At 39.4% G+C, this 72,089-nt stretch overlaps 4 protein-coding genes across 6 annotated transcripts; 3 read left to right on the top strand and 1 right to left on the bottom strand.

Moving 5' to 3' along the window:
- Positions 1-8,103: 8,103 nt before the first annotated feature.
- On the bottom strand, positions 8,104-23,162 carry npvf (neuropeptide VF precursor). 2 transcript variants are annotated; one of them, XM_081725013.1, is made up of 5 exons: positions 23,067-23,162; positions 22,067-22,199; positions 9,822-9,922; positions 8,670-9,049; positions 8,104-8,260 (listed from the first exon to the last, which is right to left on the bottom strand). In XM_081725013.1, exons 2-5 carry the CDS (start codon positions 22,083-22,085, stop codon positions 8,212-8,214), a joined length of 549 nt encoding a protein of 182 aa, XP_081581139.1. In that variant the 5' UTR covers positions 22,086-22,199; positions 23,067-23,162; the 3' UTR covers positions 8,104-8,211. The 2 variants fall into 2 exon arrangements, with proteins under 2 accessions (XP_081581139.1, XP_026870770.2); XM_027014969.3 differs by lacking the exons at positions 22,067-22,199; positions 23,067-23,162 and having other exon boundaries at positions 9,822-9,960.
- Positions 23,163-39,250: 16,088 nt separating this feature from the next.
- Positions 39,251-46,662, top strand: nfe2l3 (nfe2 like bZIP transcription factor 3). Its single transcript, XM_027014970.3, has 4 exons — positions 39,251-40,004; positions 42,299-42,406; positions 42,489-42,569; positions 44,114-46,662. The coding sequence occupies exons 1-4, from the start codon at positions 39,603-39,605 to the stop codon at positions 45,347-45,349; spliced, it is 1,827 nt and encodes a 608-aa protein (XP_026870771.2). The 5' UTR covers positions 39,251-39,602; the 3' UTR covers positions 45,350-46,662.
- A 546-nt stretch (positions 46,663-47,208) lies between these two features.
- cbx3a (chromobox homolog 3a (HP1 gamma homolog, Drosophila)) lies at positions 47,209-51,665 on the top strand. 2 transcript variants are annotated; one of them, XM_027014972.3, is made up of 5 exons: positions 47,209-47,367; positions 48,546-48,685; positions 50,203-50,368; positions 50,452-50,546; positions 50,828-51,665. In XM_027014972.3, the coding sequence occupies exons 2-5, from the start codon at positions 48,552-48,554 to the stop codon at positions 50,952-50,954; spliced, it is 522 nt and encodes a 173-aa protein (XP_026870773.2). In that variant the 5' UTR covers positions 47,209-47,367; positions 48,546-48,551; the 3' UTR covers positions 50,955-51,665. The 2 variants fall into 2 exon arrangements, with proteins under 2 accessions (XP_026870773.2, XP_026870772.2); XM_027014971.3 differs by having other exon boundaries at positions 47,210-47,367; positions 50,200-50,368.
- A 7,136-nt stretch (positions 51,666-58,801) lies between these two features.
- snx10a (sorting nexin 10a) lies at positions 58,802-62,273 on the top strand. Its single transcript, XM_081706125.1, is given in 6 exon segments — positions 58,802-58,894; positions 59,621-59,707; positions 59,939-60,039; positions 60,207-60,305; positions 60,971-61,169; positions 61,601-62,273. Coding segments are annotated over 5 exon segments (576 nt in total). The 3' UTR covers positions 61,167-61,169; positions 61,601-62,273.
- The last annotated feature ends 9,816 nt before the right edge of the window (positions 62,274-72,089 follow it).

The following is a 72,089-nucleotide window of genomic DNA, read 5'->3' as shown; positions in this document are numbered from 1 at the left end:
ATAAATAGTTGTGTTTTGGATGGATACAGCTTTTCCTTTGATATGTAGTGCACTTGTAAGTTGTTCCAGTGAGAAGTGGTAATGATATTTTTTATTTCCAGTTCAGGCTAGTTCTCTTGCTGGTGGCTAATGCTGTATACAGTACCATAAACAATCACCACATCCTAATACCACAGCTGAAATGGCAAACCTCAACTTCCTCTTTACTAGTTCTCAGGGTCCAAAAGAGACATCAGTAAGCTTCCATTATGCAGTCCTACTGGCTCCACTGTTGTCATGTATAACCATGCAATGTGCTCTGTGCTCTTCAAAGACAAGGACAGGACATTCCAAAGACCTTCACAGACAGACCAGGCAGTGTGGACTGTTGGCACTGCATCACTACTGCTGGAAAGACATCAACCACCTGGCTGTCAGAGAAGCCACTGCAGAACAGGAAGTGGAACCACCCTCAAAGATTTGCACCCATGATACAGAGAGCTGGCTTGAACTGTGAAAGTGAAATATGCCCACATTAATCATTGCCCTTTAGAAGTATAATCACCAAAACTACAAACCACAAAACTCAAAATTAATGTAAGTCATAAAACTACTATAACTAATGTATAACAAATAAAATAGTGTTTCTAGTCTATTTATATACCTGAGGTGAACAAAATGGGCATGCCCCCAAAATAGGATTTTAACTTTGATTTACCATATTTGCAGTAGTAAATTTGCTTTGCTACATTTTTCCAAAGCAATATGTGGTAAGTTTCACAGTTTCAAAGAACTAAATAATTGGTGCATAAATTGCATGTGCATTGGACACAAATTGCAAAATAGCTTAATAGTATAAATCACAGACCAGTTGGATCAGCAAACTACAATTTGTAGTGAACAGACTCTGGAAGACACCTAAAAGGCTGTTTAACACCACAAACCCTCAGAAATGACCACAGTGCTAAATCACCTCTGAGGCCAATCTTGCCAAAAACCAGTCCAGTGTAAGTCCATTTATGTCAAGGCTGCTCATTGGTATATCTTCATGCACAGAAGAAAGATGCTAACCTTGTGTAAAAAGGTCTAAATAGAAATGCGATAGAAGAAAGTAAGTGTCAAGTTCTGAGCATGAACAGAGATGGAGTCAAACGCAATATAGGGAATGCAGTTTAATAGAGAACAGAGGTAGTTCATAAACATTGCCCAATATACATGCAAAGATAGTAATCTTCAGAGCAGTCCAGAATGCAAACAAATCAGACAAGAAACAGGCAAAGAGGGTGATCCAAAGTCAGACAGTTCTGATAAACCAGGAGAAACATACCCATAACCAACAGCTCAACACAATTCAAGTTGACAAGACTTCACAAAGGCAGACAACAAACAGGTCTTATATACATAGACTAATGACCATCACAGATGATTGCAATAACAGGTGGAGATACTAAGGTGGATGAACAAAATAAAGCCAAAACAAGGAAGTATGAGGAAACAAAGCCAGAAAGTAAACAAAATAGTTAGAGTTGCCATAGGAACCATGATGCCAATGAGCAAGACTGTCTAATAAGTCAATTTTCCATCCTTCTTCTATACCCAGATGTGCGCTCATATTAAAGAATGGACCAGTATCCCACTACAAACACTGAGTTTCCATTGTGTTGTAACTCAAACATACCGAATGTTAATGGGACTAGCCTACCACAACATTTGATGCCATGAAGGGTCATGACAGCGTATACCACAGGTATTCTTGCAATTCTTCATAAATAAGAATAACACTGTACCTGGTTACTGATTGACATTCGATGAGATCTATGAGGTGTTTGAGATTTTATGAGTTTCCTTTTCCTGATGTATAATGGTACCATGTCAAATTGTTAATCACAAAAACAAACAAAAACTCCTAATCTTGAATTTTTGCTGGGCGTTTCCTTCAGTAAACACTAAATACAGTTTAATCCCATTTAAGATATCAGTCTGTATCTCAAAGAATTACCTTTATGTACTAGGAATTTCTCATGGTGTCCTAGGTGAAGATTGCAGTGTGTCCAGAGCATGGAGGCCAGCTTCACTTTAGATGCACAGAAGAGTACACAGTACAAGTACTCAAAGATAAAACATTAATACAAAACACTGATAATACATAAAAACTAACAAAACTGATGTCAACAGGGATGAAGTGAGATGCATGTGTCAATAAGGAGTTTCTTTATTCTCCATAATGAATGGAGAGAAACTGAGCACAACAATGAGCTAAAAGCACAGAAAGAAAAGCAAACATGTTGTCAGCAATGAAACATGCTGGCAGTAAAGAGCAAAGAGCAGGCCATGACTCAGAGCATTGTCTTGGGTGCTATATGGATGAGAAATGTGTAGCACTGGAGGAAAGCACCTGGGGCTTTACAAAAGGAAGAAACAATAGAGGCAAACAAGACACATGTGCCGCAAATCAATAACCAGGTGATTGCGAGTGGTTCAGGGTTGCTGTGTTTGTGTGTTGCAGTGGGCGTATCCCTTAGGAGGGTGCCTGGTGCACCATTACAAAGATGCTGAGAATACATAAAACACTGATAACTAGTGGCCTACTAGTGGTATGAAAAGCGTGGATGTGTGTGTCACAGTAGGCTTACATCTACCAAACACCACTTTACTGAATGACACATCAGCCATGGAATGGCAGGAGGCAGAGATAGTGATATAGAAAGAAACTTAAGTGCTCTGGAATATAAAGTGAGCAAGAAACCATAAAATGGATTCATAGATCATCTATCAAACATCCAGCATGATATCCATCTCCTTCCTGACTGACTCTCAGAGCAAATGCCACTAGGCTAAGTGTGTACAGTGGCTGATCTGAGGTGCTTGTCAGTATGTTTGTATGTTGTATTTCTGAGGACTCCTATACAAGCTTAATCTGAATAGTGGCTCGCAACCATTTGGACACTGCTGTGTTTTAAATATTGTCAGGATTTAAACATTTACTGTGAAGAGCTTGCAAAGTTGTTCATTTTATGAAGTGAGAGGGGTGGGCCCTATGAGTCTCTAATGGTTTCACACAGGATATTTGACATCTTCTCTTCTGTATAACTGTCATTATTTAATTTATTTTGCTCTTTATCTAGCAGTACTCACGCAGTTGCAGAAATAGAAAGATCACAGCTGGGTCCAAGTGGGCTGGCTAGGGATGTTGTCACGGCACGGCCCCTCCCCCCTCAAGTCTGTGTGTTCGTATTGCCACGCCCTCTTGTGTCGTTCACCTGATCCCTGTTGTGTGTAATTGTCATGCGTGTATATAAGTCTCGTTTCGTATCGTCAAAGTTGTCGGTGTTTGATCTAAGTAGTCTGTTTTAAGACGTGTATGTTTATGTTCAACGTGTCTCGTCCCCGCATCCTACTTAACCCTCGTCTTTCACAGAAACACCGACCTACCAAGGATGCCTGGAAAGGCAAAAAGAAGAAGGGAAAGAACGCGCAGCATGTGCAGGGAGGTCACCCTCCTGACTCCAGGTGCGGAAGCAGGGGAGGCGTACGGAACCCCGGCGGGCGACCTGGACTGGTACAATGACTTCCAGTACTCGGAGTCGGAATTGTGCATGATCACTGAAAATACGGTTAATTGAAAATCAGGTTTAATTTTTGTCTCGAAAAGCCGCCCTAAAACTAATTGTAATAAACTGAGACAGTGCAGAATTTCACATTTCACAATTGTGCATGGCATACTGTTAATTACTATGCACCTTTGAAATGCACCCATAAGATAAATGTATCTAACAATGAGACCAGTGTATAGGGCTTTATACTCATTTAGTCATCCAGGAATTGGCATGACATGCATGCTCAATATACACCTGTAGAGGCTTGAATACACAGCACTGGAGATGCGAACCTGTGTTACTTAAATAGGGAATTAAAAGAGAGACAGGTGCAGACTGGTGATTTTGCATGAATAAGTGGTTGTGAATTGCGATTGGTGGATCGTTGGCTGATTGACAAGTGGGTTACCCACCTAATTCCAGTTATAAAAAATAATTCCATATTTAAAGCAAACGTACCAGCTGTATGGCATAAGTTTTACAGGGTTGAATGTCACTGTTGTATATCACAGATGACATTATCACAGGGATGAGACGAGACAATAAATATTGCCAAGAAAATATATAAATTTGTTGAACCTGTCCAAGATGGATATGCCATACTTAAATCTTAGAAACAAACAAACAAAAAAAACCCAAAACTGTCTCCTTTTAAAAGTACCCACGTACTGGGTTCTAACTGCTAAAGTTCTGCCTGCTTTGAATATGTGTGACACTGTCCCGGAATTTATCCGCTGAGAATGTATCTTTTGTAACTGGTGGCTTACAATGCCAGCTTTCTGGCACTAGAGGGAGGCTTTGCGCTGGGAATGAATCAATGCTCATTAACCTGATCTGCCACAGGTGGCCTCACCTCTGTATAACTGCTTCACAAGGGTCACTCTTTCTGAAGCATTGGAAGGGTCTTCGGGCTTGTCTGGCCTTTAATGTCTGTTGTTTCTTCTCGAGAGGGTCCCCTCACCATTGGTTGTTTGTAGGAGTATCTTCTGGTTGTAGGGAGGGATACTGCATGTTTGCTGTCTGTTGTGGTCAAGGCCACATAATAGTGAATACCCTGGTATGATCCCCACACTGAGCTGGTCTAGTGGTGTTTTTCTCACCTGTAATTCCATCCCATTTGGCTGGACAAGGCCCCAACTTCCTTATATCCTCACCAAGCACTTCCTTCTTCAGAGGTTATCTATATTTCTCTCTGTGCTTTTAGTTCAAACCCTGCCTCAGTTGTACGGTTACCTTTTCAGTTATCTTTTTTTGCCTCCTTTTGTCTGCTCCCTTTCCCTGCTCCACCTCACCTGCATTTGGGTCCATCTAGGAGGTCCTACACTCCAGGATGCTTTACCCAATTATTCCAACAGCCTGCTGCCCCGTGCATTTTTGGTGTGATCCATGAACATAAAGTTCTTCATGTAATACACTGAAATGAATGCTTTTTCTCCCCTTTGTTGGGTCTACAGTTACCATGATTCATCAGTCACACCCTGTTCTTTCTCCTGCGTGATGCCACATGACAGAACTGACATTAATAGTTATATTTCAGGTGTGTGTGTGTGTGTGTGTGTGTGTGTGTGAGACTGCAGTGTTTAGTTTTTGTAATTTTACAAATGGAGTAGAGAGGACTCTGCTTTATTGAATTACCGCACAGGTTAAGATGTCTAACTTAGACCAATCTGACACTGAAGAAAAACGTTTTGTGGACATGAATGAATGACTCTTTTCTGCACTGTGGAATTGGTCTCAAGAACTGATAGTCGGTCAGAGAGACTGCAGTTTCACAACTAGTTTGGTTTGAAGATGGTACGTTTATATGAATGAGATTGGAGCTGGACTGGAGTGCCTCTATGGTTTGAAACGGTTCTGAAGTGAAACTGAACTCAGTTTGTGTCCTCTTATAGCTCATCCTTCATATGAATTATTAAATTAGCAGTCATAGAAATCTGAGATTAAATCATATCACCACACAAACACTGTTGAATGAAATAATAAAATCACCAGTGTCACTAATCAAACTGTTATCTGATCAACCCATCTTTTTTTGACAATTAGTGCTAATATTACATCAATTACTAAAGAACCAACATGTTGCATTTGTTTTGAAATATCAGACTGTTACCTACTCCATACTGAACTGTCCTTCATACAAAACTGTCCTACTGAACTGTTACATTGCTCTAAGACTAAGATTCAATTTGTCATTGCACAGCACAAGGCAATGAAATGCAGTCTTCACATATCCATCCCATCTTCTTTTAGAGGTTCAGCCATTACACAAAACCCCAGGAGCTGAGAGGTTTAAGGGCTTTGCTCAAGAGCCCAACAGTGGCTGCATGGCAGAGCCAGGATTCAAATGCACAACCTTCTGACTGACACCCTCAAACCCTATACAGTAGGCTACCACTGTCCTATTCTATACTGAACTATTGCATACCAAACTTTACTACTCTATACTGAACTGTCCTACTCCATATGGAACTGGTCTACTCTATTTTTAAGTGTTCTGTTGAAGTATGTTACTCCATATTGAACTGTCCTACTCCATACTGTCCAGTGGCAGCTGGTGAAAAATGTAACCTCTAGGCTGTAGGCAACATAGATTCACCAACCCTGCCAATACAACTTAACAAAACTAGCAGGGCTCTGCGAAATGGCCAGTAATGATTGAATTATTGAAAATCAACAGAATAATAAATTACTATCATTAGTTTCATTTAATGTACTCAGGAGCAGTATGCGCCATTATAAAAAGTTGAATATTTTGTTAACTGAAATAGAAGGTTTGCATTTTAAAAGTTAATGCAGCTATATCTAGCTATATATTAGGTATCAAAAGGAAATTACACATTACAACTTGTTTATACTTCGCAGTGGTAACGCGAGCTCATCTTAACTCAGCTCGCTAGATCCACCAATAAAATACATACACTGCGTCCCAATTGTGTACTAAACACTAATACTATAATGTATATAGATTATCTACTTAGCTAACATTCGCAAGCTACTAGCTAAACAAGTTAACCTAGTTAGGTTAAAAGTTAGCGAACGCTTGCTAGCTCAATTCGATAGGACCACTAAATTAACTACACAAGCTGTTCGCGGTTACCAAACACCGACGCAAACGAAGGTTTCAGTAGTTCTCTGGTACTATTAATGAAAAACTAACAACAAATGCACAACTTGACTAGGGTCTACAACAAATGCGTTCCGTTCAAACTTCCAGCCATCTTAGTAAGCTACTCAGTAACGTGTAGTTTTTCAACTTCCACCAAAGCTGCCTTAAGAGCATTTTAGAGATCTTATAGAATTTGGAGGCGCCTGAAATTCCGTGTCTTGATTAACTGCGTATATCATCGTTAACAACACGAGCTGTCTCTACTCCACCACTGACTGGACTGCATGCGGCGATAAATGAAGCGTCCTTCAGCCACCAGTTTCGAGGACGCTGATTGGTTAAATTTATGTTGCTATGTGCGTATTTTGTGTCAACAACGGACAGCAATTGGCTGCACCGCTACTAGGACTGGACTATATTACCAGCGCCCCAGAAGAGATGACTAATGTACCACGAAGCTAATTTCCCCCAGTATATTTTATATATTGTACATTATTGTGCATTTCTAGTAAACGCATGCTTAAAATAATTAGCTATTGATTTTTATTTAAAAAATTAGAATAACTAACAATTTCCACCTCTCTTAGTCAGCCACCACTGGAACTGTCCTATCCCATACTCAAGTATTGCAGAAAATTGGGATAAAGCCTTACTTTAAGCGTTTTCCCTTTCCATTACACTAGGTCTTTACTGTCGATAGATTTCTATGATGTCTCTTTCGCTCAAGTTTTTGTACCTAGAAAATCTTTACACATTATTATTTTCCTTTACATTTTATTATTGCATGTCGAGCTACAGTTCAGACCATTCAAAACAATAGGCTGCATTTCCAAACAGCACCCAGGATCGGATTACAACCATAAAGCTCCTTTTGAACTTTTTTGCTTCCTACAGCAAACTAAAACATGTGGAGCTTTATTTTGTTTTATGCTGAATTCAAATCTGTTTTTAGAATTTTTCTATCATGTATGTGATTTACCTGGGTAAATTTACATTAGGTACGTTTTAAATATTCATAAATATGGCTCATATTACACTTAGAATATGTAAAGCATACTTATAAAATGTGCAATGTATGTTTTTTGTCTATATTTTGCCTCAGGAACACCCCTCTTCAGTGTCCAGCAGTATTCTGCCAATATAGACAGGATCCACTTACCTTGGTACCCCTACTATACATAATGACATGCCATTATATGGGAAAAAACGATGGGTGATAACAGAAATTCAGGAAAATATATTTAGATTCAGCATGCAAAAATACATCATAAACCTTTTTTCTCAGAAAGCAAAATCACTTGATGAGTGTAATTACTGCCACTGAACACTGCTAAAACCTTTTTTCCCCCAATAGCATTTAGTAATTTTTTTCTTCTTTGCTGTTGTTTTCTTTAAAACAAAAAACAAAAAAAAAAACCTCACAATTTTTACAATTGTTTTATTTTTGTTACATTTTATTATCTATGCACACGTTAGGCAGGAACATGCCGGCCGTTCTTTGCACTTCCTTATTCTAAGTCAGTGGATTTTTTACTCTTTAAAGCTTTTGTCTTCAAGCATGTAGTCATAGTCTTGTGTCCTGTGAGATAGATTAAACAGGGCAGTTAAATAATGTATTAATTTTAGAGACAGTAAAGGAACCTCATCTCTAAAATGTAATAAAGTTTCAGTACAGTACTGATCATGCAATTGACAACTGAACATTTAAAGAATGTGCACGGAAAGTGTCCTAGGAGCTGTAAATCATTATTACCTAATATACTGACTTTATCTGATATATTTAATGTAGCTTAGCCTATGATACAGAACTGTCAAATGTCTTTGACATTACAGGCAGGTGAAATTGACTTTTATTTCAATTTCAACAGTATATGGAATACAATTAAGTTTTCTTATTAGATTAAAAGCACTTTTCACATAACTGGCAATTGACGAATCATACTGGGGTTCTTAACAGCTGCCACATCATCTGATGTCGAAAGTATTACCTCGGAAACGACGATTCGAGGGTCCGGGTGAGTACAGCCAAAGCATGGATAGGATCCACAAAAAATGCGGTCCGTCCAAATCTTTGCGGCAGCGTCGCCGATGGTGGAACTTGGGCTCGCCTGCACTCAGTACACACCTGCCTGACAGTGGAGCCACCGGACCGGCCGAACCTCTGCGGGAGGTTAATGGAGGATTTAGGTGTTCGTTCGATGTATGTGTCGCGGCCGAAGCGAAGTGGAAGGTTGGCATGCAGATGGGATGGTTTCGCTGATATCGGCTGAAGTCGGAGAATGGTCGGCGAGTTCACTCTGCTGGTAGTTGGGACCACGTTGAAAGTAAAGTCATCCATTTCTAGACTTCGTGGAATATCTTGATTGCTCTGTGAGAGGTGTGGACATAGTAAAACGAACTATTAAGAGTAACAGTTGACATTTATGTTTTATCAAAGCATCAAAATATATTTCATGTCTAACAATCTTTTGAACAACAGGTAAAGCAAGTTTATTTATTTATTTATACAGCACATTTCATCATACACAGAAATTAAAGGTACTTTACAAATAAACGAAAAGGAGGATTTGTTGTAGGCTACACACTCAATTTGTACAGGGTTGATTCTTGTACCTGTTCTCGTTATATTCTCCTTAGAGAGAGAGAGAGAGTGACAGAGAGATATATATATATATATATATATATATATATATATATATATATATATATATATATATGTTCTCTCTCTCTCTCTCTCTCTCTCTCTCTCTCTCTCTCTCTCTCTCTCATTTGCTCTCATTTCTCTTTGACCAGTGGTCCAGTGGATAATTGTCATGAATTAATGTCTTACTTCCCCTAATGAACATTAGGAAAGTAAGTAAAGATGTTTTCCACACTTTCTGCTTCACTCACTTATTCATTGTGTGTGTGTGTGTGTGTGTGTGTGTGTGTGTGTGTGTGTGTGTGTGTGTGTGTGTGTATAAAATGTACCTTTACTTGAAACCCTGAAGAGAATTTTTTTTAATTAGGATAATTTTAGGAATAGGTTTAACATAACAGTATAAAACATCTTGAGATTTTACATTGTAAACTGTTTGTAAGTGTAATACAAGTGTATATGATAAGTAATAAAATGTATATATGTAATAAGTTTCACTTACCTCTGAAAATATTCTGCTTGTGATTGTGTTGGGGTCATTGTTGCCAGCCAGTGGAAGCGTGACAGCACTAACATCCCGGAACATTAGGCCACCCAGAATCCCTAGGGTTAAAGTGAACGCAGGGAAAGGCATCTTCCAGTCTTCCTCACAGGTCAAGACATATTACTGTGTATTTATACATTAGCACCCGTACTCCGCACACACACACACACACACACACACACACACACACACACACACACACACACACACACACATTCCGCATGGAACAGTCACTAAATTGAATGCTTATTACAGGGACCCTGCATGAGACCATTTTGTGCATTCACTAATTACATTCTTTGTCAAGTCTTAGCAACAGCGGACGGGGGGCAGGACAACTGAAGAGGAGATGGAAGTATTTGTCTATGATGCTTTGCGTGGGATCCATATTTAAGCAGAGGGTGTATAGAGCACTGTTAACATTTAAACCCAAGAAGCAATGGAAAAAAAAAGACTTGTACATTTTGTGCCTACTGTCAGTCTTGCCACATTGTCTTGTATTGAATTGAAATACGATTATCACATATTCAGGCCTCAGACTCAACATTTAGGTAGTGTTTTTGCTACCTATTACCTATTCAGTTAACACTGGAAATCTTTGCCCTGCTAGGTTTTGAGTTATTGTTCACAGAAATGCATAGTGCCAGATGTGACGTTTGTACCTTAAAGGAGAGACCTTAAAGCCCAGGAAGGCTGATTCCTAGAATGCCGCATACAAAAGAGGCATGTTGGGCTATTTAGGAAGAGCCATGTGTCGCACACACACTCTCCCAACCACTCAACCCACATGTACAGGAAACCATCAGCTCGTAATTAGGGCCCATGACCTTTGATCAGTGGTTGAAAGCCCTCGAAACAAAGAAGCTCAAGCACCACTACAGCATTCAGTCCAGAACATTCTGCCGTTTTGTCCGGTAATGAGGTGCATGTCTGGGGTAGCTCAGGCCTCCCAGTCAAGCTGGGCTGGGCAGGCTGACATTTTCACTAATTGCGAACTATTTTTTAATTACATTTTGCATCATGTTGACCCTCAGATTCTGCAGAGAGCTTTTCAGCCAATGCACAGCTCTGCTTGCTCAGAGCTCATTGCTTTTTATTTATCAACCCCATATACCAGAGTTATAAGAGAGACATTTAAAAGCCCATTGAAAATAATCTTTAGCTGCAATTTTAGGAATGTCATCTTAAAGAACTAGCATACCTGAAATACCTTATTATGGGTGCCAGATCACATTAAATTAATTATAATGAGCTAATGTACTATGTATGTCTTCAAAACCAAAGCAGTAACTAAAGGCACTTGTTGTCTGTTTAATGTTTGCATAGGAAAATCAATAGAGAAACTTTTAAAATTCAAACTTTAGACATCATAGATCTACTGTTTATATTTAATAAGATATTTTAATCTCACCTTATATTTAAAACAGTAGGATAAAACTTTGAAAAGAGTAAGATGTCAGTGCTGTTGAAGTTATTGTAGAAACAAGAAGCAGTCAGCACTCCTCAACACTCGCTGCTGTGGAAGCCTGATCTACACATTCGATTTTCTGACATTCGAATCACATCAATATAGATGTACTGCACAGAACTCAACACATTAAGTGTTAAAAATACCCAAAGGAAATGTGAACTGATGTAAGAGGTGGCAGGATGCAGAGGTGCTTACTTGTCTTTTTTGCTGGACCATCTATCACACCAGTCTCACATACTTCAGTTTAATTTCTATATACTGTCTTAGTAGTTGGCGTAGTAGTTGCATAATTCCAGGCTGCTCCTTATTGGTTGCATTTAGATGTGTGTCATAGCTGCAGTCACACTCCCTTATTTTGGAGCAAAATGTCTGACACTGCCAGAACATAAACAGAACAGAATCACAGAACAGAATCATACACTGTCTTTGGTCGCAGAGACACTAAATTGGTCACAGTAGACCATGATACATTACACATTTAAACACAGCAGATATGAACTCACAGTCAAATAATTATTTCACGATTTGTGATTGGCACCTTTGCCTGCCCTGATAATCACACAAAACTTTAAGTTAAAGAATAACGATGGCACACAGATGCCTTTGTAGCTGCATACTGACCATATTTATCTCGATCATTATCCTATTTACTTGGCTAAGATTGGTGTATATGAGTAAGAGATCTTCAATTACCTGATCTTGTATAGATATTAGAATAGATATCTATTTGGTATTGACCAAATAGAACCATTTCTTTTACTAAAACCCTTGAGGAACCATCATATTTAAGAGTGTACGAGTTTAAAACGTTAGTAAAATAGGCCAAAACCTATCTATCTATATATATATATATATATATATATATATATATATATATATATATATATATATATATATATATATATATATATATATATCATCAAGCTTACAAACTACAAACATCCATGTCACAACCTCAGTATTCTCTTTATGTCACATAGACCTCATGAACGTACACTATACACTCCACTTCGTACAAAACTACAGCCCCACTTCCACCTGAAAGCAGTGTTGTTACATATAATATATACTTTGTTACTTAAAAAAACAAATAAAAAACAAATATGTTACATGTTAAAATTCTATCCTAAGGGCAGGAAAGTGTGACAGTAATTCTGAAATGTACCACTAGAGGCGTATTATATGGAATTAATTGTACAGTTCTGAAAGTGAGGGTTTAAAATTCCGGTACTGCCAGTCTGCAGCTGGATACTACTGGAATGACTTCATCCTCGTGGCAGAAATTCACATAAACCAGAGATCCAAGGGACTTCATGTTTAACATTTCTTGTTAACTGTGGCTATAACTAACAATGACCAAGTACAAAAAGGACTTGGTCATTGTTTTCACAATGTTTTCACGTAGAAGACCAGTCCAGACCAGTTTCAGACATAATGCTGAAAGATGCATAAAAGATGCTGCGCAATAAATGGCAGTCCAGTAAAACAATCTTGTTTTATTGTAACATGTAATGTAAGATTATTGTATACATTTGGATCATTGTATAAAATATATCAAGAACATATACAAAAGGAATAATAATGAATAACTAAAAACTAATTAAAATGTGCTTGAACTTTAAAAATTGATCTCAGAAGATGATATGGCAGAATCTTATGTTTTTGAACATCAATATTTAAGCATGTAATGGACACAGGCTATTGTTTTCTGCCTAATGTTAATTAAATTGGTAACAGTTCTTGTAAAAGAAGGTTGGTAAACCACAGATAAAACAACTGGGCAGCAAGTCATAAATAAATGGTGTCATTTTTAAAGCAATGCTTCAGTTAGCAAAGCTCACTGGGCAAATAAGCTAGGATTCCTGTCTTTGTATTTCATCCTCTTGCTTAGAGAGAGAAGCTAATCAGAAGAACCCCAAAAACAAGTGAAGAGAGGAGGAGTCATGGTACAGAGGAGGAGTCAGTGGAAAGGAAGATATTACTTCAAAACAGAGCTCCAGAAGTGTACAAATGTCAGCAAACCCCAGAGATGTGGATCAGGGATGTGGATCAGAGATGTGGATGATAGCTGTGGACCAGGGCTATGGATCAGGGTTATGGATCATGGCTGTGGATCAGGGATCTGTCTGTATCCTGTAATAAGTGCAGGGCATTGCCAGAAAGTGAAAGGGCCACCAAGCCTGAGGGTGGGGATAGTTTCTGGGCCACCAGATAGAACTGCCTACATAGATCTCTGCAGGAAGACTCCCTCCAGGACACTAGAAGGCACTCTGCAGCACAGTTTGAGTAATAATACTGACGATCTGTGCTGGTCATTAGAATATCCACCAGGTGGCAGCAGAACATTAATTTCTAAACCATTGTTTTTTTTCTTGCCTACAGAACAGGTCTTTGTAAAGTTCAGTTTTATTCTGTACAAAAACAAAGACTGAAGACATGAACAAGATATACTTTACATAGAATATTTTCCAAGTCACCTAAACCCCCATCTTAAATCCACTGTAATCATAATAACCCTCAATGTTTAAACACCTTCAATAATCACAAAGTTGTTATTCAAATAAATCACAGAATAAGTATTCAAATAAATCAGAGTGGGTGTTCAGATTTTAGGTATTAAGATGTAGGTATTCCAAATACTCAGTCCATTGCACATACTTAAGTTAGCATTTACTTAGTATTTCATCTACACAAATTTTAAATATACTCTTTCTCTTCATCTGATCTTGAATCTGAGCTCATTACATCCCAAAACTGTAAGTACTGTCTTAGAAGCTTTAGCATCAGCACCATCTGCTTAGGAGCAGGGTGTTTTCTACATGTACTCAGAGCTGCTTAAAGGAGATGCAAAATGTACTTTTAGTGATACTTTGGAAAAGAAATACTGTCAAATGATTATTTAGGCAAAACCTTTTCTTCCACCAAAAAACCTTTTTGATGAAAACTAACATGATAGATGTAAAATATACCCAAAGAATTCATAAAAAGCTGTTTTACAATAACCAAACCTCTGTAACTTTTTTGCTTGTGAAAATCAAACATTTATTGAAAATGTTTAATTAAACTTGAGAGGTCTCAATCAATGAATCTTTCCTTTATGTCAATTGTCCTCAGTTAATAGTTAAGAGTTTTTTATGCTTCACTATTCAGAAGACTTATATTTTTTAAATGGCCATGTTTTTTTTTTGTGTGTGTCTGCCTTTCATGAAAGCTATATCTTAGTGGTTTATAAAGTGTCTAAGATGAGTTTAGATTTATGACTCTAAGAGCAGTCTGATTGTAATGTATGTTAAGATGTATTATTTATGGATAACCCCAATTTTCCCTACAACACTCCACAAACCCACTTCCATTTTGACAACCATTTTTCACTCTGTTTTCTCCAGCAAATACCCAAGTAAACAGGCCAAGCCCTCTTAGAGGGTGGGGCCTGTTGTCTAGAGACCCAGTGGCCAACCAATGACTTGACCTCTGAGTGCAGTTTTTTCTGCCAATCAGGAGAAAACATGAAAGTCCTGATGAAGGAGCAGGAAGCCAAGAAAATTGGCCCTTAATAACAGGAAAGGGGTGTGTCCATATATGTGTGTGTTTTTATATCTATCTTGTTACTGCTGGTGTGCTAATCTTATCTGCTTATTTGTGTATTTTATCTGTGTATGTTTTAATCTCTGCCTTTGAACTGTGGAGTTTAATCTGCCCTAGAAAAAAGGCAGCATGAACCAAGTTTGAAGAATGGAGAATCGAGATATCTCAAAGGGGTGTAGCTCCTCCCACCACTTGATTCTGAGCTATAACCTTTAAGATCTTCATCCCCTTATTTTTCTGTGGCTGTGGCTATCAATGGCAGCCGCTGTGGGGGTCAATGTTGATTCCATGGGTCATTCTGAGATGGGTGAGGGCAAGTGTGGGAGGATTGAGGGACTTTTGCCCTCTCTCAGGAGATGAACTATCACCTCTTCACTCAGCCTGGAGGAGAACTGTTGGAACAACCCCCACTAATTAAATGAGACACAGGAACCTATCGCTCTCTCTTTCTCTCTCTCATTCTCTCTTATTCTCTCTCACTTATTCTCTTTTTCATTCTGTCTACCCCACAACTCTCATTCTCACTCCCCCCACAACTTTTGCTTCATATAATTTGATCTCTTGATAGCATCATAGAGTTGCCCTGCCCTCAGCCATCTCAATCTCTCCTTGGTTCCCTGGTTGTCTTTTGGCTTCTATGTGTGTGTGTGTGTTTGTGAGTGCGTTTGTGTGCTCACACTAATCTCGGCTATAATTACCTTAATGCTTTCTCCTCCACAAAGAGGACACATGCACTTATACACACACACCAGTGCAAGTACACACACACTCACAGATAGTTTGATCAGTGTGGATAGGTCCCAACAGCTGAAGAGCTCTGTGTGCATGACATCATTCTTGTTAGGCTGCTGCTGTGTGATTCCACACCATTATCAGTAACATTATGTTCTGGGAACCCAGACTTACCCGGATTGTGGTCACAGGATGTACGCTTTCTCTCTCTCTCTCTCTCTCTCTCTCTCTCTCTCTCTCTCTCTCTCTCTCTCTCTCTCTCTCTCTCTCTCTCTCTCTCTCTCTCTCTCTCTCACACACACACACACACACACACACACACACATATGCACGCACAAATACGATGTATCTCACTCCTATGCATGCATTTTTATATGTGTACAAATTTACCACAACTTGATCACATATTTGATTTTCAACAGCAGCTCTGCTCAGGAAGGCTCTAAGAGAATGACTGAATGGCTCTGTTACAGACAAAAATGTCAAAGCACTTTCTTTTGAATGCGTGACTTTCAGAAATTAAAACACCTTCACACTACCGTGGCTTTAATGCCAGCAAAAACTACTTGAGTGTGCGTGTGTGTGTGTGTGTGTGTGTGTGTGTGTGTGTGTGTGTGTGTGTGCTTGGCTGTTTATGTGTATGTGCTTGTTTGTGTTTCTGTGTGTGTACCAGTGGTTAAGCACACTCTTATTGATTGAGATCCAAACTAACCATATAACTAAGGTATACAGTAACTGTAAAAAATGTGTGGGTTTGGGTGTTCATGCATGTTCAGGTGTGTTTGTGTATGTGTGTGTGTGTGTGTGTGTGTGTGTGTGTGTGTGTGTGTGTGTGTGTGTGTGTGTGTGTGTGTGTGTGTGTGTGTGTTAGTGGTTGACAGAGTGTAACATACAGATAAGCAGACTTAGCAGATTTGAGATGCAAACTAGCCACATACCTGAAGTATACATAACGCTATAACAGAAAGGGTGAGAGTTAACTCTAACACTTTAACAGAAAGGGTGAGAGTTAACTCTAACGCTATAACAGAAAGGGTGAGAGTTAACTCTAATGCTATAACAGAAAGGGTGAGAGTTAACTCTAACGCTATAACAGAAAGGGTGAGAGTTAACTCTAACGCTTTAACAGAAAGGGTGAGAGTTAACTCTAACACTTTAACAGAAAGGGTGAGAGTTAACTCTAACGCTTTAACAGAAAAGGTGAGAGTTAACTCTAACACTTTAACAGAAAGGGTGAGAGTTAACTCTAACGCTACAACAGAAAGGGTGAGAGTTAATTCTAACGCTACAACAGAAAGGGTGAGAGTTAACTCTAACGCTACAACCTACGTAACAAACATTCTCTATTTCACTAGTCTTTTAACTCCAGGGTGCTAAATCCATCATGGGCAGAATTTTTTAAAGGAGTGAAATGTTCTGCACTCACACCCCCTAAAGCAAATACTGAGGCTTTCTGAGAGAGTTTGTGTGTTTTTTATGTTTGGGTTAGACATTCCCCCAAAGTTCTGCTATGGCATTTTCCACACCTTTCATTGTATGTGTGTATGTTAGTGTGAGTGTGTGTATGTGTAGGGGTATGCCTTTGCATGAGTGGGTGTGTGTGGGAGAGAGAATACAGGAATAACGTAGACTGCATTGTGTACTTGAAGTGCTGAAAAGCCAAGACACAGCTCCTGTCACCTGTCAACTATTCCCATGTGAGCTGCTCTGCCCCGGAATGTCTAGGGTGATGTCTGTTGGGAAAACCCCAGCGCTGACTGACATATGGACGTCACTTCAAATGGGTAATATTGGGTAATATTAAAAGAAAATAAAATTGAACTTGTAATCAAGATGTACTTCATATTATTGTGGTAAGAACATCCTCTGCAATGTTATAGAAGTGATTAAACAACCAAAATGACTTTACACCAAAAATGACTTTGACTTTGCAGGTGGTGTTAATCTTAAACAAGTACTTTATGTGCCAGACATGGATTCGGATTAGTTTTAAACTACAGAGCCAATGGTGAAACACCATTTAAATTCACAATTAGGTTTAGGCTTAATTTAGGTCTCGAAAACTTGTCTTATACAGAAAGAAACTTTTAATAAACTGAATAGAAATCCCAAACCAATACATGGATTTATAGATTTACTGGAGAGGACTGGATTTCGAAAAAGGCATTGATGGGCATATTGTGAAACCATGCTTTATGTGATGAAAGTTTGTAAGTCTTTGAACTGAAGCCTAAAACTCTCTAGAAAGAAAGAAAAGTACACACTACCTGTCATCACCATGACAACCTGAAAACCTTTTCAGACCATCACCATGACTTGGCTGCCCCTCGTAAAGCATGTTTCATGAACATTTCACTAAGAGCTTTGAAGAGATATGCTTAAAAAAAACTGAGCAAGGAGAGAGTGCTAAATGAAATGAACTGATGACAGAGAGGTAAAAGGATGCTATTCCTCAACCATTCCTCATGCAGTAATGAATGAATGAATGACTGCTAGCACAGCTCGGACCGACTGTGTAGTCAGCACAGTGTCCAGGTAATGGGAGCTGAGGAGTGGATGCGCTCGGCTAGAGGGTGACTGACATTAATGCCTAAAGATGCCAAACATGCTTAGAGTGAGAAGGGGAAGTAACACAGAGGGTAGGCTTCAAAATAAATTGAACAAACACTTATATATGTTTACTGAGATTTTACAAATCACATACAAAGAGACTTTTCAACAGCCGATGCCATTTTGGCTCAACTTCCTACTGTGCTGGACTAAGCTTCATTCAGCTTTGCACTCATGCCTTCAACAGTCTTAATTCTGTTCAGTGGAAAATCCAGAAACCTCTGTTTATTAAAGCTCTGAGTAAACCAAAACTCTATAAAGGACTGTTCAGCTGCAGTAAACCCAGAGAATTACATTAACTTGGGTTAAGACCATGAGACTCAAGCTCTTAGTTCCATGTGGAAGTTATACATTACCTGCCTACCTGACTTGTTGTAGTGATTTCCATCTAATTCTCATTTTTTACCTGCCCATAAAAAGCAAGGAATTAGGGAATTAAAATAATCAAGAATAATCAAGAATAAGAGATATATGGAGCATGAAAAACAAAAGAAAAAGATAATTTGGGATAATACATTTATCGTTACATTGGATATTCAAGAGATCGCATGTTTTTTCACTTGTATGTGGATTTGGCAGTTTGCTGATATGGGGTCTCTATCAGGTGTTTGCTGTTTTTCCATTACTTTCTTAAGCCTAATACATATTACTGGTAACTATTAACAACAAAACTCAGACTTCTATGGTTTATGTGAAATAGGTTTTCAAGTAATTGAAAGTATATTAAAATAGGTGAAATACAAAGATGAGTTTTTCTAATGGTATATTCTAATATACAGTTTATTGTATTTAACAGATTAAAAACTGTCCATATGTCATGGGGCTAAGAAACTAGATTCAGCCAATTGTGTGTGTGTGTGTGTGTGGGTGGGTGTGTGTGTGTGTTTGTTGAATGTTTGTATGTTGCGTGTGTGTGTGTGTGTGTGTGTGTGTGTGTGTGTGTGTGTGTGTTTGTGTGTGTGTGTCTGTGTGTCTGTGTGTGAGAGAGAGAGTAGTTGACAGCTATGATTGATGATGTATTGTGTCTGCAGATGCTATCAGAAAAGGCTAACATTTGATCATCTGTCTCTCTCATCTCTCTCTCTCCCTCTCTTGCTCTCTTTCTCCCTCTCTCTCTCATCTCTTTCTCATGCACATACACACATTCTGTCTGGTAGCTTTCAGATCTCAATAATGAAAATTCTGTCTTGCTTGTAGTGTATTTGTGAATAAGATTAAGATACATTAATCGTTAGAGCAAAAGCCTACTAGTATCCTACTGGCCTAGTAGCTTGTGTGCTGTTTAAGAGACAACCAGCTTTTAATGATGAAGGTAAATGGAGTCATGGAGTTATGTGGAATTATGTGCAGTTATGTGGAGTTATGTGCATGATTTGGTGCTAAAATTAACTATGGTCTTTATTGAATTTATATTAATGAATATTATGGAACAAATGAGACACTTTTTCATTGCCATTACTGAACAAACACTTTAAACAGTAGGGATCTTTCATTATAGAACAAACACTTTGAACAGTAGGTGACCTTTCATTGGAGAAGTATGTGAACCCTTTTGGATCATGACCTCTTTAAAAAAGTGGTTACATGTACTTAGGTGTTCTACAAAATTCAGATATATGGCTTGACCAGCCACTCCTAAAAAAATTAAATTAAAAAAATTAAACAGTATAAATTTGGTTATCTGCCCTTCACAATAGGATTCTGTTCATATACAATGTGACATGACTAAATAAGGAACATCAAACTCTCAAACTGGAAAGTATGCAAAAGATCAAGGGCCATAATCCAAATGGTACAGTACTTTAAACATGGAGAAAATTCAACACCTCACTGATCTCTGGCTACTGACTGTAGTAGTGGATGTCCTGTAAGTATTAATGCATGAGTAGACTATAGAATTCTGAAACAAGTAACCATGAACCCTGGGCTGAGACATCTGTAGGCACATTCTACATTTGTTGTTCATGGGAGGTTACAGTGGAGGAAATCTCTGCTCTCAACAGTGACAAAAGCAACAGCAACAACAACAAAACAATGTGAGATGTTGTTCAGTAGACAGATAAGACAAAAGTGGAACTATATCGTGAATATTGTGAAACAAAACACCAAACCTCCAACAAGAGAACAGTGAAGAATAATGGTGTATAAGATCTATAAACTCTAGGTCAATATATTCTGGATCAGAAGATTATACAGCAGAATGTGAAGGCATCAAAATGTGATCTAAAGTCCCCAAAATGATGCACCAATCAGCATGACAGCAAACCAAAAGGTGTGTAAATAAACTGCTTGGTCCACACAGAATGAACCCTGACAACACAGACTGAACCCTGACCTCACAGGCTGAACCTTGACCACACGCACTGAACCCTGACCTCACAGACTGAACCCTGACCACACAGACTGAACCATGACCAGACAGACTGAACACTGTCTTCACAGACTGAACCGTGACCACACAGACTGACCACACTGAACACTGTCCTCAAAGCAACAAAAGTGCTAAGAAGAGATCTAAAGAAAGTTTATAATGGGTCGAAACCCCCATAAGCCCCTACAGCTCTGCAACACAGAACAGAAAACATTTTGCAGGAATTAGTGCCATTTCTTCCAGAATATAAGGGCCCACATGCTTTTTCCATCATTTCATTGATTCTTTAGTACATTTGCACCAGATGTTGTATTATAAAATGTACTGTTTGTTTTATTTACTTCTACTATTATAGTAGTAGTAAATAATGATACATTAAGCACCATTCCTGCAGAAATCACGATCATCTCAAAGGCTTCTCATAAAACTAAAATTCCTGATGATTCATTAAGACATAATAGGCAACGACTGTTCCAATATCAGCATTTTCAGGCTGTAATATAATATTAGCTACACAGTAACAGTTAAAGAGTTTGACACTGTACAGAAAGTTTCTCATAATTTCATAATCATATAAGGCCCTGCACTTCTATTCTTAAGACAAACAAAAATGGCATAAGTCAAGTCAAGTTTATTTGAATAGCACTTTTCATACATAGTATCAAAGTGCTTAACTAAGATATAGAAGGATAATAAAGCTTATTATATCTTGAGATCTATCCCCTCTGGAAGGTTTTTTTTCCAAAAATAAAAAGAAAACTCTTATTTATTAATTAAAATAACATTAAATATAGTTTAAATAGAAAATTAACTAAAGTTCATTTAAATAAATAAAATGAAAGATTAAAGAGATAATGTAGATAGTTCCTATGTATGTATTTATTTGCAAAACAACTTTTAAATAAAAAAAAAATAAAAAATTTAGCTGCAACAAGCAGCTTTCATTTCATTTCATTTAACTTTGTTAAATAATGTTGTTATGTTAAATGAAATCTGTGTCTCTTTGCCTTATCAGCCTCTCTCTCCTGTTTATTTGACAGGGCACTCAGATCACAGGAAGCTTGTAAGCCTTCTCCAAGTCTCTCATTCTTTCACTCTTGTAAAGTATGTCATCCGGTCCCAGCTACCTGTGAGATGAATCTGGGTTTGAGGATAGTGGGAGTGAGGGACATCCACTGGTACTGGGCAGCGGTAGCTCAGTGGTTAAGGTGCTTAATCTGCCACCACTGGGCCCCTGAGCAAGGCCCTTAACCCTCAATTGCTCAAGTTGTACTCAGTCATAATTGTAAGTCACTTTGGATAAAAGTGTCTGCAAAATGTACTGGGTTGAGGGACATACAGTGGTAAACTATGTAATCATAGACACACACTCAGCCAAATACAGACCAATGCTGTGCACACAGAGAACCATGTACACATGTTTCTTTCACTCACTGTGTGTGGTTCTGCTCATTGGTGCTCTGTGAGTGGCCACACAAGTCTTTGCCTGGTCCACTTGCTTTCTGTTACACACACCCTCATGCTCTCTCTTTCTTCACAGGGCAACCACTTACAGAAGGGGAGAATTCTGGGGAAAAAACAGCCAGCAATCAATATGAGTCACTATCAGGGGGACTGTGTGTGTGCGCGCACACTTGTGTGTCTGGAAGCCCGAATACTGCCAAAATCTATAGCCCAACGTCTGTGAGTACATGCATGTGTGATTGTGTGTGTATGTGTATGCGTGTGAGTTTGTCTGGAAGCCAGAATGCTGCCATAATCTATAGGCACATGGTCTAATTTTCAGATAGTACCAGCTGACATGAACCAGCTTGTATGTGTCTGCTGATTTTCTGCCCAATTTATGTATGTGTGTGCGAGGGTGTGTGTGTGCTTGTGTGTGTGTGCATGTAAAAGAGGTAGCATCAGGAGAAAAGAGGGAGGAAAGTGAAATCAATCGCACTTGTTGCTGATTGAGTACCCACTGTGCCTCATACACATTTGTGCGCGCACATGCGTGCACACACGCACACACACACACACACACACATACAAGCCTACACACATACACACACACACACTTGCCTCTTGAAACACAAAGCAGTCTTCAGCTGGAAACCATCAAAATAAACTGAGAGACTCACTATGTAATAGCTTCCAGACCACGTGTGAGTGTGAAATGTAATTGAAGGGGACATGATAGCTTTTATTCTGTCAGGCATTTTGCTGGCTGCCCCTCTGAAAGATCCCAGTTGCTATTCAGCCCTCCATGCCAATAAAAATGGAATCTGAGAACAAATCCCTCCATTTCTATGGTGCATGCAGAGTGAGAGAAGGAGGGTCTGTAGGTCTGTGTGTGTGTGTGTGATGTGTATCTAAGTCTGTGTTTTGTGTTTTGTCTGTGCCTGTGTGTTTTGTGTTTGTGTGGTGTGTGTTTGTGTCTATGCATGCTTACCTCCGAGAAAGGCAGAGAAAAAGACCACATGAATGAAAGAGTTTCCTGTTACTGCCACCTCCATTCCATCTTTTACTGCTGCAGCCTGGACATGGCAGGGAGCCTCTGGTGTGTCTAGTATACGTGTGTGTGATTGGGGGGGGGTTGTCATAGGCAGACACCAGAGTAAGGATAGGGGGCATTTTTGATATTTCAATCATTCTAGTGCTCTGAAATAACATATTCATAAAAACAAATAGGGGGATGAGGCAGGTGAGGGATGAAGAGAAAAATTAAAGACTAATTCTGGGCAGACAGAATAGGAAAGTAAGAGTTTTCCCATAATTTTGTATAATTTTACATTATTTTCCAAACTGAGGGCAATTTAAATTAATGATTAATCCAAATGAACTATGCCTCTCTGTATTTGGGATTAGGACAGTGAAATTCACATGAGCAAAAAAAAAAAAGAATAACAGCAGTCAGCAGAACTGAAGTGTGTGTGTGTGTGTGTGTGTGTGTGTGTGTGTGTGTGTGTGTGTATGTTTGTGTGTGTGTGTGTGTGTGTGTGTGTGTGTGTGTGTGTGTGTGTGTGTGTGAGTTGTGGGGTGGGGGGTCTGATGCAGTCTGGTGCTGGTGCTGGCCTTTCCCATGAGGTTCAAGAAGCCAGCCATACCCAGCCAATATAAATGTGTGTCTGGATATATATGCATGTGCATGTCTGTGCGATTTTGTGTGTGTGCATCTGTGTGTGTGTATGTATGTGTGAGTCCTTGGCACCATGTAGTGCTTGAGCTCACAGTGAACATGGCCTTTCACTGCTGCCAGGGCGACATGATTGGTTCTGCCAGATGGTTGATGGTAATCCATCATGAGGTCTGAGTGGAGGGAAGGCATGGGGGAAATTTAAGAATCAAAGGTTTGGGGGTTTGTATCTTTAGGTGTGTGTGTGTTTGTGTATGTGTGTGTGTGTGTGTGTGTGTGTGTGTGTGTGTGTGTGTGTGTGTGTGTGTGTGTGTGTGTGTGTGTGTGTGTGTCTGTGTGTGTGAGAGACTGTGTGGGTGATTTCTTGATGTTGTGCAGAATGTGTTCCCTCCATTGAATGTTTTTGATAGTTAAATATAACTGCAATGCGTTGGGTTTCATGGTTTTTGTAATCAGTACATCTTGTGTCCACTTCATCCTAGTCTTTTGTGTGTGTGCATCCTTGTGTGTGTATTTCTGTCTCTGATTGCTGTTTGTTTATATTGGTCTCAGTTCTTTAATCATACACAAGATCCCTGTAGTGGCGGAAGGAAAACCCTTCTCTCAGACTCAGATCGGGTTTCCCAAAAAATAACAAGTTGTCTGCAGCATCTGTGTTTGTGTGTATGTGTGTGTGTGTGTGTGTGTGTGTGTGTGTGTGTGTGTGTGTGTGTGTGTGTGTGTGTGCATGTGTGTGTGTAAGCAAGAGATATTCTGAAACACAAAGGATTTTCATAAAGGAAACTTTACTGATGACTCATACTTGCTCAATACTGTCCAGAGAGCAGAGACCTGAGGTGAGATGTGTCAGACAGGACAGGGATGTGCTTATGCTACAGTGTTTGAGAACCTGATCTAAGTTTGGCAGCAGTTTAGTGCAGTTTGGTGCATAAGATATTTGGTAATGTTGAGTCATATTAGTTATCTTAGCTAATGTTGATAATTCTGGGTAATGCTGGGTAATACTGAGTACTGTTGGGTAATGTTGAGTAATGTTAGTAATGCTGGGTAATGTTGGGTAATATTGGGTAATGTTGGTAATGTTGGATGATGTATAGTGGGATATTTTATATTCTTTTTTTTCTGTGCAAAGTACAGTAATGGTCTTTTCTTTTTTTATATGGTTGTGTATGTGTGTTTGTCACTTACTATGTATACTGTATCCATATGTATATTGTATCTGTATATTGTATGCATCCACATTCTCTTTTGTATTCCATTTGACCTTTTGACCTCTATGCTGAGGTCTTTCTCTTGCAGGTGTGCGTGTGTGTGTGTGTGTGTATGTGTAAGTGTGTGTGTGTGTGTGTGTGTGTGTGTGTATGTGTGTGTGTGTTTGTGTATATATAATGTGTAACTATATGTATGTGTGTGTGTGTGTGTGTGTACATGTAACGTGTAACTGTATGTATATGTGTTTGTGTGTGTTTTGTGCGTGCGTGTGTGTGTGTGTGTGTGTGTGTACATGTAACGTGTAACTGTATGTATATGTGTTTGTGTGTGTTTTGTGCGTGTGTGTGTGTGTGTGTGTGTGTGTGTGTGTGTGTGTGTGTGTGTGTGGTTTTGCACTAAATCTTAGAAGAGTTGTGGTTTTGCGATGAATCTTAACAATTACAGCCTGAGCACCAATGAAATCCAATCTAACCCAGTGGTGCAAATTAAACCCCATTAATGCAGTTTAGGGGTGAAGGGTTGGAGAGGGAGCTGGCTGGAGAGAAGGTGGAGCTTCTAGCTCTCTCCTGCATTTGCTCCTCCTTCATTATGACAGAGAAGGTAAGCAGCCTTTATCCCTGTTGCCAGACCACTGGAGGAAAAACATGGTTCAAGTGTTCAGGAACACTGCAAAGGGATTCAGATCAACTCACCTGACCTAGAAAGGCTTCCCAGAAACCCTCTGTACTAAAGCACCAGAACCTGATCAGAACCCCGAAATGGGCCCATGTGAGTGAACAGTGGAAGGAGAGAAAACCCAGGTAATGCATGATGGTGAGTGTTCTTACATTGAATCCTGTAACCACCAACCAATTGCCATCCAGTTGGTGCCGAGCACAGTGCCCCCAAGTCCAGCTACACAACCACTTGTCTTTTATTCCATCATCTAAACTACCTCTGAGACACAGAAATGTATAGGGATTATGTGCAATTTCTGTGTGCCAGAATAAATATTGCATGCTTCCACAAACTCGCAGACATGCGGGCCCACTTCATCGCAATTACTACTTTGTGTTTTCCATCTGATTTTAATTCAGTCAGACATTCAGCACTTCACCTTCATCTATGTTCAAGCATGTGATGTTATTCTGCTTGGCCCCTGAGCCGACAATTGTCCGGTCGCTCAGGGCAACAAGCCCTTGCCTTCCACTTTCGGTGCTTCTTAGACATTATTGTATTAGGCATCAAAGAGACAGTTAAGATTTCTGCAAAACTCTCTGTCATCAGCAATATCTACCACTGTTTTTCTTGACAAATCAAGCAATCAATCTCCCCTTGGTCTCTTGCATTGAAGTGTTCACGGACTGAGCTGCCGTGCAGAAGGCTGCCAAGATAAAGAGAGGTTCTGGCTTCTTTGTTTTATTTTGATTAAAATAATTATGTCCAGAAAAAAAAATCCTTAAATAAAACCTTTCAGTGTTTCACCCCCAATCAGTTCAGAATCAGAGAAAATCCAAAGTGCCAAAAGGGTCTGATGGCTTGTAAGTGGAGATTTCCAAGAAAAGTGCCAGAATGTTTTTGTAGTATGAGGTAAGGCTATGAAACTTGAAATCATATTTTCATTGTCTTAGACCGGCATGTGACCTCGATGGAAATTTGTTGACTTGGAAATTTTCCCAGCAAATAGCTAAAGTTAATGTTAAACACCTATTTGTTCAAGGCACCTCAGCATTGGATCAGCACAGATGGACAGGCGGGCAAAGAGGAGCAGAGACACTCACACTCACATAGATGTACACAAACATACTGGTACAACACGCACACACACACACAAACACACACACACACACACAGGGGTGCAGCCCCAAATTTTGGGCCCTGGGCAGAATCATTTGTCCAACCCCTCCCCCCACCATCCCTCCTTCCAAGAAAACAAAACATATATTCACAGTCAGTGAGGGAGAAAATGCAGCCACCTCTTCCTTTTCTGATGTTTAACCATTAAATCCAAACCATCCAACCTCATCCAACCTCAACATTAGAAATACATTATATATGATATAATATAAATACATAATTATATAGAAGATGTGGTTGTGTTTTCTCCCTCACTGACTGTGGATGCCAGAACTGACAGTGTGCGTTTTACAAGTCTGTTGCTGTAACGTCGTTTGATTATAACAGTAGGAATATTTAATGTTACATTCACTATTTAAAAAATATGTACTTGATGTACCAAGTGAAAGTCCTTCTTTATCCGTTTTTTTGTTTTGTTTTTTTTTTTAAATAAATGACCAAAAATATAAGTTAGTTGATGTTATTACAGCATAGTCACTGTTTGACCCAGTTCTGGCTCATCTGTTTTCTTTAAGGAATGGGCTCTGCCTTCTTTTTGCATGTTCTCTCTTTCTCTTTCTCTCTCTGCTTCTTTCATTTCTGTAATGATCCTTGATTTTGGTTTCATTTTACACAGACTGAACTGTTAACTGCTCTCTGGTCAGTAACACAGAAATTACACAATAGATCTATATGCAGGAGAATCAAACCACTTTTGCTTTTGATGTAGGGTGAGGTGGTTATTAAAGGAAACAACATGTAGATAAACAGAACTTATAAGCAGAAGACAAATTCTGGTATTATTTATCTCTGTAATAATGGAGAATATAAAAATTAGAAAATAACCATTAGAAACCAAAATCTTTTTTTTCTTCCTGAGGCTATTGGAGGCCCCCCACCCAAGGAGGGCCTGCATAGTCAGGCATAGTGTGCCCGACACACACACACTGAACACACACGCACACACACTCATTTCATTTCCCTCTGCCCAACACCCCTGTGTACACACACATACACACAGAGACTTCTGTTGCTGATTGCTGCTTTAGATTTGTGGGTTTAGTACACAGAGCCATATCATATGTATACAGATGCACATACACTTGGGAAATGTATTCCTGCTGTTATTTATTGATGAAATTATTTATTTGTGTTTACCAGAGAACATCTTTCTCATTGCTGGTACTGCTTGCTTTCTTCCTTTCTTTTACTTCCTCTGTCTCTCTCTCTCCCTCCCATTATCACTACATGCCAATTTTCAACATACAGACCTAGAATCTCAATTTGCTCAGTTTGATGAAGGTTAGCTGAACAGGAGTATAAACTGGAGCAAGTGACACTAACTGAGGGTAAAATGAAAAAGATGAAAAGGAGAAAGAAAAGAGGAAAACCATTGATGAATCAATGCTAAATTACAAAGACAGAAAGGAGAAATCAACATGTGACCATTATGGAACTTCTGGAACAGATAATTAAACAAGATTTCTTCGTCAGTCAGGAGCCCTCTCAGAGGAGAAGGGTGACTGGTTCTTATTGGTGTCACTCAGCTGTCATTCACAATGGCAGGCGAACCCCAGGGTCCCATGTCACCGGGCAGAACCTGTCTGTAAAACACTCAGCAGCTGTCATGACATCAGCAGCCAGATCTGGAGCACCACTCACCTGATGGCCAAACACACACACACACAAACGCACGCACGCACACGAGCACACACACACACACACACACACACACACACATACACACAGGGAGGATAATTAGTGTCTATTTCAGTGCTCAGTGGAGCCAACTAAACATACCCACAATTTCCAAACTGAAAAAATCAAAGTGATGCATGACTGTAGCACATGACTACAGAGAGCAGGCTGACAAACCCTTGACCTATAAACAACACATGAGCTTGTATATAAGTAGATAATGAAACCTAAGATACATCCCAAGAAGTACTGTAGCAGAAAGATTTTTGGTAGACACATAACCAAGAAGCTTAGAGTGACAGGCCTAAGTTGAGGAGTTATCTGAAAGATAAATCTGACTCTGTGTCTACAATGAGTGTATTAAACTATAGCAATGACCAGGGCCATATGGCTCACAGAATCATGATAAACTCCCTGCCTTGCACTCACACTCACAAACACACACACACACACACACACACACACACACACACACACACACACACACACACACACACACACACACACACATTTACATACAGATAAAAGCTCATAACAGTAATATTGTAGTGAATAATAGATGTATTATTGTGTAGGTAATATCTTAAAAGGCAAAAGACTCATCAAAAGACTCAGGTGACTTCATCTGGGTTTTGGGAGAGAGATTTAAGAGATTTCCCTGTTAGATTTTTTTTAAGCCCTGTAAGCTGTGTTGGGGGAATGGTAAGTCTCTCAAAAGCATGGGACACACAGTTAATGTTGCTTTTTTAAGATTTGGTGCTAGGTAACCATTAAAAAGGCAAATCTGTTTTTTTCAAAATAGTAATATAAATCATATCTGGCAATGTTTTCAAAATTTACTGTAAAAGAGGAGAGGATAGGAGAGGCAAGGAGCAGAGAGGAGAGGAGAGAAGGGGAGAGGAAGCTATGTGCCTTGCATTGAGAACAGCATAATTTTCTGGGTTCATGCAGAGCAGGGCAGTAAACATGCTGGGAGGAACAGGAGGGTCTTCTGCTGGAGGGTCTTCTCCTGTGAGAGTGAGCGAAGGAGCCCTGACCTGGCGATGGTTTTATATCTAGCCAACAGGCCTTCTTCTGTTTCCATTCATTTCACGTGGCCCCAGACACATTCCCAGGGAGAAAAAAAATGAATGTGAAAAACACAAAATTATACAAGCGAGAAATGAAAGGCACTGATCCAGAGCACTGTGACAACACAGATGACAGATGGTGTATCATCTGAGGGAAGACTGAGCCCTTTCTATGAACTGTCCTCTCAACTGTGTGCGTGTGCATGCATGCATGCATATATGTGTGTTTGTGTGTGTGTGTGTATATTTGTGTGTGTGCATACATGCATATATGTCTGTCTGTGTGTGTGGTGTGTGTGTGTGTGTGTGTGTGTGTGTCTGTATGTTTGTGCATATGTGTGTGTTTGTGTGTGTGTGAGGTGAGTGTGTGTGCGTGTGTGTGCGTGTGTGCATGTGTGTGTGCGTGTGCGTGTGTGTAGGATCATGACTGCTCAGCTAACCCAACAGGAGTGGGAACGGGAGACCCTGTCTCCAGCTGCTGTCCACACTCTTCTCTTCTTTCTTTCTTTCTTTCTTTCTTTCTTTCTTTCTTTCTTTCTTTCTTCTTTTTTGTGTTTCTTTGTGTTTCCCACTCTCTTTTTTCACAAGCTGTTTGACTGTGAAAGCCCTCTCACAGCCCTCTGAAAGCCCTCTGAACTCCTGACAGCAAGAATGCCCAAGAGAACAAGTGAGAAAGACACACACACACAGACTGAGAGAGAGAACAGAGATGTTAACGATATTGACTTTTGTAGCTATAATATGTGTGTATGTATGTATGTGTGTGTGTGTGTGTGTGTGTGTGTGTGTGTGTGTGTGTGTGTGTGTGTGTGTGTGTGTGAGTGTGTGTGTGTGTGTGAGTGTGTGTGTGTGTGTGTGGACTGAATGGACTCTTCTGATGAGGTAAGTTGGTTATATTACACAAAGAATCTAAATATTAGTAAGAACTCAGTTACATTTATTTACCATTCTTGTTTTGCACATTAAAGTCTACAAGAAAATATTATTCCAGCTTTCAGCTCATAGATGTTATCACACCGTATCGCAGCATGAAAGGGATTTTGTCCATCTATATCTGTTTTTATGAGCCTTAATAATCTCAGTGGCCAAAGCAACATATGAAGATTACACTACTTATTTTTGGCACTATTTCTGCAGCTAGTTCTAACAGAATGGCAAATTTAAAGTGATGATTTGAATTTTTTTTTTGCCATTGGTTTTCTTCATGTTTTCCACATAGTTTTGGCCAAGTGTAACGTTATTGCTGGATCAATTTGCATAAAGGGACGGAGTCTTCTGACAACCTGTTTATACGCTGGTAGATATGTGGATAAACCACAGGTTTTTTTCTGCCATGTTTGGAGCAGACCAGGAGTCTGGGTAATGAGGTGTGTATGTAGGCACAGAAGGGGGACCAGCAACTATTAGGATGAAAACCAAAAAACACACACTGGCCTGTCAGAACGTTTAAAAAATAACAGGACTGACACGATCGGTGTTGATCTGGATGATATTTGAGAACACAGGAATCCTGCGTGTGTGTGTGTGGGTGGGTGAGTCTGATGGAGCAGTTCTATGTGCCTGTGTTTTATGCGCAGAGCACTTACACTTGAAATTTCATATAAAGCCAAGGGCTCAATGATTACAAGCCCTATTCCCCACCCCCAAACACATCTGTCAGTCATTACTAACCCCTCCCCCTCTCCCTCACCCTGGGACTCCTGAAACAGCTCTTGACCTCTGACCCAACATGACAGTCTCCCTTTTATGCTCTCCACATGTTTTTTTTGTGAGGAGCAGGCTAAGGCACATTCTGCTTTGCTCCAACGCACAGACCACAGCTCCTGGTGCTGTCTGTGAATGTGGGGCTACTGCTAACAGCCACATTTCTTGACCATAAAAGAAATTAAAACAAAGCACTAAAACTATGTGTAGTGTAGTGTGTGGCCTCCCTGGGTAAAGCTGTCCACCTAAAGCAGGACCTTCCTGTGCCTCTCCCTTGCTTTTACTTGAGGGTTCATACAGATTTTTGGATTGTTGGGGAAATTTGATAAAGTGGTGGTAGAGAAAACAGATATAAGACTTTTAGGATTTTAGGAAGCTTTTTTGTCTTTGACCAGGCTCTGAAACATGATGCTGTGGTTCGAAATACATCTGGAACTGTTCTTTTCTGCTGAAATGTTTTTCAGTAAGACTCTGAAATAAACCAGAAGACCAGGCTTTTGATTCTATGCCATACAAAGCCTTCTGTATGAACTCTCACTGACACAATACACCTGTGAGTACTCTTGGTATCACAGTTACTTGCTCCTTAATATCATCTCTCCCACCTCTTTCTCCTTCTTTCATCTCTTTTTTTTTGTCACAGGCATTTGTGTCTTCTCCTTTCTCTCCTCTTGTCCTCCTACTCAGTCTCACACTCTTCTCTCTGCAGCTCACTGCTCCTTATAGCCTCTTTAAGGTTTGTTGACCTCTCTCCCTCTCTCTCTCTCTCTCTCTCTCTCTCACACACACACACACACACACACACTCTGTTGTTCTCTTTCCCTCTCTTCTCTGATCAATAGCATACACATTAGTACTCTGTAAAATTGTGGTGGTCCTGTATCGATTTGTAACCTAAGCCATGCCCATACACTACTTCACAATACATACTTTCTTTCTCTCCTTTATACACACACAGCCTCGTTATCCAAGTACCTTCTCTCTGTCTCTTAGTCCCACACTCTTTTATACAGTTCTAGAATCCTCACATACTCTTTCATTGCAACTCTGTCTTACTGCTCACAACCCTATTTCTCTCTAACTCTCTCTCTCTCTCTCTCTCTCTCTCTCTCTCTCTCTCAATTCAGATCAATTCAATGGTGCTTTATTGGCATGACAAATATTCACATTTGTATTGCCAAAGCTCGAAATTAAGAAATTAATATGTTAAATAAAAGATATAATAGACAACAACAATAATACAACTGCTACCAATAATAGTAATAACAACAATAATAATATAACTACAACAGCAATACTACTATTACCTTTATTACTTCTACCATTATCTCTATAATAATAATAATAATAATAATAATAATAATAATAATAATAATAATAATAATAATAACATAAGGCACTGTATCTCTGGTATCTGATATGGTCACTCTCTGTCCCTCAGTCTGTGATGTACAGCACTGTTGTTTTTGCTCAATTCTTGGTACTGCGAAGCTTTAGAATGATATGAGTGGGGATAATAGAACTCTGTATGCAGGGTCTCAACTGGATGTTTTTCCCAATTGCTGTGTTCCTGATTTTTAAGTGGGCCCCACACTTCACAGCCATATAGGGCAATTGGTTCAATTACAGATTCATATATTTTTAGCCAAATTTTGATTGGAATTTCTACTGAAATGTTTTGTCTTATAGCATAGAAAGCCTCGAATTATTTTCCTCTCAGTTCATTCACTGCCCAGGTAAAGTGTCCAGATGAACTAATTTTGATCTCCAAATAATTATAATTGTTTGAATATTTAATATTGTTGATACCTAACGGTAATGTGTGTTTTGATCCCTGAGATCTGGATCATTTTTTGTACATTGACTTCATTTCTCTCTCTCTCTCTCTCTCTCTCTCTCTCTCTCTCTCTCTCTCTCTCTCTCTCTCTCTCTCTCTCTCCCTCCCTCTCTCTCTCTCTCTCTCTCTCTCTCTCTCTCTCTCTCTCTCTCTCTCTCTCTCTCTCTCTCACACACACACACACACACCAGTGTTTTATACCTTGTTAGAACATGGGGTCATACATATGTCCAGTATGCATTATACATATAACTACATGACTACATAAATATATAACTATAACTACATGAGGAATTTTCTAAGTCAAACCATAAACTTAACATAATACACCCTGAAGCTCAGTTGCCATAAAGAAATTTTATTGCTGTATCAGTTTTTAAAAATTATAATTCTGTAAAAAGCACTTATTAGGTACATTTTTCTGGTCTCTGTTTTTCATACAGCTGTCTGACCTATCTGACATTTTGTTATGAAAATTGACATTACCCAATACACATGCACACACACATACACACATACACACTTACATATATATACACACACATAATAAGTGCGAAAGAGAGAGTCTTTGGCAGCTCAGAGGTACTTCAGAGACCCATCTTTCATTGTAAAACTATCTTTCTGATGGCTGTGGATTGAGGAGAGTAACAGAAGACCATAAGACAACAATAAAAAACAGCAGTAAAACTCATGTATAATCATATGTGGGTTTAGCAGAGGAATGAGGAATTCTTGGAGCCAGTGGAACACCTAGAGTTTTTATACATTTGTAGAGTCATCTCAGTCTTTTATACAGTTCTAGAATACTCTCATACTCTTTTGTACAATTCTAGAATACTCTATTACTCTTTTTGTACAGTTCTAGAATACTCTAGTATTCTTTTATACAGCTCTAGATTACTCTGGTACTCTTTCACAGTAATACTGTCTTACTGCTCACAGCCTTCTTTTCCAAAAACATCATAGTGTTGTGTTCATCAAAATGAGAGAGAGGGTGTTCAGCATGATACACACTGTGCCATTTAAAGATGATCTTTGTTTTACAATACCTTTGGGAGACCCAGGCCTGACAAGTGTTTGAGTTGACAGAGCACCGCTGAGCTCTGCCTTTGCTCTGGAGCCCTGTTATCCGGCACCACAGGGGCGCCTTCCCTACTGCTTCTCCAAAACCTCCTCTGTTTTCTTTTGCACAGAGGGTTCTGCCAGACAGGCCAGCAGCATGGCTTATCTACTCACTCATCACGACGGGTCCACAATAAAAAACTCTCAAGCCTAAATTGAAACTGAAAAATGTCCTGTCACCACCTTTGTCAAGGCCAGGAGAGAGAACACACACACACTCACATTGTAAGAGGAGTGACTGTGTTGCACACAATCTATACAATGGCTGTAATTTTTATGTAATAACAGGAAACCTTTTTGTGATTATTGAAATAAATAAATTGTATATATATATATATATATATATATATATATATATATATATATATATATATATATATATATATATATATATATATATACGGCATATGAAAATCTCACACTTGCATAACTTAAACGTCCCATTTAAGTCCCAACTTAAACGTTTCGGCGCTTCAACCATTGCTACTGATATGGGGGACTGCAGCGACACCTTTTGGCAGTTTAAACAGCCTATACAAACGAACACATTTTTTTCAAGTACCCACTTCTATAGACTATTAGTAACATACATGTCTATTTACTTTATTACGATTATAAATTCCTATTTTATGTGAATTTAATTTTACTTATGGATAGAATCTTATTTCTTTTTCCATGGGAGCATATATGGCCAGTCAGCAAGCCACAGACTTTTGGCACGTGAACGCAAACACGCTTCTGACATTAGATTAAAAAAACAAAGACGCTTTTTGATATGGAGAGAAATAAACTAAGAGATTTTATGCATACACATTTCATTGTCAATACTCTCTAGCTGCATCGCGGAATTATTTTCTCGTGACTTCGCTACGTGGCGCAATGGAGTGAGCTAAAAGCACAATTTTTGGCGTTCTCCATATCCAAGGTACTGCAGGTTTCGCCATTGGCTCTTTTAAGAACAGACGTAATCGCCAACGGACAAATAAAAGGCCACATAGCCTAAACTATGATTTGATTGGATTACTTGACTTGTCCATCAAGACAAACGTCGTACAAGGAAACTAAGCGAGCTCAGTCGAAAAGCCGTCACGCTAGAGGAAGGTCCTCCGTGTAGCGCATTCTAATCCTATTACAGGCCAATTGATTTTCTTCAGTCTGAATAAAATGGCAACAAAAATACTATTACTAGCATTACTATTATATAACATAATAATAATAATAATAATAATAATAATAATAATAATAGCAATACTAGTAATAATAAATGTAACTGTTACATTTATCAGTAGTGTCATTAATATATAATATGTAAGTATAATAATAATAATAATAATAATATTAGTAGTAATAATATTGTTATTGTTGTTGTTCTTCTTCTTCTTCTTCTTCTTCTTCTTCTTCTTCTTTTATTCTTATTCTTCTCCTTATTATTATTATTATTATTATTATTATTATTATTATTATTATTATTATTATTATTATTATTTACCGCCCACTAAGCATTATATTCGCTACAACACTCAAGAATACATTTTACTATCTGACCTACAGTCTACAGAAGGAGGTATTTGAAACCAGTGAACTGCTTTTTCACTTTCCATCCAGTGAAAATGAAAACTATTAAAATCTGCTTTCCTGAGCATCTGATTCCGCTTCTATTCTTTATGACACATGTATATGTGAAAAAATTGGTGCATTCACATTATGTCGTTGAGTGTCACTCCAAGACATAATTAATTACTAGTGGGCAACTAAATCAAGAAAATAACTAGCGTTTGTATCATTTATGGACCTCGTCCTCTGTGCAAGACCTAATATGGTTAAAATTACAAGATATTTCACTGTCTCATTTTCTTTTGGCCCTCGTCAGTCTGCGTCATCGTGACATTTCTTCTTATTTCTACAATTTTCCGCGATGCAGTTATGCTTCAAAGGAACAGCACAAACATTTTAGACTTAAAACCAAATTAAGTAGCACTCGCCGTTTGTCGAGCAAATCTGGTACAACGTGAAACCATTTTTATTTTCTGTGCCTTACAACGTCACCATTTTTGACCAATCTGAACCACCGGGTCTCTCTCTCGCTCTCTCGCTCTCAAATGTTTTATAAGAGCACAATCAATCCACGACAGGTCCATTTCTCGATTTCATTTATCATGCAAGGATCTGCTTCCTCTGTGATGACAAACCACCACACTATTTCTTCCTTGAGGTTTGTCATTATTTGTCAGTCATGTGTAACCCAGTCGATATCAATATAACGTATATGACGTTAGTTGCAGGAGGACCCTGAAGGTGGGTTTGTTATAGTTTGTCATGTCAAATAATGAGGCATCTACAGGCCAACGCACATTTAATTTAATGTAATAAATTGTGCAATAATTGTGCCTACATGGCATCTACGGCTGTTTCATTGTACAAAGTGCTATTAAATCATGAACGTATTGGATAAACAACAAACTGAGTGATTGTTCAAGCGAAGCAGATATCTACGACTCATGGGAGAAACACCAGATTTCAATGTAATTATTTGTCTAATCGAATTATTTTTATAAATAAATAATGTTTTAGGATTTTGTGATTATTGTGGTTCTGTAATTTACCTTTTAAAATTGTGGTTCTTCTAAACTACAACTTTAGAATGAAAGTATAAACGCAGGGCAATAATAAACAATCTTTTTAAATTACATGTAACCGAACTGTCCTAGATATGACACGGATGGTGTTTTTGTGTCCAATTCACTTTCCTTATTCATATTTCTACCTTCTATTGAAAACTAAAGTCCGTTGTCGATGGCTGTTAATCAAGTAGGTCAGTGTTATTACAGCCTATTGTTTGGATTAGTTTTTGAAGATGTTTCTGCTGTGATGATAGGTCATTATTAATAAATCATAGTTACTGTCTATTATTTGGCGTTGAAACAAAGAATGTGGCATGCATAGGAAACTGTATATTATACGTAAAGTCTCTGCCTGAGCGAATTAACTGGACAACGTTGCTTAACCAGCAGGTGGCATAAAATAACCAATTATTTTTGATATTCAAGCCCTTCTCTGGGTGAAAGAAAGGTTCTGGAAATATATTTGGGTTCAACGTTACATATAAAACGTATCATTTTGCATGGCACAAAATCTTCCTTATTAATCAGATTTATTTATTAAAACCAGGCACGACATGACTGTAATGGATTTTTGCGTCCAGCAGATGTCGCTAACACAACGAGAACAGAAGAGCCAGACAACAAAGAAAGTTTCAAGTTTCAAATTTCTTTGGGGGGTTTGGTCAGTGTATTGGAAGTGTAGGCAGTGTAAGAGGAGCTGCAGTGTAGTGGGAAGTGTATGCAGTGTATTGGAGATGTAGTCGGCGTGTTAAAGGTGTGCTCAGTGTATTGTAGTCAGTGTAGTGGGAGGTTTCGGTCAGTGTAGAGGAGTATAGTCAGACTCAGTCAGTGGGCTGCATGCACAGAGTAAATTTATTTGAGTTAATCCCTACAGCAGCATTAAAACAGGCAATGACCAGGAAAAAATACAAGAGAGCATAACCATAGGTAATTACATAACAAATCCCCACAGAAACAGGAAATCCCCACACTCAACAGCTTCAGAAAACTAGCCAAATATACCCTTAGGGATTTTCTTATAGCTAGGTGAAAATCTAACTTGATTTGGCAAGTTCTGTAATTTAAACATTTAACATTTATGACAAAATCAAAGTTGTATAATGACCAATATGAGTAACTGCTAACTGCAAGTGCTAATTCTTCCAGTAAACTGCCCAGTGAATGTATTATGACTTCTGTGTCTTTTAGTTTTAAGGTAATTTTCCCCCTCCAGATATCTTAATGGTGATGCTGTACTGTGCAATTGCAATTTTCCTGAAGAGAACAAATGTTACTAATTGTTTTTTTACACACACACACACACACACACACACACACATATATATATATATATATATATATATATATATATATATATATATATATATATATATATATATATATATATATATATATAAATTAGAAAGATTAAAGTTGTGTTTTTTTCATTAATTGTAATTATGTTTGGCAGCATTAGACCTACTAGGAAACTGAGATCAATGTGTATCCCAAAGGGTTAGCTTAGCAGGGTCCCACAATAACAACAACTAAACATGTCAACCAAAACCATCAGTCCCAGTCTGGTTGCCAGGAGTGGTCTTGGTTAAGCTCACATATGTCTCCTGTGTGGAGACTGAATCTTAACTGCTTTCAGACAGCCCATTTTTTAGCTGAATATCAAAAAGGGAAGAAAACCTGAACACTAATTAAATGTAAAACCACCATGTCACGTGTCCATTCGATAGACCATTTAACATTCACATTGCTCCTGCATGGTTAGAGCCGGATGCAGTGTTTAAAATGCTTTATTTGTAGGTAAGCAGCTGAACATTTGCCTACCTGAACGTTTGTTAATTTGAATTATTGAAGGGGTGGTTTGATTTATCTTTATTGTATTTCTAAATAGACAATAGAATATTCCATTATTTTGAGGGTAATCAAACACAGATCATGTTTGTATTTATATAGAAAACAGTGATCTATAAAATACTTAAAGTGTACCTTAGTCAAACTACATCTTCTTCCTGTTTGAAGACACATCTTTAATACATTGATTTACTGATAACCAACACTAAAAAGACTGCAGTCCACTACCCCATCTACAGAGAGCTAAAATGGGTTAGTAGGTCACACTACTAAGGGAGTATCCGGAAATTACGTCACAATTTTATGCACCAATCTTGGATTATAAACGATATTTAAATTGCCGTTTAACACTGTATTTTCACAGGCCTCTGGGGTAGAATCCACGCTGTAGGTATCTGTTTAATTCATGAACGATTCAACCAGAGGTCGGTACAATCGAACCGTGACTTGTCAACGCGTGTGACAAGTGTGTTTTTTGATTGGTTCTAACAATGACAGAACCAACAAATGCACCAATAAGAGCTTGTTGCGATGGGAGTTGTACGCGAATACACGGCGATTATGCAAATTGAAATGTGTCTTTCTCACGAATTCGGTGAGGGACGCTGCTGATTCTGGTTTTAGGGAATTTGAAGTTGGATTTATAAAGTTAAAGTTTTTAGACGGATGATTAACCGAAACGCTTAGGATGTTTGCCGCTGCTTTTCGTGTCCTTAGTAACCTTTAGTGCTGGTGAGCCATGTCATGGCAGGAAGTTACCAGAAGCCGGTGGTAGTGTGTTAGTGCAAACATTTTCGCCGGCCTGGGCTGTTCCTTTTGTCTGACAGGAGAGGCAGAGCGTGCTCTTTTGTTTGGGATCTTTCTTTGTTTAACGGTTAAATATAGATAGTGTTGTGGAGGTCGCCTTAAGTTGAACTGATTTTGAAACATGCAGTACATGAAGAAGTATTTCACAGAAGGTCTTATTCAGTTTACGATCCTACTTAGTTTGATAGGTGTTCGCGTGGATGTCGATTCCTATTTGAACGGCTACTTCTCGCCATTAATAGAGACTGACGGAGGACCAAGTTCAGCTTTTGTACAGACGCCGTTTCACCGTTATCGGGACACCGCGGCTGGTCATCAGGTGCATCCCAAATGTCCAGAGCTAGACTACTTCACGAGCCGCAGATTGTTGAATGAAGTTCGCGCTCTTGGATCTCCGGCCCGCTTCCCCACGCGCCTGAGCGCGTGGCTACTGCAGCTGGATGGAGCTGAGGAGAATAACGGTAGCACAGACACCGACCAACTAAACCAAGAAAGCCTTGGAAACGAAGCTGACACTGGCCCCGTGAGTTCATTTGTCCGGTCAGCCGTTGAACTTTCTAAAGCAGTAGCTAGCAAGCTAAGTAACTATTTTGGCTGGTTAGCCAACTGCCTAGCGTTAGCTAGCTAACCAGTTTAGGTACAATCATACTGCTAACGCAAGCTAGCTTAGTGTGTTTTGTATACTTTGTTAACCATTAGCTAGCTTGCTTTTAGGGTTTATGTGGTGCTGCAGAACCTTTGTCAATGCAAATTGATTTTTAGTTAATATTAGCTAGCGTTAGCTGTTTAGAGCACGCTTTTTATGCAGGTGCATTAGCTAAACCTGAAAGTGAAACGATGTTTGTTGGTAACCTAACCCTAGCTAGCTAGCACGTTGTTTGACATAGATAAACGTTTAAATGATGCATGTTGGCTAATCTAGCTAGCTATTCTCATTGTTAGTCTCTCGAAGAGTTTTCCCTGTGAAATCAATGTCCGATATTGTGCACAGTTTAAGCTAACATACCAGTACACCTGTTATGTTACTCATATGGAGTGTCAAATTCGGCCAGTTGTCGTTACTAGCTAGCTAATTAGCTACATATGCTAGCTACAGCGATGAAGGTTTTGATACGAATTAGCGTGCTACATTGAGATACGCACACCACGTTGCTGCGTATACTGTGCAAACGTTTTCTGAAAGTTTTGGCTCACCAAGGTTAAGAAAAAGGTTTAGGCCATAAAGGAAATTTTGGTTCTTTTACGAATGTAAGATCGTCATACAAGATCCGGAAAAGCTCATCCACACGTTTATCTCCTCTAGTCCGGGTTATTGAAACACACTGTAATCGGTCAGCCAGTCTTCCATTAACGTCTACGGCTGGATCGAAGCGGTGCAGCCCGTCTGCATTCAGGTGCACCTCAGCCCTATTTTAGCGCCACTACACTGGCTTTCTGTCCAGTGTACGAGCCAACATTTAACGTTTTATTTAAGGCACTGAATAGGCCTTATACTGCAGATATGCTTATTTCATTTATATTGTAAGTGTTGGTAGTAGTTTACCACATGAAAGATGCCTCTGTATGGTTTTAAATACAAACTTTAACTTTTGGGATGTATGTAATGTATAGAGTGAAGAACAGAAATAATGAGAAGTATATACTGAGATACTCTGTATATCACTTTAGCAAACACTTGTTTTAAATGTTCTTTATAGTCACAAATTTACTTATTATGATAGTAGTGTTGAAAAACACAGACCTACATGTAGATTTGATTTAACATCCTTCTTAAACTTTTTTTTCTTTTTCTTTTCATAAGTAGGCATGGTAAACAAAGAAGCAAGAGTGTGGTCGTGTCTTGCTTGTCAAGTCCTGAGTCTAGTCACTCAATATTTCAGTTCATGTACCTCCATAAAGCTTTCATTTATGTTTTTGTCTGAAGCCATAACCAAGAATTGCTGAGTTAGCACAACAGTTACCCTAGAGCTAATGTTCTGTACATTGCCATATTTGAAGAGATAATGCTGTAGTAATAAAAATGGACTTGTCATAATCATAGATTATATAATAATCCTTTAAAGTAATAGAGACTCTCATTCCCCATTGTTGTGTTTATGACTTTGTTTTGCATTTGTAGGAAGTGGGAGCTCCCAAACTCTTTACAGCCTCTGACATTCTTATTCTGCACCTGTCATGTTCTAGAGCTGTGGTTCATTCACCCCCAAACACACACACACACATGCACAGTTCCATAATGGTAAACATATTGCAATAGTTTAAAAATCACTTTTGTGAGTCTTAAAATGAAATGCATGTGTACACACAAGAACACAGATCTAGTGTGTTTCAGTGAAACTTTAAACAATAGTGTTGGGAGGTAAATGGAGTATGGACTGTATATTTAGGAGTGCTGTCAGCAATTAGGGGCCCTGTCAAAGATATCACATTGGGCTCCATTTAAAAAAAAAAAATGTACCTAATGTTCTGATTCTTTTTTGGGCCTATAAACATCACAGATCCTATAAACATCACAGATCGTCCCCCATATGGTGCCACTGTCCATAATGATAATGCTTGTTAATTCATGTTTGAAGTTTTCTCTTGAGGTCGGTTTTCTCTTTTATTTTCAAGCAGCTATGTGGGCGGTTAGCTGAGCAGTACAGTACAGTGCTGTGTGAGGGCAGAACACTGTCCCCTGTGCACTCAGTAGGGGCCAGATGGCATAGGCTGCTGGCATTGCTTAACTGCCTCCATTTGGGAACTACTTTCTAAGTGCTGTATTTCTGTGCTGCTCTCAGGGGTTTGTAAGATATTTTTTAATCTATCTTTGCCCAGGAAGCAGCTTCCAATCGAGCACAAGAGGAAGTTGTGAAAGATGAGGATGAAGAGATCAGTCTTGATTCACTGAACCAGCTCGTTCGCAGCTCCTCACTGGAGCAAGAGGTGTGCTACAGCTTTTGATTATTTCTTTTGTGCATGGCAGTTTTTCTGTGCATTTGTAATTTTGGCTCTTTTTTTTTTTCAGGGTGTGTTTAGTAGCAGTGCCCTGCCTCCCCCTCTGTCTGAACTTCAGCCTCGCTGGCAGGACCTCCTGGCAGACTTTGATGTGAGTAGTCTTTCCTCTGAGCAATCTATTATGGAAATTACTTCCTTCTCTTTGTAATGTGACCTGAACACAGCAACAGACAAAAGGCTATGGTTTGAATAGATGATAGTGTGAAAAGGTGTTATTCTTTATTTGGAAGAAGGTAGAAAAATGAGCTGAAATGGAAGGCAAAGTAATAATTAATGTGTGGCAAATTAAAAAGTGTTCAGTCCTGCACTTGGATGGCAGAAACTATGCACTATTGAGGTGCTGCCCTACTCTAACACACTTTATCCAGTTAATCCAGGTCTTAAGCCTTTGAAAATTGCTCTCAGGTGTGGTTAAAGTAAATTACGTTGTTAGACACCCAGTGACAGTTGGGCACTGCTTATATAAAGCTGTTTCACAGTAAAAGTTCAGCATGTACTGCCAGTATATTTGTGTAGGAGGACCTCTAATATTGAGTCAGTTATTCACAACTCATTTCAGTAAATGCTTACGCACTTTCATTGGCACATATCCTATATGTGTCTTTTAAGGAAACTGAATTGAAAAAAATATGATGAATTGATGGTAGAATGGGTGGAAAAGACATGAAAAAACTTTAACTTGTGTAAGATTGGCTAGCTGTACTTAAACGGATAACAGAACAGATATGTGAATACCAGCTGGTATGTGAACTACTGCAACCCTCACATTAGCCTTAAGCATGTTTAAAGGTGTTTTACATTATGCATAAGTTATTAAAGGTTGTAATATTTGGGAGCCTAACCCCATTTAGACTTTCCACATAAAATGTAGTCTGTACTTGAATAATGAACCAACCAATTTTGCGTTTGTGTTTATACATGGTATTTTTTGGGTTCTGTTCACATTCTGATGGAATCCTTCCACACAATGTATGTATAATGAGTTTGCACGAATTCCCAAGGTCTAGGTACATTTAAGCCAGCTGTCAGTTGTTCTCCCAAACCAACTATAACTAAACTAATGTGACACACATCACTTGCAGCTTTGAGAATTAGTGTTGAATCATGAGTCATCTGTTTTTACCATAGCAGAGGCCAGAGTTCACAGGGATCCGTGGAATAATCTGATCTTGTTGTTCTGTGGGTGGGTCCTTTCTCAGATTCCACTGTAAGGATTTCACTAATGGCTGAGATCTGATCTTGGAGTGAGACAAATGGTCTACCTGAACTGTTCAAATTCTGGTCATAATACTCATTATTTATACATTTACGCATTTTATATAGATATCCAGGTAAGCTGGCCAGGTATAGAATGTGTTGTAATGAAGAATGTAAAAGGGGTTGGAGCTGACTCTGTAAATTACATAAATTATCTAATTAGGTTGCTAACCAATTAGTGCAAGCTCTGGTGGGGGTTTTTATGCCCATGTGTCAGTCACATCACATTGTTGATTAATAACAATGGCATTGAATTAAATGGTAAATTCAGGGTGACAACACTGACTGTGTTTATCTTTGCTGTACATTAAGATACTTTGTCACAATTTACTGACAGTCACTTGAGATGGATGCAAAACCTTTTTTTCCTCTCTCCAGGATTTTAACTCATTGGTTCCACTGCACATGTCAGATCTGGATGTGAACCTTGCAAATCCCATTAGCTACAATGCCAGCCTTCAAGATGCCATGGTAACCAGTGGTGTGGATTACACATCAGCTCCAACCAGAGGTCGAGCACAGATCACACCGGACCATGGGGCATCCCTCTTCAACCTAGAATCAACTAACTTCTCCCACTCAGACACGCCTCCAGCAGCAGCTGGACTTCTGGCTTCACCTCTTTTCTACTTACCAGGCAATAGGTCTCACAATGACACCTCCCACTCTAGGGTTGGAGGTTATCTGGATGAGGCTGTGTTTGAGCAGATCAGTCTGCTGGGTCTGGAGGGACTGAACATGGATTCTGAGCTGCTGAACAGAATGGAAGGTGGAATGCATCCACCTTGGCTAGAGGATGTTGACTCTGACTCAGGTCTGTCACTGGAGAGCAGGTCTCGAAGCCCAGCCTCTACGTTTGCCTCGTCCTCTGATTCGTTTTGTGAAGATGAGGGCGGAGCCACGGGCTATAGCAGTGAAGTGGAGTCCATCTCTAACAAGGGTGGGGGTTGTGCATCAGAATTCTACCACTGGTCACCAGTAGACTTCAGTGAGAACATCTGGCATGACCACACCTACTCAGTCCAGTTGCCTGAAGACCACACACCTTATAGCTGGGCTCCGCCTCTCAAAGGTATTAAAGAGGAAGTGATGAGTGAGGAGGAATCTGGACCTGAAGAGCTAAGCCGGGATGAGCGCCGCCTGCAGGCATTGGGCTTTCCCTTCTCTGCTCCCCAAATTGTTAACATGCCAGTAGAGGACTTCCTGGAGCTGCTGGAGGGGCGAGGTTTGTCTGTGTCTGAGATCGCACTACTGCGGGATGTGCGCAGGCGTGGGAAGAACAAGCTGGCTGCGCAGAACTGCCGCAAGAGAAAGCTGGATGCCATCCTGGGTTTACAGGGTGAGGTGGAGGGCCTTTTGGCTCAGCGCGATGCCCTCTTGCGCGAGAGGGCCCAGACCAGCAAGGCCCTGTCCTCAGCAGCAGATGGTTTGGAGGCGCTCTCGCGGGACGTACTGAGTCAGCTGAGGGATGAGTACGGGCGGCCCCTGAGCCCGGAGCAGTACATCATCCACTGTGGCGCCAATGGACGTGTGGCAGTCCGGCCTCGCACAAACACAAGAACAAACACAACTGAGGCCAAGAATGCGAAGAGGAAGAAGGACAAAAAACACTGAGAGACAATTTGTGTATGCGTGTGTGCATGCATCCGTGCATGTGTGTGGGGCCTGAATATGTGCATTTCGAAAGGGCTACAAGGACTACTGAATATTCTTTCCTGAGGTTGGCTGTTGCTGAATATTTGTTTTCCTCTGAGTTGTTCTTGGCTTCACAGGAGAATTGAAAGACTGTAAGTGATTTTAACATTACAGCATAACGGTGCACTTCTCTACTGGAAAGAAAGTAGCAAAAACACTGGACATGTAGAGCATTGTCTCTGAGGTTATTTAAAACAACAACAAAAAAAACGACTATCCCTGTTTTGCTTTGTTTGAAAAAAGAAATTAGTTAACATGAATTTCTTTAGAACTATAAAAAACAATAGTAAAAATACTGAGAGGCATATGGTCACTGGTTGACATTGCCAAAGCATAAAATAAAATAAATATGGGTGGGTTTTTTGTTTTTTTTTTTGTTTTTTTTTGTTTTTATATAAATAACTTAACTGCCCATAGTCATGGATGACGACATTTCATTTAATGTTTTTGTAAATTAATAATAACTATATACTGCCCCTTACTTTGTATGAATCAGAGTGAATCATATTGCAGGTACCTATAACCATAATGGCACAATTGCATTTTGTAATCTTGCTCTGCTCAAGTCAGTGTAAACATGAATAACACTTGTGTTACAGGCATCACTGCACAAATCACTTATGCACTGATGTATACTTATAATTACTCTGCACCCATTTACTTGGCTTGCAGTTCTTCTGTCCAGATTATACACAGACATGACACTTACTTTTATGCGGTCATACTTTAATTATTCCACTTGCTGGTTTTTATTTGGTTTTATACACAATTAACATTTGCCATTTTGGAATATTCAGTTGGCATTTTACTGTACTGTGTTTTTACAATGCTGCATCTTTTGTGTTTTTGATATGTGTTGATGTTTCATGTGTAATGCCACTAATGTATTGTAACATTTTTTTGAAAATACCTGACTCACCTGAAAGCATCAGCAAAATGCCTTGTCCCAAATTAATAGAAGCAATTAGAGATGTTTGCTAGGACTTTGTAAGCTCATTGACTGTTGAGTTGTGTTGATTTGTTCTACCTCATAATGACCACTAGGTCACCAAAGTTTAAAAAACAAAACAAAACAAAAAAAAAACATGGAAAGGAAGAGGACCCCTCCTGCTTTTGTCATGTATGAGAACAATTGGTTGTATCACATACAAATTACCTTTTTTAATGTAAGCCAAAATCATGTTTTACTTAACTTCTCTTTTTTTTAATTAATAAAGGAGGAACAAATGGTTTTGGTTCTGGTGCTTTACTTCATTCAGGGTTAATTTAATATTTAGCTCTTTTGTTGCTTGTGATAACACCCTCCCCCACCCTAGCCGCAGTAAAACACTCCTGAGTTCTCCCTCTCAGGACAGGCTATACTTTTTAACTTTAAGTGTATTTCTAGCAATGGGTGGCATGGTTATAATGGCTGTAACTTCAGATGAACAGCTCATGCAGTGGTCCATTTTATTAAGAAGGTAATTGAATAATATTTTCAACATTTCAGTGATAAACTAGACTGACTATAAAATAATGCATATTAACTAGTCTATACCATCAGCACAACAGCATGGTTAAAAATGTACTTCTTCGATATATCCAGCACTGCTGCTTGGCAAATTAGTGGAGATGCAGTACCTGTGAGAGAGCTCGAAGGCTCGACAAGGCAAGACAGGAAATCCAGCTACATGGGACATATTGCAATGTGTGGCGCTGGTTCTTTAAAAATCCATCTTAATGTTTAGGCACTGCCTCTTAAATGCTTTGTCAACGTTCATTGGCAAGCGAGCATGTATATGCGTGGCCGTTTAGTGGCGCGCTTATGCTTCAGCAGTTTCCAACCGAGAAATGCACTCGTTCCAGTCGTAGAAGAAGAGGTTTGGTTGGCTAGCTGCCAGTAAGCTCCGTACAAGACGCCAGCTAGGCTTCTGCATCTTTGTAATCGATTGTACAAAGTAAGTGTACATGGATGAAGGTGTTGCTAATTTACCGGAGCCAGCTCGGGTAGTTTGGCTGGCTAGCATTTTCGCGTTAAATCGCAAATGTTAATGCAGCTGTCGAGCATTTTTATGCTTTGTTTCTCTGTTCGTCCTCTTTTGTTCTCTTCTTTTCGCGCGCATGCAGGCACGCGGTAAATGCGCTGGCTAGCTACAACTGGCTGATGTTTGCGTTTTGATAGCTATCTTTAATAAGTGTATCAGTTCGGTAGCGTTTTCGATGAGTCGTCACATTATGCAGATGGTAATGTAGCTAGTTACATGTCTAGGGTTAGAATTCGGCTGACTTTAGCTACAAGTAGGTTGGTCTGATGTCTAATTATCCAACCTATCCTAAGTGGCCCAACTAGCGGTGATGTTGGCTAGCTGGGGAGCCGTATTGGGTGATGCTATCTCAGTTAACTTAGTTTAGCTTCAAGCTAACAAAGATTAGTGGCGTGTTTACCGGGTGGAGATATAACGTTAGGTAGACAGATGGAACAAAGACACATTATCATGCATAGTCATACGTTTTTGTAAATCATCTGCCTTAAAAGTAAATTCCAGCCACGTTTTAAACATGTTCGGCAGTACACTGCCATAGGCCTAATCTCGTGTAATTTCAGCAGGATAGTTAGCCAACTAGCTAACGCTAGCATACTAGCTAGATGTTAAGTAGGTAAGAGTTTATCTATCTGAACATTTTCAATTACTCAATATATTAGCCAGTTAATTAAACAGTTGTTTTAGCTAGCCAGTTATATTCACTACTCACATTTTAGTGGTAGATTTAATACTGTAGTACGCCGTATTGTTTTAGTTTGCAGTTTCTTGTTTCAGAAGCTATTAAGTGGGCGACAATTTGTTGCACGAGATCACTGGTTTGCTGTTGGGATAAGTATTCTGGTACAACATTAGCCTAGCTAGCTAACTCGTTAGCCTCTCAGGATTAGAAACACGGGTCATGTTATCATATGTCTTAAAAACCCGATGTTGCGTAGATACACCATATTTCACTTAATTAAACCCATTGTTAGCTACATCTAGGTAGCTAGCTAACTTGGGTAGCATAAAAGCGCCGTTCCGTGGCCTCAGGCCATGTGCGTATTCCGAATAATGCACTCTCAAACTGGATTTGCTGATGTTCCCCATTTTAGGCTAACATGGGTAAGAAACAACTGAACAAGTCCAAAAAAGAAGTGGAGGAACCCGAGGAGTTTGTAGTTGAGAAAGTGCTTGACCAGCGGGTGGTGAATGGCAAAGTTGAGTTTTTCCTCAAGTGGAAAGGTTTCCCTGAGTAAGTATTGCCTTCTCAGGCCTGCCGCTGATTGCAAGTACCTTTCCGTTACAAATGGAAAACAAATCTACCTGTTTAGATGAAATACAACAAAGTATTTGTGCACACCTCCTGTATTTTATTTTAATGAATCTGTCACACTATAACAAGATTAAAGGTACAGAGTAAACAAATATTTTGGTGCATATGGCCTGTGCAGTTTGCTGATGCTTGAAGTAAACATCTAGGGATTAACCCTGATTTTAAATGGGTAGAGAGACTACTAGTTCTTGGTGATTTCCTGCAATTTCATCCCACGATGTTGCCATTCAGTCAGATGATAAACTGTGTCCCTGTTTTTCATTGGGCAATATGGCCTACATGTGATTTAGTAGAACTCTGCATCTGTTTTACAGACATTGCTGCTTTTCAGTGAGTTAACTGATCTTCACTATTAAGATCTGTTCCAGTAGAAAGGGTTCTGTATGTCGTCTTCTGTTCAGTGGCTGTCTGTTCAAGTTTTGGGGCCCAACTGCCCTCCACAGTGTCATGATTGCCCTTCCCAAGCACACCTGATCTGAGGTTTGGAAATGGTCAAATCCAATCTGTGCATATCAGTGGGCCCCCAGACTGAAGTTGACTGCTTTGGTGCTGTGATGTAAGACAGTGTTACTCAATCCACTCAAAGACCACCTCGATCTACATTGCTGCTCCAACACAGAACCTGGTACATCATGAAAGGGTATCCATTTGATTAATGCTGGGAGTTGCAATAACAAAAGCATGTGGTGGTATTTGTGATAACTTGGTTGAGAAACACTTGAACGATAAACCCAGATGTTGCTTGTGTAGAACTGCCAGAGGTCCATATAAAGCATGTTACCATTCCTCTATTCAATCTGAGCAGCTGTAAAATGTATTAGGTTTTATGGGTTGGATTAACATACACATTGCTGCAGTACACTACTTCACTTTGCTTTGGAAGTAAAGTTAAACTTATTTGTGTCCCATTTTGTTTGCACCTTATGTCAGGACAGCATGAGACTGCAGTCCCAAAGAGCCATTATCACTGATTTATTAGGGTGGCAGTAATTTTTAAATCAGAAAAGGGCATAATTCCTTAAACATGAGTATCAGGCCTCTCCTTGTGTTAATCTCTTGGCGATTCACTAGTTTAGGGTTATACAATACGATAACCAATCAGAACAGTCTCCTCAAAATATGCAAAAATGCATTTTTAAAGATGGTCAACTGACTGCTGGTGTCATGAGTTTGAAGATTGTCTACATCCTGCCTGTTTCACCTTTGTAGTGCAAGTGCATGCTCCATGGGATTTTGTGTAAAATTAAAGAATTCTTGCTAAATTGTGTGTTGCATCTATATGGGTAACTTCATGAGATTCATGATGGTACATCGATGCACTATACATAACCATGGTTTTAATAGGATCCCTGTCTTATATGGCTGTCGTTGGGGCAAATAGGCCCACTTGCTTTCTGTGGCTTTGTCACTAAGCTTCTGAATGTTGTGTTCAGAAGTGATAACACATGGGAGCCTGAAGAGAATCTTGACTGCCCTGAGCTGATTGCTGCGTTCCTGGAGTCCCAGAAAGGTGTGGTGGAGAAACCAGACTCCAACAAGAGGAAGCCCTCCACAGATGAGCCAGAGACAGAGGAGAGTAAAGCCAAGAAAAAGAAAGAAACCGTAAGCTTATGACTCAACTCAAAATGAGGCCTTGGACCTTGCTGTGTGTTGGTGTTGCACCATAACATGCACTCTTTTGACAGAATGAAAAACCACGAGGGTTTGCCAGGAATCTGGAGCCTGAGCGAATCATAGGGGCCACAGACAGCAGTGGAGAGCTCATGTTCCTGATGAAATGGTGAGATGATCAGGTCATTCTGTGTTACTGCAAAGACCTTTAAGCACTACTGGGGCTTTGTCCCATGGTTGCTGCTTTATAGGACAATGTGCTGTAGATGATGTGCATATACAGCAGGTAGCAGTGTTCTCAGCAGCATACAGTCTTGACATGCATAAAATGGAGGTGGCAAACCATGAGTTGAACCCAAAAGGCTTGCCTGAGGAGCTGTTTCCATGTTCATTATTCTTAAACTCTGTTCAACACCACTTCTGTTCTCCTGGGCTCTCTTTAAATTGCAGGAAGGATTCTGATGAGGCAGACCTTGTGCCGGCTCGAGAGGCCAACACTCGCTGCCCCCAGGTGGTCATTGCCTTCTATGAAGAGAGACTGACCTGGCACTCCTGCCCAGAGGATGAGCAGCAGTAGTTTTCCTATGCTGAAGCTTCCTGGTCATGTTTCTGGAGTTTCCCCTCACTGCATGTTTGTGGTGGTGTATTTTTGTTGCCATCACCTGAGTTGACCAATAGACAAGCCTTTAATGGGTTTAAAACTGCTGTTAGTGTTAACACCAAGACGTGCAGTACAGAGAACTCCAGGGCTGAGATGAGGTGACATAGGTCTACACTACCTTCCATACCCATAAGTCTAAGCTCTGACTCCCCACCCTGTTCAGCTCGGAGCCTTCCCTCTGTTGAATGCTTCACTCCCCTCCTGTTTGTGCTGCATTGTGGACAGCCCCATCTGTGGCACAAGTGTATTAATGACTGAATTGGGCTAGAAGACTTGAGAGGGAATTGTTTTTTAATCACAACTTGATGTTAATTTAAGATGTTAGAGACAGTGCTGCTAGGCATTAGTGATGCACTGGCTTTATTTCTGTTGATGCTGTGTTTGCCTTTATGGTTAGGGTAAGGCTAACCATAACCCTGTAGTCTTCCTGTCAATCCTGTTCTTAGTCCTGCTTTCTCTGCCATTCATCTTTTAATGTACAGCACTCGTGAAACTTGGGTATTGAACTTTCTTTCTAGTCATTGTTCAGTTTTATGTGAAATTTCATTTTGAATAACTGTTGTATATTTTCATGTTTTTTTTTTTTCCAAAAAAAAAGTTCAATAAAGATTTCATTTAATTTGTTTACTAGTGTACTTGTGTCCACTGTGATCATGTGAACTGTGAAAAGATTAAACAATTCCTTGAAGAGCCAAAGTTCTTAAAGTTGAGGAATGTCAATTCCTGAGCCAGTTGGTACTTAAATCTGTCTTTGCAGTCTAGCTGTGGGCATGTGAGCCAGATGCCCCAGAGTTGTGCAGGTGAAGTGATTATATAGATTGTGCTGGTTTCTTGGGCCTGAACTGTAACCTCATTTAGACTAATTAAATGTAAAACTGATGTTTGCTTTATAATATTTGACAGTGTTTCTCAACCCAGTCCCTAGGGACTGCTGGATAAAAGACTGTTTTGCTTAGTTCAAATACCTGACAGAAGGGTACTGGGTGTTTAGTTGGCTAAAAGTATTGACTGTGAGAAGTGTCTGCTGCTCTATACAAAGTGAGCAGACCACACAACTAACAAGGCTAACCAGAAATGGATACTAATAAGGCCAAATTGGCATTGGCATGGAATCTGAGTAAAACAAAAACATCTGCAAATGGTTTGTTACCAGCCTTTTTCTACCAGCAAGCAAATGATCCTCTAAAAGTCAGTTGTGCCAAGTAGCACACTGATCTGGAATATACTGGGGATAAGGATACCAATCTAAGATGATTACACAGCATTTGTTAGAATAATTGTTTCCTGAATTCTGAATGTCGGTAGTGAGGCACTTTGTGTGATTCCTTTAAAAAGTTTCAGGCAGCTTGTTTTAATACTTTTATGTACCACTTTCACAAAGTGTGGTGTACTATATGCACCATTTGTAGAAAAATGCTTTATTGTTGTCTATAAGGTCTTTGGTGGCATGGATAGAAAAAGTTCACTGTTCTGAAAATTCAGAAGCTGATCACTACAATTTGAAATTGTAGCAATGTTTTAAAACTATTTTGTAATTCAAATATTCTCCATATACAGGTTATACAGGTTGAGGGGAAAATGTAACACTTGACCTAGACTTTCTTACTGTCAGAACTCTGTCAAACTGGGGCATTTTATTTTTCTCTTTTGGTGACTAAGCAACCTCTGTCTCTATGGGGGCAGGGCTTTGTGTCAGGACAACTTGTATTCACTCATAAATGGTTAAGCAAGGAACAGATATATCCTGTTTACCAACTGAGATAAATTTAAAACCACCATTGTTGGGGGGCGGCGTTTACACCATTGTCTGTAATTGTTCCAGGTGCATTGTTTGTCCAATGTCATATATGCATAAATGAACAGTTTTTGCCAATGAAAACCAGATGTCAGAAATGGAGGTGATAATGAAACTTTTTTTTTATCCCTTATTTGGTCTATGGTTCAGTCAGAGATTTGTATCTTCTCTATAGTAAATGACCACAGGAGTACTAACAGGTTCCCCAGTACTTAAAATGTAACAAAAAGAAAAATATATAAATTATGCTTCAGAATGATAATTTTAAGATTGTTAGTGTGAGGAGAATTTCATTCCAATTTGCCAGGCTCATGGCAAGTCTCATGAATAAGATTATAGCTGCAGACATGGACTCTGAACCTTTCTGCCTGTTTATAACATGTTTTGAAAGATGTTTATATTGACTCTGTTTGAATAGATTTAAATGAAGACTGCAGGTGAAAAACTAAAATTAATTATTTTTTTCCTTTTATCTTACTTTTACTTTTTCTTGTTGTCTATTACTCTTGCTTTTTGTGCTTCATTTCATTGTAAAGTTGCTTATAGAACATCTTTAAAGGTTATACATAAGGTTCATTTGATGAATTTAGTATCTACTGTGCTTGTGCGTTGAATGTATTGCAACTTACTGCCCTATTATATAATACCCAACCTAAACTGTTTAATATTTCTGCCCATGAGGCTACACACTGTTACAACATAGGAGTATACTAACAAGTAAAAAGGAGAGGATGCCTCAATAAATACCCTTTAAATGACCCCTATAACGCACAAGCATTTACACAAGAAAAAAGAAACACTTGTATGCTTAGGAGGACTGAGGGTGATCACTGAAACGTATTCAGTGTTCAGAGTAGTGGTAGCTTGGTGGTTAAGGTATTTGACTTGTAAGTGGAAGGTCGCCAGTTCAAGCCCCACTACTGCCAAGTTGCCACTGATGGCCCCTGAGCAAGACCCTTATTGCTCAAAGTTGTACTCAGTGATGATTGTAAGTCACTTTGGGTAAAAGTGTCAGATAAATATACGCTGTTAAGTGTTGGCTTCTTTATGTGGTGCTGTATTGACTGAAGTGTGTTGTGCATGACAAATCAATATCAGACAAGCAACACTGCAAATAACAAGGTGTTTTCCAACATGATCATCTATATTTGTTATAGTCACTTTAAGTACATGTAGCTGAGAAACCAGTCTTTTAATACCCTCATTCCTTAATAAGACCCTCATCCTATCAAGCACTGTATATGTTAATGTAATGCCACAAACCCCTCCCACTTAATGCTGATGCGTTTGCCCACATACCTGTTAGGTATATAAGATATATTTTTTTATAAGACAAAATCCCCAGTTTTCCCTGCAGTCTTAGTGATACATTTGCTGCCTGGACCAGAGCAAAAAAAAAAAACCAAAACAAACAATAACAAGGTAAATATTTAACAGTAATTTATCTAATAATTATGAACAATGAGTGTGATCACATCACTCCATTGTATGTTACATAGTACAGTAAGATTAACATAGCTTGTCTTTTTGTCTGTTATAGCATGTATTCGCCATGCAATGGTTAGGTTTGATTCTGTGTAACATATTCCTGTGTTCAAAATCAATTTAATGTGAACTTGCATTAGAAAGCTTAGAAGTTTGCTGAAAATGTGAATGCATACAGAAAACTTAAATGAACTACAGATCTTAAGAAATGTTATGTTTTTGAATTCAGTGCCATTTAACAGGCACGTTGGAAAGAGGTTTCAAGAGACCTGCTGTGTTCAGCACCTGCTGAGAAGCCCCACAGAGAGAGCAGTGAGCCCAAAACCGACACCCACAGACAGAGCACTGGGCCCCCCATGACAGCAAGCTCGGCGAAGCAGCACAGAACATCACTGACTACAACACCATACAAGGTGAAGCAGGTGCTACATAAAGCAATGCGTTGCTCAAAGTTATTATGAATAATAGTGGTGCATTTAGTTTTATTGATCAGTCTGAAAGCTGAAGGTGATGTATGGAGGAAGTCCACAAACAGAGAATATTCAGAACCAACCTTATTCTTTCACCCCAATAGTCATTCAGAATATGATTATATAAGACATTAACCTTTAACTCGTTTGGTTTGGTGTGGTTTGTGTGTTGATGTCTATGAATTCTGAGTCATCTTTTATTGTTTAGGTTGTTTAAAAGTGTTGGGCTGGCAGCAAGACACCTGATAGTGCTCTCAGTTCTGCTCTGTTATGAGGTTTGTGGACCTTCCAAAATACACCATGAGATACACTGAGATACACTGTCTCAGCAAACTGAAATTTACTCTCCATGTAAGCAAGCCATATTCTTCCTGCTGATACAAATCTCAGTTCATTATAATTATACTACGATAGAAAAACTGCAGCATCAAACATTTACAACAGCACCACAGGACTGTCTATGAGTCCTGTGTTGGTGACTTCTTCAATCACAGGTAAGCATGACAGCTGGTTGAGTTTCAGTTCCAGCCAACAGAGCATAGCAAGACAGACAGGTAGTGAGTTTTTATCCACACTGGAAGAAGACTTGACTCAAAGCTCTAAAGCAAAAAACCTGCACATAGTTATTTTGCTACAAGAAACTGTCTGCTTTTCAGTGACTTGAAAGACGATTTGACTTACCTAAATGGAAACAGATTATGCAGTGTGGTGATGCTACATAGGTATGGGATCTTGTTGGGTGAAAACCAAGGGCAGAAGTATGATATGCCCTACATTTCACAATGACTTCATAGTTCTCCTTGGTAATATCACCCTTTCCTTCCATGGTTCCCGCATATGGTATAATTTGCTTGTTATTATGTTTCATTGATGGAGCATTAATGAAGAGTGATATGTTAGTGAGCAGAGTAGAGTTTCATAGTTTTTGTTCTGCCAACCTTTACTTATTGCCCAACTTCCTTTCTGTTGTATAGTGTCCAAATCCTGTGTGTCTGGACTGGAGGTTTTCTGGGAAGACAGACTTTGATATGTTTTAATTTCCTTTCTTAATAATGGGGAGGCATCCACGGTTGCCTTCAAACATGCTATGAAAAATACAAAAAGGGGAAAAAAAATCTCACTATAAATTATACTGACTCAACATTATCCATTGAAGCCCAACACAAAGAATTTTTTTTTTTTTATAGATGTTGGTAGTTGGCACCACATAATACAGCTGTTAATACAGTTGTTCTAAAGTGAATTTAAAATCATTAACCAAATCTTTAACAATTTTTATGGCAATGGAAAAAAAATGTATGAACAGTTTCGAGCCTTTATGTGCAGAGTCGATATGACACCCACTATCCAGTTAAAATCAGTTACTAGAGTCCATAAGCCTTTTTTTTCCATAGCATTAACTTTCTGTATTATATTTGAAATGCATTATTTTTGCCTGCCGTTGAAAGTTACAAACTGATGAAAAGCGCTAGATCAAAGGTAATGGGTAACGTGAAAGATCAAGGCCCACGTCAGAAACAATGAAGAAAAAGCTAAACCGTTATACTAGCCTAAACAAATTCATCGAACAGACACGGTAAAAAATGGTTTTAAAATATATAGCTTGCCGCTTAATTGTATATTTACCAACTTATATTTACGGCTCCCATCTTTGTTTTTTGGGGGGTTTTTTTTATCTGAAGGTTTCCATTCTGCGGTTGCTTCATGACGTTATTGTGTCTCCTGTTTAAAAGATAAAAGTAAAATGGTAAAACCGGATAACAAGGCCATAAAAGGTTCCGTGTACAAGCAGCAGGTTTATTTTCTCTGGAGCGCGCAAAGTGCACGCGCGGTACTGGCGTTCAATCAGCTCGAGACACCTTGGAACTTTGGTTTTGCTGAACTGCATGGCGGTAGTTACTGCAGTGTAACAAAAGTTAATTAAGCTGAGGAGAGTCATTTGGATAAAGGTGAGGACATTCATTTGAGGGTTCTTACCGATATTTAACATGAAACGACACGATTTTTCATAGCACGGTACCGTTAAGTTAATCTTTTGCAACTGGAATTCTGAAGTTGTGTCTGACGCTACACAGCGTATAGAAAGTTCATACTATAGAATGTAGTCCATCCTATAAAAAGCAGTAAACATGTTACAAAAAGCTTATATTTTAAGACTCGCAGTAAAAATTGTTCCCTCAGTGGCGGCTTTCAGCCATCTTTAAGTGTAAATGCCATTAGTGACATCGGTCTTATGCTCGAAAGCTCAGATTTTGCATAAAGATAATTAATGCCGCTTCAACTTCTCGTGAAGGTCCGTTTTGTTATAGTGAAATGGCGTATGGTTTGCACGCATAAGACCCTTCGTTAAACAGAATAAAGAGAGTGATGCCATAGCATAAAGATAAGCGGGCAACGGTGTGTTTGGTAGGTACTTTACACCTATGAGAATTGGAATTAAACCTACAGAATGAGTGAAGGGTTTGGCGGATTAAACCTATCGGCATCGAAAGTGTAGCCGCACAGAGTCACTCAAATTTAGTGTTTGACAAATGCCAAAGGTTTCTGGCGACGCACCTTTACCAGTACAGGGCAGTTGCTTATTCTGAGGTAAAGGTGGCCATATTGGTTTATGGTTTTACCACTGTAACATTATGGTGGTCATTCTGAGTTATTCCTGCTTTGCCTTCTCATATCTTGACAGGTGTTCTCTCAAATGGGATTAAAAACTGATTTATCCAGCAACGGGAGGTCCATGTTCCTCACTTAATTTGCTTTTAACATGAACTTCACAACATTAGGCTTCATTTCCTCATGAAAAACCAGCCATATTACACTTGTCTTAGAGGCATTTTATGTGTTTTAAAATCTGAGTGTGTGTAGTCCATGTGTTTGATGCACATAGTCCACTGAGTTACATGAACAATAGATAGTAGGTGGCCATTGGTTATGTGATATTGAGTACACAAACTCAAGGGAAGCTTTCACGTGTATGTTTACCTAAGTGATGCCTGGGTTGGCCTCATTTGAGACTGTGCTGAGGAGCTGACCTGTTAGAACTGACTAATTAATTGAACATAGCTTGACTGAATGCAGTTCTGTATTTTCATTGTAGTTTTCATCTTGAAAAGAGATTTGTCTTCCCTTTGACCATGTCATTGTATCGATCCACTGCAGTGAAGAACCCCTTTAGGATGAGTTTCGTCCTCTACTCTTCTAAATACAACTTGAGGGACCTTGTTACTTTACTTTTTCATTTTGTTAAAATGGTGGCTCGTGTTTGTGCCTCAAATTAAGGTTGCACCACTTCTGTTTTCAGTGCATATGAAAATGATCTGGGAACATGTTTACTGAGTCCACATTTACCCCTAAAATTCAAACTTGTGCCAACATGGAACATTTAGCAGTCTTGCAGATTTCTTCTTTGTAACATACAAAAGATTTGGCCCTTTCTCACGCAGGAAGCTACCCAGGTGCTTGTGCAATCTCTTGTGATCTCAAAGCTAGACTACTGCAACTTGCTACTTGCCGGTCTTCCTCTTAGAGCCATCATACCTCTACAACTTGTCCAGAATGCAGCAGCACAACTGGTTTTCAATCTTCTGAAATTCACACGTTACTCTGCTGCTGCGCTCCCTTCATTGGCTTCCAGTAGCTGCATCCATCAGATTTAAAACCTTGATGCTTGCCTACAAAGCCAAAAATGGACCAGCCCCTTCATGCATGAGGTCAATGGTCAAAGCCTGATCCATACCTAAAGTACTTTGGCTAACTTTGAATTACTGTGCTTCAGGTCTCATGGAAGACAAGCATCAAGAATATTTTCTGTCCTGGCTCCAAGATGGTGGAATGAACTTTCACTTGCTGTCCAGACAGCAGAGTCCCTTGCAATCTTAAGACACAGACAGAAGGCCCATCTATTCGTGGAATGTTTAAATGACAACTGCCCCTGCCCCTATATTGAATAACCAAATTTGTACTTATTGTAGGGTAGAACCATTGGGCTTTTTTTCGTGGTGGGTGACCTGAACCAGATGCTGCACTTCTCTTCTGATGCAGTGTCTCCCTCTGTGTTTCTTAGCCAAACACCTGAAATGGACAGCACCATAGACAGTCATGCAAAGAAGGTATGTTTGTTTTCAGATCATTTAAAGGTAGTCCCAGGTGTAATTGACATAATCATCTAGGTCTTTCTGTCGCACTGTTCCAGTCCCATATCAGACATTGAGCTGTTTAGGGGTGTAGCTCAAGTGTCCTAGGGAATTGTAAACTTTTAATTTTCCATTTTCTTCAATGCATTTTCTTTTAATTCTTTATTTACTCTTCATTTTCAAATGTTGCCTAAGCACTTTAGATGTTTAATTTGAACCTGTTCTGTTTATATCAATCATTTTGAAAAGTGTGATGCATATAAACTTCTATAAACTATATTTCAATTGAGGAGTTCTTCAGTCATTTTTAATTTCCTCCCCATTAATCAGTTATGTTCCTATTCTGAAAATGTTGTGCAACAGATACAAATACATTTGTATACAAGTACAAACAGAATATTGTTACTTTCACACATGATGGCATGATGGCAGTCTTGAGGTTAAATTGATAAACAGTAGACAGTGTGTGTGCGGATAGAAGCCCTTCCACTTCAGATGGCCAGGGAGAACAGTGCTGCTGTTACACTGTGACAGGAAAATATGCCTCCTAGTTACCTATACTTTTTTTAACAGATGATTGAAACAAACATAATTTCTCAGAAATGGACCATTTACTATTGCTTTTACCGAAGTTCCACTTGTGCATTTTTTTTATACACACACATGACTCACACATAACTTTTCAGTGCTCTTGTGTTGCAGGAGTTTGTCAGTGTGTGGGTACAAGATCCCCAGCTGCACAAAGAGGATTTCTGGCACATGTATTTTGACTATGACATCTGTCTCCATGTGAGTCCTGCCCTTTCCTATGCTAAAGCACCTTCCATCTACAAAAAACACTCAAGATCAGTCTATAACAACCTTATTTATACAATTCCAAATGCTATCCTAATACACTTGACCGTTCATGTGATAATTTTATTTCCATAATTTCATGGAATGGTATTTCACTCCATATATGTCTGACCAATGTGTGTAAGAACTTTGGGGGTTTGTAAGGCATGTGTTTCCTGTGTACAGACCAACAGCATGTGTTTCTGTAAGAAGAGGTCCAGTGTGAGGAGGCGGTACAGTGAGTTTGTCTGGCTCCGGCAGAGACTGCGGAATAACGCTTTGCTCATGTGAGTGAACTCAGGGATGCCGCACTGTTGGTGTTTTTCTGCATGACTCATTATGAGCTTGAAAGCCCATCCTGGTACGAAGGTATCCTGTGTCTGAGTGGACAGTAAAGGCATGTTCTTGGTGTGTCCTTACACTCATTCAGCTGCTTTTGCTTGTGTCTCCTCAGACATTTGCCCAAACTGCCCCCTGCCAATCCTTTCTTCAGTCTCAACAATGTGTACCATGTGACCCAGCGGATGCAGGGACTGCAGTAGTTTCTGGAAGAGTACGTGTATCACCTCCTCTCTCTCCCCCTCACACCTGTTCTCCTGGAGGCTCCTGCTCTTTCTTTTTTGGTGTGGCCTGTTTTGGCTGTGTGGGTTCTGATGGTTCTCCTTCCCCCTGCGTGTTCCTCCTAATGGACCACAGCCTCACACACTTCTCTCTTGGGTCAGCAGGTGAATGGTCTTGTACAGACTGTGACGGTTGCCATCTAGTGGCTGCTACAGAGAAACTTTTGTTCCTTAAGAAGATCAGGTTTATTTTACTGAGTGCGTCAGTGAGATTGTTATTATTACAATGTCATAATTAGCACAACTATATTTCAGACATTCAAACACTTCACCTGCTCCCTCATGTTGCTATTTTTTTCATTGCAGTAAATTGATCACTAGTGTCTGTCTGTGTCTGTGTCTGTCTGTCTGTGTCTGTGTCTGTCTGTGTCTGTGTCTGTCTGTGTCTGTGTCTGTCTGTGTCTGTGTCTGTCTGTGTCTGTGTCTGTCTGTGTCTGTCTGTGTCTGTGTGTGTCTGTGTCTGTCTGTCTGTGTCTGTGTGTGTCTGTCTGTCTGTGTCTGTCTGTCTGTGTCTGTCTGTGTCTGTGTCTGTCTGTGTCTGTGTCTGTCTGTGTCTGTGTCTGTGTCTGTCTGTGTCTGTGTGTGTGTGTGTGTATAGAGTGTTGCAGATCCCCCTGCTGTTGTCTGACAGCTGTCTTCACCTGTTTCTACAGTCCCAACTGAGCATCACCAGTATTGATGCATGTGTCCAGGGCCGGACTCGCTACACTGTAGCCCAGGCCATCCAGTGTGGTGCCTCCAACCCATGCTTCCCCATAGAGGAGAGCAAGAGCTGTCGCAACTCTGACTGGTGAAAGGTGTATTTGCCCACTTGAGTTAATTATTCAGTTTAAAAGGGACTGTGAAAACAGCCACAATCCAGATAAATAGTACAGATTTTTAAAAATTGTATACATTTTGTATTTTTAATGCTTGGCTTTAAATGCCCACGTCGCCTTTGCCATTTATCACAATGCTAATAATGTAATAAAGGAGCTACAACTATGGAGCAGTAAAGTAAAACAAGTCTGTGTAGGAGAACATTTTGTATAATACTCTTTATTGTCCCTGTCACAATAATAATAATAATAATAATAATAATAATAATGATAATAATAATAATAATAGTCCTACTCTTGTCAGCATGTTTGTTAAAAGTGCTTCACATAGAAAAAAAATCTAATTTGCATTTATTGTGTGAAATCAGTGAACTGACTCTATATGCTATTTTATCTGTTTGTTTTTGCAGCACATCCTCCTCTGGCTTGGGTATTGGTTTTTACCCAGCTACACCTATGGAAATGTCTCCAGACTGTGGGAGCCCTGCCCACCAGTTCTTGGCCACACCCACACAGCCTGAGCCATTTAAACGTTGATTTTTGTCTCATGACAGTCAGCAGGACGTGGATTCATGACATGAGCCTTTATAAACACTAAGGTGGTCACTCTTGCGCACACACCCATGCGTACATGAGCACAGAGATCTGTTTTTGCTACTCACATCTCCAGGCTTAATGTTTGGATTGATTATAAGAGCAGGAATGTTCCTTAATTGTTTTTTTTTTTTTTTATGTGGTTTGTCTTTTTGCCCGCTTTCTGTGATCTGTATGTGTCTTTTAAAAAGAAAACATGTTTTCTTCTGTAAGGTGTCTGTACTCGGACGAAGAGACGTAGGCAGAGGTTTGCTATGAGTGTAGTGTGAGCAGTAAGCAAACTTGAAATGGTGTAGCCTCTGTATCTGAGTCTCTAAAACATTGTTAAAAAATAAGCAATGCCATAGGCCTAGGAATGTTAATTAGAAATTAGAAAAGTCCTGTTTTATTTTTCATTGTTTAGTGATTTATTATAAGAAAAACAAATGAAGTCACCAGTTATTTTAAAAGATCATTAAAATTTTTGAAATTATTTATTGTAATTTAGATATGTAGGGTAAAATTTAATAAATGTTCATATAAATGAAATGGTCTGTTTTGATTTTTCAAAAATTATACACATTTAAGAACATTTACAGTACAGTAGAGTTTCAGAATCTTAAATTTACATTTGCTTCAGAGGAATGATTTTAAAAGCCAGTTTTATAAGTGTGAACACTGCTGATCTGTGACCTCTTTCCCTGTTAAGTTTCACAAAGCTTGATAAATTTTGGCAATGACTTTCTGTATGAACATTTGGCACAAATGCCCTTTCCCCACCAAGTCAGTTAGGATTCCAGTATCTAGATGATAAGAAACAACTACAAACTAGATTTAGAACTACAGACTTATTAGACAACTTTCTTGTCCCTTCTCTAGAACATGTCCCATTTGTTCCATCCTTCCTTGTGTTCCTCCCTCTGAACGTGCATGCGGAATTTAGAAAACTCAAACCTGAGTCCACAAACCTGCAGCTAAACCATCCTGCCAGCTGTGTTAACACGTCACACACTGCACAGATACACTGACACTACAATTATATAGCTTAAAATAGGCCTATTTATAATGGTTAGAGAAATACAAAACCCCTAAAGGACATGCAGTAGATGAAAGGATGGCTACTATGTTTACTTTGATGCCATCTTAGTGGTTTTTACATCTAATGAATTGTCTACTCACATTCTTTGTTAGAGCTTGAAGTGACCAAGAACTGTGTTTTGTTTTGTTTTTGTTTTCTTTATTTCAAGACATTTCACATTTCCACAGTTGAATCTCTTGAATAAGAATTATTTTACCACACTGATGTTTTTCAACTTGATCCATGTTGCTAAGCATGTAATCTTTCGTGAATAATAACACAAAAGTAGTTCAAGTAGATCGGAAGTATACCACATGCCTCGGTCTGGTGAGTAGATCAGTAGTATACTACATGCTTCGGTATGGCGATTGAGGTGCCTTATGGGTGAGGTGGGGGTGCTGAAAATTGTCACTTTGAAACATCCAACAAAAAGCCACTCCTAACTTTAAGCCGAGGGTCACCAATCAGAAACACTTAAGCAGGGCATAGGTTGCCGTGGTGACAGTGGAGCTGGAGGAGCAATGGTCATTTATCACTGGCTGCTTCAGAGTGAGGCTGAGAGGAAGAGACAGCACCTGCCCCAGAGATAAATGACCAACAATAAAGTGAATTAATCAGCGCCGATTACCTGTCTTACCACAGCCATGAGAGAGGGACTAAGAGTGAGAGAGAGCATGAACACAGAAAAATGAGTGGACTAGAGACAGCCAAGGAATTTTATGGAGTGTACTAAAAAAAAAAAAAAAAAATTAATTAGGCCTACTTAAATGGCATTTATTTGTGAAATTAATTTGTAACATTGTTATATTGTTCTTTACATTATTTTCTATATAGACAAAGCTTAGCCATTGTTTACATGTAAATTGTTTAAGTTGACAAGTTGCAGGCTTTCTCTTTTCTCGTGTGGCCACATAGTTTCTAATATTAAAACCGAACTAATTTCCAGATATCTTTCCCAGTTCAAAAGCAAATGACTGCAAAATTAGTTTAATTTGAGCATTATAAAAATATTAAGCGTTATTCTTTCATTTTTCCAATCTCAGAGAAGTAGTGTTCTAGGTCGATTCTAGTGCTGACTTGGGTACTGTGGCAGGGGGACTCCTGCTGCTGTTTGTCCACTGCTGATGAATGCCATACCACAAATGCAACCATTTAATGTTTATAGGCTCTACTTTTAGACTGTAAATTTATGGACTTTAATTTTGTATGCACAGACCACATACCCCATTTTGGGGTTCCATAACCATAACTCAAGAAAAGCCTCCACATACAGCTTGTGTTTCACTGCCTCTTCTGAAGGGTTGTCGTGGTTTGTGGTTTTCCTTAACAATGGCCTAGTCCAGGATCCTTAATCACTGTGTCGTTGGGACCTCAGTGTGTGGGTATTGGTCATGGGAGGGTAACTCACTCACACACACAGCCAAAGGGGTTAGTTATCTTTGACCAAGGCATGAGTATTAATGACAGATGTTAAAGCCTCTCAAACAGCTGTGATCTCCAAGGATTTCTATGCAAAGCAGTCACTGGAGAATTATGCCGAGTTCAGTGAGCGCCTTCTCTGTGGGTGGAAGCCACTTGTCAGTGAGAGGCCAGAATGTCTAGACTTGTTTCGGTTAACAGAATAGCCACAAATACTCAAGTAGCACCTTGTTTACCAGTGCTTTTCGCGAAGGACTAATAAGCATTTTATTGTAATTATGAGTTGAAATAATATAAGCAAAACTACGAATAACTGCAAAATAAAAATCTTTACTCCTTGTTGACATTTTCACAAAGCTTATCTACTGAGTTATAGCTATTCAGAAATAGTGCAACTATAGATTAACGTTAGCTGGAACTTGCAAACCAGGATCTTTATTTATTTATTTATTTATTTAAATTTAGCTCAGACCGTTATGGTTTATTTGTAATGGGTCGAAAAACAGAAATGGCATGGCACAATGTTATGGTTCTGGTAGCGAGTACTATTCTTGTTTGGTGACAAGTATACAAGTAGTTTGGAACCACCCTTTGATATTGTGTGATCAGCAGCTTTTTTCTCTGTAACATTTAATTTCTATTTTAAAAACATAGCCTAGTTAGTGCCTGCAAGACAGCAACGGAAGAAAGGGATCAAATGAGATTTTGTTCTCGAATGTCAGTTTACATGAATAGCGAGGTGAGACGGTTGAGATTGAGCAGACGGTGTGGTATAAGAAGCCACCAAATTCATCACAAACGAGGGGGAAATGACTTGGTGATACAGTCATTAAAACTAACTTGTCATAATTGTTTACATTGTTTAACAGTAAATATATACACAATAATGTATAAGTCAAATCCAGTTATAAATTCTATAAATCAGATAATACTTTTTATGTATGTGTAATTTTAAAGATAGTAATAATACAGCTGGTTTAACCATAGCCTCAGTAAACAAAAACAAACAATCCACCAACGCTGCACTACAAAGACAGACTTTATTCCACATTATTCCACTGTTCCATTATTTCATATTATATCATTATTCCACATAAGGTTTGAGATTGTAGATGTTCTGAAAGTCTGTGCACATACCTAGTCTTACTGATTAAGTGTCCTTCTCTGGTAATCAGGAACTTTTGTTTTCATGTAGTGAAGTGAATATTACTGACAGTCCTGTTCTGGTCAGGAAATTTGCTTCTTAACTGTGCACCATCAATCTCACCTGAGTAAGGTTAGAGTTTATGAAACCTTTGCAAGAATTTCAAGATATTAATGTATAGATTACAAAATCCTTAGTTCTCTCTACTCCATTATGGCTCCAGAAAAAACAAAAAAACAAACAAACAAAAAAAAAAAACTGGTTGAATTCTTTGTTAAAGTCTGAAATCTGAAACAAGGAGATATCAAAACACAGCCTAAACAGCAAAACATTTCCCTTTTCCTGTCAGTCTGTTGCAGCCAATCGATAATCTGATGGGAGCTCTGCTCTTGCTGATGGATTAAGAAACTGAGCAGGCCTGACTGTTTCTGCCCAATAACACCATTTAATCATTCCTCATACAACCTTGTTCTCAGTATACTGCTGCCCCAGCAGCGCCCCACGCTGGCCCTTTGTGGAGCTCACCTGTCACTGTCTGGAGCCATTTGAATTTCTAAGGCATCAGCCAATGGCCATTTTCATCGGCCATTAAATGGTAATAACGAACAGAAAAAACCCACAATCACTGGCCTTTGTAAAATGATGAGCAAACACATCCCTGTATTATGCCCTCCATCCAGCTGTGAGTTCTGTTTTTTATTGTAGTGTCATACTGCACTGATGCCCTGTGCAAACTGATGGGTAATACACTACTGGCCTGCATTTTAGAGACTTAGCCCCAGGACAGCAAATGATACAGCCAAAGATAAGAGGTTATGACTTCACTGATAAATGCACTATGTGTAGACATCGATATCCTGGCTGTTGGACTGCAGGAAATATGTGGTAGTTTGATTTTGCTCTGCATTACAGCCTATCCCAGTTTTTTAGTGTAACATGCTGTTAGCAGACATTAGTGTGAATAATATACAGTTAACATGCATTGGTGTAACATACTGTTAGCAGACTTTAGTGTGAATAACATACCGTTAGCAGACATTAATGTGAATAATACACAGTTAGCAGACATTAGTGTGAGTAATATACAGTTAGCAGGAGTTATTGTGAGTAACATACTGTTAGCAGACACTAGTGAGAGTTTCTGAATTAATCCATTTGTCAGGGCTGTTGTGGTGCAAAGGTCTGACAAATGAGTTTATATCATTCACTCTCCAGCAGGACAATTCTTTATTTTTCGTTACTGATGGGACCCTTAAAGAGCCCTTGGTCTGTCGGTGGAGCTGCCATAACTGGAGCACTGGTGCTCTGCTTAATGGATGGTGATGGGTTTACCCAGTCATAATACAGAACCAGTGACAAGTTAGAGAGCAGAGATGGAATTGTGTGTGTGTGTGTGTGTGTGTGTGTGTGTGTGTGTGTGTGTGTGTGTGTGTGTAGTAATTGCTGTGTTTCTCTGTTTTATTGGCTGTTAACCTTGGGCTGACAGCTACTGAGCATGCAGGGGTTATGTTGCTATGACAACTGGGCTGGAATTGGGAAATGGGACTGTGCTGGCAGGTAGGATATAGATTGAATGGGTGAGAGAGAGAGAGAGAGAGAGAGAGAGAGAGAGAGAGAGAGAGAGAGAGAGAGAAACAGAGAGAGATACTTAGTCGAAGAGTGATGGGAGGGAGAGAGATAGATCAAAGATTGTAATTAAGCATAATTTGATGTATGCAGCTGTTTGGTCTCTTGAAAAGCATTTGGGTCATAACTCTTGAAGTGTGACCCTCATAGTCCACGGCTATAATGACTTGAGCCAGATCCATGTGTCCAAGCCTACTTAATGACTTGAGCCAGTATTGTGTGACTCAGACTACTTAATGACTTGAACCGGGTTTTGTTTGGCTAGGAGTACTTACTGAGTTGAGCCAGTTCAGTGTGTTCAAGACAGCTTACTGACTAGAGCTAGTTATGTGTGGATAAGGTTCAAAACGTCAAGCCCAAAGGCACTCTGTGAACATTCCATTTGCACATTTCCTCTTCAGTTCTGTCACCACTTGTGATTAGTGTTACAAGTATGCTGGTGTGTACGGTGCATGAAGGCTGCCCCTGACTCACGGATGCTGAAAACTAATAGTAATCTCAGCAATTAAGTCTCATTGGGTTGTACAGCCAACACAGTGCTGTGAGAGTAATGACAGGCATCTAGATTTATTTAAAAGAGGGAACATAACAGAAAAAAAAGGAAGAATGAGAGAATAGTAAGGATGAGTAAGTGAATGAGTGATGGAGAGGTAGATGAAGAAGAAGAGAAATGTGAAAGAGGGATGATGAGGGGGGTGAAGAAGTATAGAAAACAGAGAATCCGTGTGCTCTTTTGTCCCCTTCATTCAATCCAGCAAACAGCCAGAAACCAGGCATGAACACATACACCACCATATTGTTCATCAGTATGAGGTTAATTGGTTCCTGAGCTATATCAGTGAAAAAAGTATTACATGTGAAATCTGTGAAATCTAGGGTGTTCGATTAATATGAGAAGGAGTCTAAGCAGTTCCAAACTTTCAGCCCATGCCATTTGGTGATAATATGGTTATTTGTAAAAGGGTCCTGAGAAGAGATGACAAGAAGAGCACAAAAGTAGAGAAGGGAGACAAAGACACAAAAGGAAAAGGGTAAGGAAGATGATGGGGAAAAGGAAAATAAATGAGAAGAGCCTGGGCATACAATCTATTACTGAAGAGCTGAAACTAAGACTGCCACCTTCAGAAACCTTATTAAATTCTCCAATTACCTGGAGGGCATAAATAACTGCTTCCAATCTCAGTGTGTCACTCAAGACCAGGTTCCAGCTCCAGGGAAACTAAACAATTTAAATTACGTCCCTTCCGCTTTGTAGCCAGCCTTCCTTTGAACGGCATAATTATAACGCTATTCTTTCTCTCATTGCCATGATGATACATCACCCCTACAACTTGTGATAAACGCCCTCCTTGAGAGGAATGTGACCTAGTCCTACAGTTTTTCACTGTTAGCAGAAATCTCTCTCTCTCTCTCTCTCTCTCTCTCTCTCTCTCTCTCTCTCTCCCTCTCTCCCTCTCTTGCTCTCTGCAAATGCTGAGTGACACTATTTCACTGCCAGCTCGGCTGCATCTATAATTCACATGTCCCTTGACTCGGCTGCTGTCGGTGAAAATAGGAAATCTATCACAGAGACAAATGGCCGTTAAATGAAGCCCCGTGCACCACAGGCAGAGATAGAAGAGGCGGCAGATGAGTTTTAATTGTCTCTGTGTGCTCACGTGAAATTTATCAGTTTGACATTACTGCCTTACGACCTGCTGCAGCACAATGGGATATAACATCCATGTGTATAAGACAGTAATTGAAATAGCTTATAATATCAGCATGTGTAATAGTATAACATGATGGCCCCATGACCCAAATCCCACCTTATCTGACCTATCCAGGAGGTCAGACTACAAGATGCCACTCCCCAATTTTCTGTTTACTAGCTTTCTGTGCAGCCTCTTATACAGAAGGAAATTATTCCATCTCCCCTCTCTTATACTGGTGTTTCTGTCACCAGTCCCAATAAGGTTACGTCTTGTGTGTCTGGACCAGTCCACTCTGCTTGCTTGTGAGGCTCAGGTCTTGGTTGAGCTTCACAAGAGCTAGACAGGCCAGTACTGGGGTAGATGACACAAGCCAATATTGGGAAGTGCAGACAGGCCAGTACTGGAGAGGTGAGATAGGGAAGTACTGGCGATCATTTTGTTACCTGGTCTCTTCAGGCTTTGAAATTCCCTCCCTCAGTTTCTGTTCTTCGTTGTCCTACGTAAAAACCAAAAAGCATCATCCCCTGTCCCTGCCCCAACACTACCCCTGCTAATACCGTCTCATTCTTCTTCAAATGTATGAGCTTGAGTGTTTAAAAAAAGTAGTATAAACATAAAGAAATTACTTCGTAAATTATTACATGGTTGTCCCATAAAACTAAGTGGTTTTAGTATTTTGGTCTAAAATCCCTCTCCTTATCGCATTTTAAAATTAGCATACATATCTGATTTTTAAAGGCAAAAAACCCAATTTGTGAACATACTAAATATGTTCATCCTCTCAACCAGGCATTCTACACTGCTGTTTAGAGTTGAATTTCAACAGCACTTTTCCAAATACCAGTCAAACATACACAGCACTTTTCTAAAAAGCTACATACACTCTTTCTTCCTTTCCATTATGCACTGTCCTTTATAAATATATTTGACTTTTCTAAGCACATGTGTCAGTTGCCCTCTTATAACAAAGTCATTCAATATTAGAAGACTTTTGGTTTTGAAATGTAACATCTAATAAGTTGTTTTAGCCCAGCCAGTGGAGACAGTAAGAGATTAGGTTGTGATATACTATAAATGGTGTGAAAATGGTCATAAGATATTGAATTAGGATAGAAGCTATTGTGCTGATATCAGGCTTTACCTGCTGACAAATCTTGTAACTGTGGAGATGTGGTAGGACTTGTCACTTTTTTCATTTGTGTATGAAAAACACAACCAATCAGGCTTATTTAGTTAACTGTACAGAGAAAATGTCCATGATCCAGATGGCACAGTGTAACAGACAGCTCTGTTCACAAGACTAGCATACCCCATCCTCAGAATAACAAGTCTTTCAGAACATCAGAAAATTGAGAGTAGGCATGGCAGATTATGTGTGTATTCTTCTATCACAGGTTTGGAGACCACTGGTTTAGACACTTGCTAAATTTTGGGGATGGATTTGCTGCCTCCGTGTGTCAGGCATGTATGCTCAAGGCAATGACCCTCAGGTAGTATGAGCTAAGCAATACGATGTATTAAATAGTTTCTCTCTCTCTCCCCCTCTCCTCACCCCATGTGTGTCTGTATGAATGCTTATATGTGTGCGTGTGCATAATTCAAGGCTCAGTTTAAATAGTCATTTCAAGGGCTACAGCAGCCTTTTAAATATCCCATCAGTCTGCCAGTCTGCTTACAGCAGCTCTGAGAGAAGGAGAGAGAGGGAGTGGCTGAAAGAGAGGGAAGGAGGGAGAGAGAGAGAGAGAGTGAGGGAGAGAGTGAGGGAGGGAGAGAGAGAGTGAGGGAGGGAGAGAGGGTAAGACCTTTCTACCTGTCACACAGACAGGCTGCAGTTGCTGTAGCAACTCAGTAACATCTTTCTCTGCCAGTCAGGAGGAAATGAGCTGCCATGTAGCCTGTCGTTCATCAATCTCACACACACACACACACACATACACACACACACATACACACACACACACACACACACACACACACACACACACACACACACACACACACACAGACACAGAGAGAGAGAGAGAGAGAGACACATACACACACACACACACACACACATTCTTGCATATGCACTAACACACAGAAACACAAATGCAAACATATATACACACATATCACAAAAAGAGGTCCACATCTGTATTAAGTGCACATGTGTGGACATGTACAAATGTAGATGTACACAGCCCACATAAAAAGAGAGATTTCGAGAAACATGTTCTTGTAAATTCCCTTTGTCTCTCTGTCTCTGTCTCTCTCTCTCTCTGTCTCTCTCTCTCTCTCTCTCTCTCTCTCTCTCTCCCTCCTCTCTCTCTCTCTCTCTCTCTCTCTCTCTCTCTCTCTCTCTCTCTCTCTCTCTCTCTCTCTCTCTCTCTCTCTCTCACATGCTTGATATTATGCACCAAAAAAGAACTACTGTCAGCATAACTGGAGATGTTACCTTAGCAAAACTAGACTTAATAGGAGCTGTTACCTTAGCAACAGTACACATCCACTGGAGATTTTCAACACTGCAGCTTTCTGTGCTGACAAGGCAATTTTAAAGAAGCTTAGCATGTGAATGTGTGTGTATGCGTGTGTGTGTGTGTGTGTGTGTGTGTGTGTGTGTGTGTGTGTGTGAGAGAGAGAGAGAGAGAGGAGGGGGAAGAGAGAGAGAGAGAGAGAGAGAGAGAGAGAGAGTGTATTAATGCTTGTCCTTTGGATGACATTGCAAGCTCATTGTAAATGTATTATGATAATGTGCTACAGATGAGCACTTTGTAATTACCTCGACAGCAGAGGGGTGTTAAAATCATCAAGCTTATTCTATTAGTGTGCACTCTTTCTCAATAATTAAATGAACTATCAGGAAAAATGCATTTGTCACTGTGGCAAAGCTGAATATTTTCCAACATTATGAACTGTATGTTAATGATCATGTGTGCATGTCTATGTATGTGTGTTTGTTTGTACATTTACATTTAAGGCATTTTACAGGTGCTCTTACCCACAGTGACCTACAAATGGGCTTTGTTTGTCTACTCTAAGAACCCTTAGCTAGTACAAATAGGTTAGAGTCCAAAAATACTTTTAAACTGAGACACTTCCAGAACCAAGTGTCAGCACTGAAGTCTCTAGAATGAGAGCAACAATACAATACAATACAATACAATACAGTAACCTGGTATAGAAAACAACACAATTCAAGCGCAGTTACAAAAAAAGACAGGTCAAGGGCAAATATATAATCTTCTTACAAGTGCCTGATTAGTTGCAATTAAAGTGCTTTGCAAAGAGATGAGTCTTTAGTGGGCGTTTGAAGACAGCGACAGACTCTTCTGTTCAGACAGCCTATGGGAGTTCATTCCACCAACTTGATGTGAGATTAG

Source organism: Electrophorus electricus, chromosome 2 (genome assembly GCF_041902795.1).
Source record: "Electrophorus electricus isolate QZ-2024a chromosome 2, ASM4190279v1, whole genome shotgun sequence".
In the NCBI taxonomy this organism is placed as follows: Eukaryota; Metazoa; Chordata; class Actinopteri; order Gymnotiformes; family Gymnotidae; genus Electrophorus; species Electrophorus electricus.
This window is presented reverse-complemented; position numbering and strand designations above follow the sequence as displayed.

What these genes read in the sequence shown, in the direction of transcription:
- npvf (XM_027014969.3), bottom strand. Translation starts at nt 9,953, where the DNA reads ATGCCTTTCCCTGCGTTCACTTTAACCCTAGGGATTCTGGGTGGCCTA. An exon ending in CAAGCAGAATATTTTCAGAG is followed by an intron (nt 9,050 to 9,821) that starts GTAAGTGAAACT and finishes CACCTCTCACAG; the next exon opens with AGCAATCAAGATATTCCACG. An exon ending in CTCGAATCGTCGTTTCCGAG is followed by an intron (nt 8,261 to 8,669) that starts GTAATACTTTCG and finishes TCTATCTCACAG; the next exon opens with GACACAAGACTATGACTACA.
- nfe2l3 (XM_027014970.3), top strand. Translation starts at nt 39,603, where the DNA reads ATGCAGTACATGAAGAAGTATTTCACAGAAGGTCTTATTCAGTTTACG. An exon ending in GCTCCTCACTGGAGCAAGAG is followed by an intron (nt 42,407 to 42,488) that starts GTGTGCTACAGC and finishes TTTTTTTTTCAG; the next exon opens with GGTGTGTTTAGTAGCAGTGC. An exon ending in ACCTCCTGGCAGACTTTGAT is followed by an intron (nt 42,570 to 44,113) that starts GTGAGTAGTCTT and finishes TCCTCTCTCCAG; the next exon opens with GATTTTAACTCATTGGTTCC.
- cbx3a (XM_027014971.3), top strand. Translation starts at nt 48,552, where the DNA reads ATGGGTAAGAAACAACTGAACAAGTCCAAAAAAGAAGTGGAGGAACCC. An exon ending in AAGTGGAAAGGTTTCCCTGA is followed by an intron (nt 48,686 to 50,199) that starts GTAAGTATTGCC and finishes TGTTGTGTTCAG; the next exon opens with AAGTGATAACACATGGGAGC. An exon ending in CTCATGTTCCTGATGAAATG is followed by an intron (nt 50,547 to 50,827) that starts GTGAGATGATCA and finishes TTTAAATTGCAG; the next exon opens with GAAGGATTCTGATGAGGCAG.